The sequence below is a fragment of the Amborella trichopoda genome, chromosome 10 (genome assembly GCF_054954075.1).
Source record: "Amborella trichopoda isolate Santa Cruz 75 chromosome 10, AtrichopodaSantaCruz75HAP2 v2.0, whole genome shotgun sequence".
In the NCBI taxonomy this organism is placed as follows: Eukaryota; Viridiplantae; Streptophyta; class Magnoliopsida; order Amborellales; family Amborellaceae; genus Amborella; species Amborella trichopoda.
The window spans coordinates 24,935,634-25,007,722 of record NC_142345.1 but is presented as its reverse complement, the minus strand read 5'-3'; the positions used below and the strand labels follow the sequence as shown (position 1 = coordinate 25,007,722).

General features: G+C 39.8%; 1 protein-coding gene, 1 long non-coding RNA gene and 1 pseudogene across 7 annotated transcripts in view; 2 read left to right on the top strand and 1 right to left on the bottom strand.

Moving 5' to 3' along the window:
- Positions 1-27,014: 27,014 nt before the first annotated feature.
- LOC148780089 (uncharacterized) lies at positions 27,015-27,425 on the top strand. The gene has a single exon (XM_088850545.1). It carries the CDS (start codon positions 27,015-27,017, stop codon positions 27,423-27,425), a length of 411 nt encoding a protein of 136 aa, XP_088706671.1.
- A 14,359-nt stretch (positions 27,426-41,784) lies between these two features.
- Positions 41,785-51,096, top strand: LOC148780088 (protein EDS1L-like; annotated as a pseudogene). The gene is made up of 3 exons (XR_016043441.1): positions 41,785-43,383; positions 48,857-49,621; positions 50,196-51,096. The product of XR_016043441.1 is annotated as a protein EDS1L-like (transcript).
- A 19,078-nt stretch (positions 51,097-70,174) lies between these two features.
- The window catches only part of LOC105421864 (uncharacterized), a 4,572-nt gene continuing 2,657 nt past the window's right edge, over positions 70,175-72,089 (bottom strand). For 3 of the 5 annotated variants that reach the window (XR_016042791.1, XR_016042792.1, XR_016042793.1), the window contains 4 exons: positions 72,051-72,089; positions 71,685-71,964; positions 70,863-71,415; positions 70,175-70,732 (listed from right to left, as the gene is read on the bottom strand). The exon at positions 72,051-72,089 is cut by the window's right edge. This is a non-coding gene — a long non-coding RNA (uncharacterized LOC105421864). The remainder of the gene's footprint in view (positions 70,733-70,862; positions 71,416-71,684; positions 71,965-72,050) is intronic. The other 2 variants (XR_016042790.1, XR_016042789.1) reach the window with 1 other exon arrangement.

Here is a 72,089-nt window from a genome sequence, read left to right as displayed (position 1 = left end):
AAGGAGAGAAGGAAGAAGGAAGAAAGAGAAGACGGGGCGAGAAAGAAGACAAGGATGACGATGGGCTTTCGCCATCCATGACAGGAGAGAGAGAAGAGAAAGAAGCATGGATGATCATGAGTTTATGTCGTAGAAGATAAGAGAGAGAGAAGAGGAAGAAACATGGATGGTGATGAGCTTTTGCTGTCCATGACAAGAGAGAGAAGAGGAAGAAGGTACATGGACGGCGACTGGCTTTCGCCGTCTATGGCAAGAAAGAGAGAAAAGAAAGCAACATGGATGATGATGGGCTTCTACAGTCCATGACAAGAGAGAGATAAGAGGGAGAAATACGGATGATGATGGGCTTCTGTCGTCCATGACAAAGGTAAGAGGAGATAGAAAACATGGACGGCAATGGGCTTCCACCATCCATGACATGAGAGAGAGAAAGAACATGGACAACGATGAGCCTCCGCCATCCATGACATGAGAGAGAGAAAGAACATGGATGGTGATGAGCTTCCATCGTCCATAACAAGAGGGGAAGAGACCTAGACAGTGACCCGGCCCGGCACTAAGGTCAGGCCCAACTCACTGTTCATGTTCCAAGAGACAAGAAAAGAAAGAGAATGTTATGCGCGACGATAGGTACCGTCTTGCATGATTGAGGAGGAGAGGGAAAGGAAAAATTAGAGAGAGAAAAGGAAAAAAAAGAGAGAAAGAAAGAGAACAGAGAAAGAAAAAAAGGAAGAGAGAAAGAAACATGGAGGAAAGAGAAAGGAATGATAGAAAGAAGAAAAGGAGAGAGAGAAGAGAGGAGGAGTGAGAAAGAGAGATGAGAGGAGAGAAAAAGAGAGAGATGAGATGAGGAGAGAGAAAGAGAGTGATGAGAGGAGGAGAGAGAAAGCTACCTTATCGAAGGGTACCGGCCTTTTTCTTCTCTTTCCTCTCTCTCTCCAACTTGCACCCACAATCTCAAAGAAAAATCTCAAATTTTATTGATCGGTCTAGAGAATGAGGGGGGAAGCCCTTTACAATTAGATTTAGCACATATTTATAAAATTAGGCCCAAACATGGGTGGATGCCCAAAATCTATCCTAATTGTTGAAAATTACAATTATTTTAAATTAAAAGAAAATCTAAAAAAAGGGTGCAAAGTGATGGTTTTGCCCCTGTCCAACAATTCACGAAATTTCAAAACAGTCACTGCTGCTGCCCTAGAACGTGCGTGATCTTTCATGGATGATTCAGGGTTGCTTTGGCACTCGTTTTGCGAAAAGATAATTACTTTCGTGTTGGGCTCAGCATGACAATCTATTTGATATCAACTTCGAACCACGTATCGTGTTTTTAGGCCATGATCATGCAACTCGAAATTTGCATGAATCTTGGAAACTTTGGATAGATGGTGTGCTCCTTCCTTTATAGTTTTCTTTGATTTCTTCATTGAATCGCATTGAGCATACCATCACGATCGCATTGAAACAAACGCAGCTCGATTTCGTGTCCGAACGGATATTTCGCAACTTTTGGGTTTTGGCCAGAATTTAAAATTTTAGCTGTCAGAATTTACAGCAATTTCGATGCCTTCGTGTATCGAATTTGACCATTCATCACATGCAGGGTTCAGACCAGGTATAGCCCTAGATCTTACGCACGCGATGGAACTGGTATCGCGTTGATCCGATGTGCGAGGGCCATGATAGGGTCGTTTAAGTGGGTCGTGGTGCTGCTGAATTTTCTGCAACTTTTGTCATGAATCGTCAACTTCTCTCTAGCTTTTGTCATGAGGCCCACCCCTTTTTTAAGGTTTCACCCATAACTTTGTGCTGGAGCATCTGTTTGAGCCAAAACTTGACCCATATGGGTTTTCAACAGTGCCGGATTCAATGGTAGTGGTCCCACAACTATTTCAAGCACCGAAAGTAGAGTTCTATGTATGTGGTCCGTTTCAAGGTGCTAGAGGCTGATTTTTCCAAAATTTTTTCTTCGTCTGCACTACCTTCGACATGTTGGATAGCGACAAAACTTGGCAGGTAGCCTTTTGGAGTGCTTAAGAAGATTTTCACCCATTTTGGTACAATTTTAAGATTGTCGAAAATTCCACTGTATGTCAGGGCTTTATTGACTGGCTTCCTCTTTTATTCTACATCGGCAACTTCCACGATCTTCGGCAACCTCCGAACTCTTCACAAATTCCTACAACTCTCCCATTTTCCCTCCCTGCGTTTTCTCTCTTTAAAAAACCACAATGCAAAACACGTACTTCTTTTTTTTTATTTTCGTATTCTTTCTTTTTCGTTTTATGCTCTCGTTAATTTCGTTATGTTCACCCCCTCACACTATTTCGTTCAACTCAACAACCCAACATAAGCTCTCTCTCTCTCTAAACTTAAAAGAAAAAAATCACTAATTGACTTTCTCTCTCTCTCTTAACTAATGTATTCTCTTTAAAAATTTATTCAACCATCTCATTTTTTTTCTTCTACCCCTTCCCTTTCATTTTATTCCATTTTATTCCCTTCCTCTCATTTTATTTTATTCACTTCATTTTATTTTCATTTGTTTTATTTTATTCTATTTATTTTTTACTTATTTTATCCTACCATACCTTACTTTATTTCATTCATTTATTTTATTTTATTATCTCATCTTATTTTATTTTTATTTTATTTTATCTCATTTATTTTATTTTACTTTACTTCATTTTATTTTAATTAATTCCTTTACCTATTTTATTTTATTTCATTCTAACTCCATTTTCTAAATTTTAGTTTATTTTTATTTTTAATCCATCTCTTTCATTTTCATTTCATCTCATTTTCCATCACTCTTATTTCACTTTCATCTCTTTTGGAAGATCTAACGAGAGCCAAGCTAGTCTTCACCTCTCCTCTTTCTCTCCTTTGCTTGTTTGACTAGAGGGCAGGCTGAGCCTTGTGTTGCTGTGCCAGTCTTGTCATCGAGTAGTTTAGCTATCGTGATGGTCTGAGTTATTGTGCCTGTCTGGCTGCCATGCCAGACGAGCTGTTGCATCAGACTAGCCGCCATGCCAGTCTTGTCGTCGAGCAGTTTAGCCGTCATATCAGTCTGAGTCACCATGTCGGTCTAGCTACTGCATCAGACCAGCCGTCGCGTTAATCTCATCGTTGTGTCAGCCTGGCCGCCCAGTCAAACTTTTTCTCTCTCTTTCACCACCCTACTCTTTCCCTTCATTGTAAAAGATGTATTAAGAGTTCTTTATCAAGGAGATGCCGCAAAGCCATCGGGCTAAGTGCCTCGATCTAGCCCTCCAGATTAGATGATTTGGAGGCACGTATCTCGGGTTTCAATAGAACTCGGGACTTGAGATCGCTTTCTCAGGAACCTTACTCAAGAACAAGGGCAGGTGGACCAACCAATGAGAGAAGAATTTAAGGTGGGTTAGGGACTTACTCGGGCTGGCTCACGTGGGGGCCGTCTTAAATCACAAAGAAAACCCATCAGTCGTAAAAGTGGTTCGGCAACGCCTCCCTTGACCTGTATTCTCCTGTTTCTGTAATCACACACACATGGAAAATGTTACAAGACAAGTGGGTCAAGGGACCCCACCTTACCTTTGAGTGAACGTACACAGGCGTGCACATTCAAAAAGAAGAATAGAAGAATGAAGGAGTTAAGAATGGGATGAGTGGGATTTGACCAAATGGTGAGACCAAGTTAGTGACCAGATTCATAGGTAATTAACCCGACATGGTAGTAAAATGGGCTTGATAACTCAGACCGGCTCAATAGAACTACTACTAGACGATAGTACCAATACCAACCAGCTTAATATGATGGCTAGTCTGTCGGGACAGTAAAGCGGGCACAGGAACTCTAACCGGCACAACAGCGTTACTGCTAGATGACAGGACTACCATGGAATGCTAGTCTCAAACGCTCTTGATCAAACGAAAGAGTAAAAGAAAGAAAAGAGAACATAAAGATAGAGAAAGGAGAAGAAGAAGACAAAAAGAAGAGAAAAGAGAAGAAGAAGCAAAGTGAGAGAGAAAACAGTGTGAGAAGAAGAAGAGAAGAATAGAAAGAAAGGGGAACGGAGAAAGAAAGAACAAAAACAAAAGAGAAAGGATTCAAAGAAAAGAAAGAGGAAGACAAAGAGGAGAGAGAATAGTAGGGAGAAGAAGAAAGAGAGAGAAGGGAAAGAAAGGAGAAAGAAGACACAGACGGCAATGAGATGTGGAGAGAAAAAGCTCAGCTGACAATGGCCTTCCCCTATCTTTGACAGAAGAGGAAAGAGGAAAGAGTAAACACAAGCGGCAATAAGGTCTATCGTCTGTGAGAGAAAGAAGAGAAGAGAGAGAACACAAGTGGCAATGTGTTTCTGCTGACATAAAGGAGGAGAGAGAAAGGCAACAGGCGACGATGTGCTTCTACCGGCTGTGAAAAAAAGGAGAAGAGAGAGAGAACACAAGCGATGATGCTTCCACCGGCTGTGATAGAAAGGAGGCGCTGTGTTTATGTCGGCTGTGACAGAAGAAAAAGAGAGAGAAGACACTGGCAGTGATGTGTTTACGCTGGCTATGACAGAAGAGAGGAAAGAGAAGACACAGGCGACGACAGGCTTCCGATAGACGTGACAGAAAGGAGAAGAGAGAGAAGACACAGGCGGCAATAGGTTTATGTTGGTTGTAACAAAAGAGATGAAAGAGAGAGAAAGCACAGGTGGCGATGTGCTTCTGTTGGTTGTGATAAAAGAGTGGAAAGAGAGAAGGCACAGGTGGCGATAGGTATACGCCGGCAGTGACAGAAGAGAAAAGGGAAGTTTGACAGAGGCCGGACCCGCCACTCAGGCTAAGGCCCAGCTCACTGTTCATGTCTCAGAAGCAAGAAGACGTCGCACCAGACGATGAGTTTTCCATGTATGAATGGAAAAAAGAGAAAAGTGCAGGGAAAGAGAAAATTGATAAACCAGAGAGGGAAGAGAGAGAGAGATAAAGATGAGAGAGTAAAGAAGAGAGAAAAAGAGAGATAGAGTTGAGAGAGAAAATAAGAGGAGAGAGAAAATTACCTTATCAAGGGATACCGACCCTTTTCTTCTCTCTCCTCTCTCACTCTCCAATTTGCATCCACAAACTTAAGCAAGATTGAAAATTTTATTGAATGATCGAAGGCTTTTTACAATTAGGTTTAGTATGTTTATATAGAATTGAACCCAAACATGGGTGGATGCCTAAAAATTACCTAAAATGATGATAATTACAATTACGCTTAATTAAAGAAAATTAAGAAAATAGGGTGAAAAATGAAAATTTTGACCATGCCTAAAAATTCATGGAATTTTAAAATAGTCCTTGCTGCTGCCCTAGAACTTACGTGATCATCGATGACTGATCCAAGGTTGCTCTGATGCTCGTTTGATTGAGATATTATTTTCTTGTAGGGCTCTGCCTGGCGATCAATTTGATACCCATTGCTAGCCATGGATCATGTTTTTAAGCCACGATCGTGAGACTTAAAATTTCGATGAATCTTGAACTTCGGATCGATAGTGTGCTTGTTCCTTGATGTTTTTCCATGATTTCATCGATGTAGTGCACTGAGCATGTCATCACGATCACGTGGCAACAAACGAGACACGATTTGGACCCCGAACAAAGATTTCGTAACTTTAGAGTTTTGACCGAAATCTGGAATCCGGTGGCCGAAATTTACAGTCACTTCGTCGCCTTCGTGTGCAAAATCAAATCGTTCATCGTGTACGGGGTTCGGACCAATGGGAGCCCTGGACCTTACACCCACGATGGAATTTGTTTCACGCAAACCCGATGCGCGAGCATCATGAGTTGGTCGCTCGAGCAAGGCGTGTCGCTGCTGATTTTTCTGCAACTTACTTCACAAATGGGCAACTTCTCTCAAGCTTTTCTCCCTACTCGAATGTTTGTCACTGGGCGTACCATATATCAAAATGCTCATTTTGACGAGACGAATATGCTCACAAAATTTGAGCACGATTCGACTCTAAACGAATGAGATATGGGCTCCAAAAGTCACTTCCTATGACTGTGAAAGCAACCACCTTTAATGGTGTTTTTGTAAGGGTGGCCACACAGGAATAGTGTACAGCTCCTTCTGTTTCAATCTTTTGCTCATTATTTTGTTTTGAAATGCCTGATTAAGCTGAAACTTGACCCATAGGGGTTTTTGACCGTGTCGGATCCAATGCTAGTGGTACAGATATTTAATGTATCGAAAATATAGTTCAATTTATAGGGTCTATTTCAAGGTGCTAGCGGTCAATTTTTTCAAAATTGTTTATGTGTTCATTGCCTTAGACATATCGGAATGCGACGAAACTTGGCAGGTGGCCTTTTGGAGTACTTATGAAGATATTGACCAGTTATGGTGATATTTTGAGACTATCAAGAATTCCACTGTATGTCAGGCTTTATTGACCGACTTCCTCTTATTTAGCATCGGGCACCAAGGTGCTGAAAAATGTGTTCAAACAACTTGCCTCACCGAATGTTATTTCCTCTGCTTTATTACTTTTTTCTTCCTAGCCACATGACCACGTGAATGCTGAGGAGATATCCATGCAATGTTGTAACTAGGATGCTCAAACGTAGGGATGTATTGTTCACATGTGCGTCCGTGGAGACTTTTGGGGGAGAAGAGACTTTTTTTAGGGATCCTGTCAAAGTCTTCATCCTCAAGCGACGAATTGTGATTCTGATAGCTGAGGATTTTGTACGAACCTCATTGGTCAGAATCAGGCCTGTCTGCCAAATGAGTGCCATGCTGAAGGGCATTATTCCCATTTGATCTGGGTTTGTTTATATCCTCTGGTGTTGATCCACGTTTCGAGGATTTTGTTTGTTTGTTGTTGTGCTGAAGGACCTTCTATCGCCGTTATCTTCTTTGTGCACCAGTTATTCCTTGGTAGGCAGGGTACCTCAGTTTATCGAGGTGACCGGCTTTGGGTATAACCCCTACCCACTGCTTTGTAGTTTCGACAATCAAGATACCTCTCTTTTTTGTCCGAGGTCGCCCCAGAGGACTCAATCCTAATTACCGCACCAAAGTCATGGTTGACTTAGCTTTCTTGGGGCGTCTTCAACATCTTGGAATGTGTTAGTGACCTCTTGGAAATGATGCTCTTCTTCATGAGACTTATCTTGCGTTCTTGGTGAATCTTCTGTCCTTGGAGTCCTTTTTACGAATGGACTCAGGCTGTCAAAATCGTTTCCTTGAAGCTCGTATTTTTGGGTCCTGGCATTATGACACCAGGGATTTTCTTTTTGAATGTGAGCTGAAACCACCTGTGGAGGCGAGTGCTACATCAACCTATTTATTAGTCCAAGTGTCCTTGGCAGATTTTCACTTAGACTTTTACTCATGGCATTCCTTTGTGCAGGTATACGCCATGCCCGCGATTATTATATATTTTTTCATTTCTTTTTCTTTTTGAGAGGGCATGTTTAAGGTCATGCCGTCGGACTAGTGAAAAATAGTTTAACATCGTGTGGCCTGGATGTGCACTATAGTTTTAAGGTCATATGCACTATAGTTTTAACGTCATACAGCTGAACCATGGTGGTGATGGATGGCAGTCTGTTGAGGCGACAGAGTGAGTATGGTGGTGGTTTGACTCACTTTGGGAGATGGCACGAGTGTTGTCTATAAGGGGTGGATAGTGTACGCTCACCCTATGACAAGGTGGGGTCCTCAGACCCACCTCTCTGTACTCTAATGTGTGTGTGGTTGCAGGTAAGAAGAAACAGGTCAAGGGAGGCGATTTCGAGCCTTCCATAGGCCAGGGGGACATTCCACGTGATCTAAGAGGGCGCCCATGCGAGCTAGCCCGAGAGTGTCATGGATCCATGAGAGGTAAGTCCCGCCTCACGACTCAAATTCCTCTCTCACTAGTTGGTACTCCTACATGTCCCAAGAGAGCGGTCTCAGGTCCAAGGTCCATATCAAACCCGAAACCATGCCATCAAGTCAAACCAACCTAGAGGGTGAGATCGAGACATCTAACCAGCTTGGCGAATCCATTGGGGACAAGCTACCCCAACGTTGGATCATTCTTGTGTGGCCTTTCCTTTCTTCTGTTTCCAGCTCAATATACACTCACTTGTCTTCGAGGTTGCTCAACCCCTCATCGGAGTCGGGGATTTCGTAACACTTGCACTCGTGAGTCTTTGTTGGGAATGGGTTCCGGGAACCTCGTTCCTGACCTTTCTCCTGAGCATAGACCTTGTGTCGCGCTCCCCAGGTCTTCCCTTGGATAGAGGTGGGGATGGACCTAAAAGTCCCTCACTCCCTAGCTCCTTGCATTGATGGACCATTCAACAACGCACCTTACATTGGTGGCACACAAGCCACCACGCACATCATGCACCCTGCTACCGGTAAGTTACTTGCCGGTCCCACTGCTCGGGGCAGCCCAAGGGCCGCCCCTCCCTCTTCCGCGACGGGCAGGTCATTTGTCGTTTCCCTGCGGGTTGCGGCGAGGCTACTCCCCATTCTCTATCACCTCGGGCTCTTGTAACAAGAAGCTGAGACCAAGAGGTGGCAGCTTTAAAGCCACCCCGTCACGCACACCCACCAAAGCTAGTGGACATCCATTCCAGCTACACATCCAGGCAACCCTCAGATACCGCTGGACACTGTCAGGGTTTGGGTCTTCTTGAACCTAGCCTTACACATCTTTTGCATGCACACCTCACCACCCTTAGGTTACGTCAGGACACTATCAGGGTTTGGGTCTTCTTGAACTTGGCCCTACACATCCTATGCTTTGCAACACTTGGGGCAACCCACAAGTTACCTCGGGGCATTGTCAGGGTTTGGCTCTTCTTGAACCTGGCCTTGCTCACTCCTTGTGTATGCATTGCATCACTAGGGGCAGCCTTGTTGATGTGCCTACCCGAGCACACGAGGGGGGACCTCTTAGCCCCCCCTCCTAGCACATGCCTACTCACTCTGTGAGGGATGGTCACACAGTCATTCCATCATGTACTAATGCTCACGACATTGTGTCTCTTAAGGCCAGACATGCTACTCGAGCCTGGGTTGGCCCTGAGGTCACCCAAAGTCCTTCTTCAAGGGGCACACACATGCCAATCATGCGACCTGCCCTGAGCACACCTTTGCACTAACTTCCCCTACTTCTGAGGGCAAAGAAAAGAGCACCATTGAAGACTTCTCTTCAGAAGATGAGAGCCCTTTCTTCCCCCTAACTCCCCTTGATGCAGATGATGCTAGAAAAGCATGGCATGAGGTGAACACTAAAAAGGTTGCTTATGGCAGAATGAAGCCAGTTATCTACGGAGATCCAGGTCTCATTTGGGGCAAAGACAAGCCTACGAACAAGGCAAAGAGCCAGTCTGACCCCAGTGACCCCATCAATCCTGATCCCATCGCGCCATCACCCGATTAGACACCTGAACCCAGTTCAGGTCGAGGCACCGAGAGTAATGGTTTCTTCGAGCAGACTGAACTCGAGGCAGCTCGTGGGCTTGAATCACTTTCCCCTAGACTCCTGTTGAGCCGGAAGGCACTGCTGCAGGACAGTCCCGGTGCCTCAAGTAAGATGGATACCAAACCCACTAAGGGGCACTATACATGACACCCTTGTGGTGGAGAGTTTGATCTATGGAGAGATAGGTCCCCTTCCCATAATACAAGAGAATGACCCACTATCTCCCCCTAATGTCTTCCTTGACATCCTGGCTCCCCAAGACGAAGCTAAAAAGAAGACTGGTACTGTTGAGCTGCTTCAAGGGTTTGAATAATTCATTGTCAAGGTCGACCTTCTGAATAAGAAGGAGACTCTGCCATTGTCCACTTTCCTTCCATCTTTGCATGAATCTTGGAGACGTGATGGACAACCATCTGCTCTCGTTGGTTCTAATGATGTAGCCTCCCTCGCTCGCTCTCGCCCAAACATTCTACCTCTAACGAGAATTCGTCACTCTCATTGGAGGAAAGCTGCTCCCCAGTACTGGATGAGATGAGCTGCACCCCTATTGATAGCCCAGCTCAAATGGATCCCCATGCCCTGAGAACACCATGACTCCCTGCAAAGCCAACTGCCTGCTCTCCCTGTGTTGTGAATGCCTCGTGCGTTCTTGAGGGTGATGATAAAAGCTTGTTGTCCTATGAGAGGTTCAGGTTCTCTCTTGATGGTAAAGATCCCTCAAGTATAGTTGGTGACGAAACAATGGTGATCACTGAAGTACCAGAATCCTATGGAGACGCAATCGTACAGCTTAAAGCCGCATCAAGGAAATTACAAGCCGAGATGAGATCAAGAGATGAAATTATAGAAATCTTGCACCAAGAGCTATTAACGTCACGTAGGCTTGAGCGTATACCCTTGGGGCACCAATCCGTCTTTACTATCCCTCAAGCATCACTTCTGGTCATTGAAACAAGGTCATCAAGAGAAGAGCTACTCCCGCCCTCGCCTCCCTCATTACCAGTCCCTTCCCCATCTTTTCTTCAGATTGAGAACAGAGGACTAGTAGAAGGCATGGTAGCTAAAGCATCAAAAAGATGTGATCTCTCAATGATAGAGAAGTTGAATCGCTACCATATGCTTCACCTAGCTTATGATCAAACTTTATTGTCACAAGGAGACCAAAGACTCGACTTGCCCAAGTACAATGTCATGCGCTTCTCAAGGTGCAGCCGATGCAAGGGTTATTCTTTTGATAAGTGCATGATCCCTGAGTTGCTTGAAACTCTCTTTTCCAAGGGGATGATCGAACTACCAACGCCAAAAAGACCAAAGGAAGTCGGGAAGGATGATTAGCTCAATTATTACTGATATCATAGGATGTTTAGTCACAAGACTAAGGAGTGTATTACCAGTGGAGACACTATCCAGAAACACATAAACAATGGGGAGCTTGAACTAGCAGAATGATTCCACAGATGATCCAGTGCTGCACCGTGGTCCAAGCTGCAAGACCCTAAACTGCATAGCCACGGTTCTAGCTACGAGGCCCTAAACTGCATAGTCATGGTCCAAGTTGTATGACCCTAAAGTATAACAGATGCCTTGGTTGCACGGTAATAAATTGCACAACATACGGTCTTGGAGGCACGACCTTAAACATGCCCTCAGGTCTTGGTGTACGACCTTAAAGCACACTGTCACTACGGTCTCGGAGGCATGACCTTAAATCACGCCAAATCGACGATCACTATGGCATGACCTTAAACATGCCTTCGCAAAATAAAAAGAGAGAGGGGACAGACATGATGAAAACTCGAAAGGGCCTCATGAAAAAAATTGTCGAAACACGGACATGGTGAAAGCTTGAAAGGGCACCATAGGAAAAAGTGTCAAAAGAAAAAGAAGAAAAAGAAACAAAAGAAAAATGACAGGGCATGGTAGCATCACCAGCTATCGTAGGAAGAAGTCGTCAAATAAAAATATGGTCACGATGCGAACCTGAAAGGGCGATTAAGTAAAAAAGACACTTGTGAGGGAAAACGTGTTTACAAAGAGAATTCGTAATGGCTCACAGCCTCCTGAAGGGCAATGCTACCTCACCGTCGTGTGCACGTTCTTACCAACACGACTATCCAGACTGCCGTACGCGTTTCTTAAGATGGTGCCACCGTGCGCGTCGTGCTGAAAGCTCACCATACACGTCTCTCTATCTAGATCGTCGAGTGCATTCCGCCGAGCACATCTCCACATTAAGCCCACCGAACACGCCCCTCACCCATGCTGTCAAGCTCATTCCCTCTGCAAAGTGCTGTCGTGAGCGTTCTGTCGTCGTGCACGTTTTAACTCCCAGCCTGTCATGCACAAATGCTCTCTTCGAGCACGCCCTTGTCACATGATGTCGTGCTACTGTCGCTGTGAGACTCGCAATTGTTTTTGCCTTATGCGCACCTCGAAGTCAACTGTCGTGAACAACTCCCTGAGATGACCGTCGTGCACACCATGCTACCACGCACACCTAACTTCCATGTACCGCCGCACACAATCTTTCTGCCAATGCACCCATACCTTTTGCATGCTCTTCCACGCATGCCTTCCCTAGCCGGCCCATTCGTGTGTGCATCGAAAATTCCGACCCTCATCACCTCTCCATCCCCATTGAAGTCACATTCATGCCCTAATCTCTTATCCCTAGGGAGTCACACCCACTTCCTAATCCCCAGTGAGTCGGCTTAAGCCTACCATCCCTCACTGAGCCACCATCACCATCTGAACCCACTGCTCATAAATGGTTTCGACCATTTCATCTCCAGGGAGTCAGACTACCATCCACAGGCCCATTCCCCATGGAGCCTAATCCACTTCACATCTCCCAGTGAGTCCTCCCCTCATTGCCAACCCACATACATGGTGACTCATCATGGTCCAGCTGTATGACCCTAAACTATAGTGCACGTCCAGGTCACATGATGTTAAATTGCTTCGCACGACGGTGCAACTATATGACCCTAAACTATAGTGCACGTCCAAGCCACATGATGTTAAATTGCTTTGCACAACAATCCAGCTGTATGACCCTAAACTATAGTGCATGTCCTGGCCACATGATGTTAAACTGCTTAGCTCAGGTTCTGGTGGCATGATCTTAAACACACCTCCATGCACGTCCACACCATCTTCGCTGTCTCCCAGTAGATCCATCTCCATAAACTCCCAACATTCTCCAGTGAGTCATACCCATGCTCAAAAACCCACGGTGAGCCACTCCACCATCCATACTCACCGACAACTAGTGGGTCGCCATTATTCACCTTCCATCCAAACACAATCCATCATTCATAGGTGGTCTCATGCTATCACCCCAAAGTTAATCAAACCACCACCATACTCACCCCATGACCTCGAAAGACTGTCATTCATCGCCATCACAAACTAGCTGTATGGCCCTAAACTATACTGAACGTCCTGATTACATGATGTTAAACAGCTTTGCCTAGGCCCCGTAGTGTCACGACCCCGTCCCCGGCCGCCCTTCCATTAATGTCGGAGGGTGACCGAGCACGATTTCATGATCCCTAGGTAGCATATGTCACTCAGCTCAGAGTGGACTCAACGCTTTAATATCGGTGATTAAAGCCAACCATAGAAAAGGATGAAAACAGTAATTCTAAAGTGCAAATGTACATTTAGAATCGGGAGATTCCATACACCATAGAAAATGTCCCACATAAAATTTCTTCCAAAAATGTTACACTTGAGTATGGGGCATCGAGGCCCAATGTTACATATTTCCAAAATGAACAACAGAGTTAAGGCCAACCGCCCAATAATATACAATGTCGGAATTCCTCCTTAACAGGGTGTGGCCTTGACTTCCAACCGCAAACCTCGTACTTCTAACCCTTGACATGTCACAATCAATCTACAAGAGGGGAGACACAGTGAGATCAGCTATAAAGCCCAGTAAGTAGATCTAGGTGTTACGCATCATTATTCAGTCTATCCATTAGTCATGAACAGTTCTTTCAATTATAAAAATTCATAGTGCAAATGTCATATAAATCAAAAATCATATCAATGCATCTATTACGGGTGTCATATCAAAATTTCATAGTTATCATTCAATCATTACAATCGTCATAATTCACATGCATTATTTAGGCATCATCCATTCACTCCTTATTTCACCTACTCCCGAACTAGAAGCCCTATTCATCAGGCCAAGCCAATCCCATTGTTTAGGACCTCTACCATTCCTCGGGAGGGAGGGCAATGACAAGTGGAGAAATCCACTTCGTAATGCCCTCATACTCACACACACGGTCCCCAACGTGCTTTGGGATTTTTGATAGGCACTTACCTTGCTAGCCATCACTCATTAGTCTCATCATGTGAATTTCGAGGGGTGCGACCCTCCCATTTTACTTTCACCTAACTCCATCCTATCATTCAGCGAGTTAGGGAACATTGTCGGCATCACTTTTCTCAGCATAATAGTACCCGCTACCGATGAGTGTCTCATCACGTAGTGGGTAGTATCAGTATAACAGTATTCACTATCGATGAGTGTCCCATAGCGTAGTGGTCAATATCATAGTTATCATAACATAACAGTACCCACTACTAATGGGTGTCCCATTGTATAGTAGTCATCATCACAATATGGTAACATGTTCAAGCATTAAATTTACTCATACTTAGTCAGTGCCTTATGACAGATAATTCCAGTCTCATTATGCAAAGTCTGAGTTTTGTTCAGAAATATACAGCTATTATCTACACTATGCCACTTAGCATGAAACATCCATCATAAGAGGCCTATCACATGGCACTTACACTTATCAATTAGCATTCATAACACTTTCTCACATTAGCACTATGGCATTTATCATGTAACATTTATCCTAGAGCTATCACATGGCATTTGCACTTATCGAATATCACTTATCTCATGGTCACATAGCACTATTCACATTACACCATGGTGCTTAACATGTAGCATTCATCACATGACAACTATCACATAACATTTATACTTATCAATTATCACTCGTAACACTTGTCACTTGAATTGATTAGTGAATAGTTTCGTAAAAGAGTGCACAATTTCACTTATGGAAAAAGGAACGCCATCCTCAAACCGTGGAGAGTTTTAGTATAGTTCCAACATAAATTTTGAAAGAGACTCACTTATGGTTCATATATAAGTTATTTGAACACATGTGGGCAGAGTTTGAGCAAAAAACAATTTATTTCCAAGGCGAGCATAGAACTGAAATTTTCTGATAGTGATGTACCTTTTTTCTCGAGGGCATAACTCCCAATCTAGGACGATTTTCAAAATGATTTGAACATGAGATCTTTACAATAGGGGTAGTTTGAAGGTATTTGGACATTATTTGATAGGTCAAGAGCTCGACCCAAAGTGAGTGACAGTTGCTAGAATTTCCTGCAACTGTGACATACCCCCACATTTTGGGGTATATCTCTTAACCCATAAGAAATTGTAACATGGTGTAAAACTAAAAACTGTAGTAGACAAGCATAAATTTTATTCAAGACCGATTTGAGCCCATTTGGACATCGTTGGCTACTGAAAAGTTCAATACAAAAACCCTCACAATTCTTGAAAATTCCTTTTGCAAGTTTTGGCATGCTTCAAATAACATGACACCTCACAAGCCAAGATAAACTTTAATGAAAAACCTTATTCATGTTAAACTAGCCTTGCAAGTGAGCTACTCCACAAATTTCCACAACTAACAAGTTTATTTACCGCATTCAATCAATCATTCAAACTCATTTTAACTCAACCACACCCATATGCTTCATTATATTTTACTTATCCTTATTACTCAAATTTGGTCACTACCAAATTAATTGATACATAGATACTAAACCTACTTACCTAATGTTCACGGTGCCATCAAACCACCCACTCGCAGGCCACCTCAAGCTCCAAGCAGTGGCTTTCTCCAAGGCCAGCAGTTAACTCACGCTTTGGTTCTAGAGAGAATATATGAGAGCAAGAGAGGGAAACGGCAGTGAAAAGGAAGGGGAGAGGGGTTTAAGTACCCAAGGTAGGTGGGATTCATTGTGGCTGACCAGGTAGATGGAAATCACTGTGGCTGACCGTGGGCGGCACTGACACATATGGCAACAGTCAAATCTTCCCTTTTCACGCACGGTGCTAGACACGCATGGTGTTAGTGCCTTCTTCTTCATGCGCGGTGTTAGGGCCTTCTTCTTCATGCACAATGCTGCCTCTTCTCTCTCTCTCCTTTTTCCTCATGCACGACAATTGCCATGCACGGCTTTAACACTTCAACACGCGTGACAGCAACTTTCCTTCATCTGACTCTATTGTCGTGTGTGTCTCAAGTCCGAGAAAGTTCACGGTCGTTACATCATCCCCCCTTTTAAAAGGATTTTGTCCTCAAAATATATCATTTTCAATCCAAAAGGTGAGGGTATTTCTCTCAAATTTCGTCCTCCCGTTCCCATGTCGATTCTTCCCTTGAATGGTATTGCCACAACACTCGGATCAGGGGAACTTCTTTATTGCACAAAACTTGTACTCTTCTGTCCAATACCTCAATCGGTTGTTCAACATAGATCAAATCTTCTCTGATCGGATCTTATTCATACTTCAAGACATGGGACGGGTCAGGCTGATATTTTCTTAGCAACGGTATTAGCGTAACCGTTCTGCTGTCTTTGGGCCGTCCTGAGTCGTTCCCAAATTAAGGCGATTTTCTCAAAGGTTATTTGAACAATTTCGGGCCCCAATAATGGACGGGTCAGGCTGATATTTTCTTAGCATTGATACATGAAAAACATTATGGATGTTGGCCAATTCAGGTGGTAGGACAAGCCGATACTCCAATCTTCCAACTCTTTCCAAGATCTCAAAAGGCCCAACAAATCGCGGGCTCAGCTTCCCCTTTTTACCGAACCTCATAATGCCTTTAGTAGGTGATACTTTTAGGAAGACTCGATCACCCACTTCAAACTCGAGATCTCTGTTGCGATTATTAGTGTAACCCTTCTGCCGACTTTGGGCCATCCTGAATCGTTCCCAAATTATGGCGATCTTTTCAAAGGTTATTTGGACAATTTTGAGCCCCAATAATTTCTTTTCGCCCACCTCATCTCAACAGACGGGCGACCTACACTTTCTTCTATACAGGGCCTCAAAAGGTGTCATTTGAATACTGACTTGGAAGCTATTGTTATAGGCAAACTCTATTAGAGGCAAATGGTCTTCCCAGATTCCCTTAAAATCAGTAACACAGCCCTTAGCATGTCTTTCAAAGTATGAATGGTTCTCTCTGATTGCCCATCTATTTGGGGGTGAAAGGCGGTGCTAAAGGTAAGTTTGGTTCCCAAGGATAACTGCAGACTTGTCCAAAACGTACAGATGAATCGGGTGTTCTTGTCGAACACGATGGTGATAGGTATTTCATGTAACCTTAAAATTTATTTGAAGTATAACTGGGCCAACTTGTCCAAGGTGTAAGTTGTGTGAATCGGTAAAAAGTGAGCAGCTTTAGTTAATCGGTCCACACTGACCCAAATACTATCATGCCCCACACTTGACCTAGGCAATTCAAAAACAAAATCCATCGTGATGTGTTCCCATCTCCACTCTGGTATGGGCAAGGGCTATAACACTCTAGCGGGTTGCTGATGTTTCGCTTTCACTTGCTAACACGTCAAGTACTTAGGGACAAATTATGCCACCACCCTCTTCATATTGTTCCACCAGAAGACCTTGTTCAGGTCTTGGTACATATTTGTACTCCCTGGGTATACCGTGTGTCAGGAGTGGTATGCTTCTTCAAGAACAGTCATTTTTATGCATTTATCATTAGGAACACATACTCGACCCTTAAACCTTAACAACTCATCACTGCTCATAGTGCAATCCTCCTTTCCTTCTGTTTTCATTTCTTCAAGGATCTTCATAAGTTGAGGATCGTCTTTTTGAGCCAATCGAATCTATTGGAAGAGCTGAGGCTCTATTCTCATACATGAAAGCATTCCTTCCCCATCATTGAGGGTTAGAATTGGGTGTCATTCCACCGCATCCTCTAGTAATCTCATCGCTCAAACCATCAGGTGTGCCACTGATATTTCGGATGTCCAGCTTAAAGCGTCAGCTACTACGTTAGTCTTGCCTGGATGGTAATCGATTGTACATTCGTAGTCATTCAATAAATACATACATCTTCTTTGCCTCATGTTCAACTCCTTCAAGGAAAATAGGTACTTGAGGCTCTTATGATTTGTAAACATCTTAAATTGGGCCCCATAAAGGTAGTGTCTCAAGATCTTCAATGCAAACACTACGGCCGCAAGCTCCAAGTCATGAGTTGGATAGTTTTGTTCATACAGCATCAACTATCTGGAGGCACAACCAATGACCTTCCCTCTCTGCATGAGTACACATCCGAGCCCTTTATGAGAAGCATTGATGTAAATCACAAAGTCCTCATTTCCTTCAGATAAGGTCAGTATCGGGGTTGTGGTTAGTCTCTTCTTAAGCTCTTAGAAGCTTCTCTCGCAGTCCTCTGACCACACGAATTTCACATTCTTCTGGGTCAGCCGAGTAAGAGGAAGCGATATCTTTGAGAATCCCTCTACAAAGCAAATCTACAAACTTCGTCACATTGTCGGTCTCTCCCACTTAAGTATGGCTTCAATCTTAGAGGGGTTGACCGAGATCCCATCTTTAAAAATGATGTGCTCAAGGAAAGCTATACTGGGGAGCCAAAACTCACTCTAGCTTAATTTTGCATATAATCTTTTTGACTTCAAAGTTTGCAAGACAATTCTCAAATGTAGTTCACGCAATTCCTGAATCTTCGAATATACCAAGATATCATCAATAAAGACCACAACAAAATCATCCAGGAAAGGTTGGAACACCCTATTCATCAGAACCATGAACACAACGGGGAGTTAACCCATATGGCATCACAAGGAACTCATAATGACCGTATCGAGTTTTGAAAGAGGTATTTGGAACGTCTCCCTCCCTGACTCGCAATTGGTGATAACCCAACCGAAGATCAATCTTTGAAAACACTTGGGCCCCTTGGAGCTGCTCAAAGAGGTCGTCAATTATAGGTAGGGGGTACTTATTATGCATTGTTACTTGGTTTAACTGCCTATAGTCAACACATAGCCTCAAGGACCCATCCTTCTTCTTCAAAAACAGGATTGGTGCACCCCAAGGTGACACACTGGGTCGGATAAACCCCTTAGTCGACAATTACGACAACTTCTCCTTCAACTCTGCAGGAGCCATTCTATACGGGGCTTTAGAGATGGGAATAGTATCAGGGACCATGTCTATCTCAAACTCATACTCCCTCACTGGAAGTACTCTCTCACTACTGGTATCCTCTCTAATTGGGATTGGATGTCCCGATTCTGAACCACATAGGCTAGATATCCCTCGCACCTCCTAGCCAGGAGACGAGAGGCCCGAAGGGCAGAAATAAAATGCAGAGGGGGAGTATCCTTAGTACCCTCAAAGTGTAGCTCAGATTGGTTACGGCGTTTAAATGTCATCGTCTTTTCATGGCAATTGACGGTGGCATGGTGTGTGGATAACCAATCCATGACTAGAATAACATCAAAATCTTGAATATCCAAGAGTATTAGGTCTACATGCAAGTCTCATCCTTTAATTGAAACTCTACACTGTCTATAAACCCTATCAGTTTTCATAGAATCCCCCACAGGAGTGCATAGTACAACAGTAAAATCAAGACATGACATTTAGATAGCAAGCAAAATGGGGTGCGACAAAAGAGTGAGAGGAACCAGGGTCAATCAAAGCTCTCGCTTTAGCACCACAAATAGGAAGTGCACCTTTAATCACTGAGGTAGATGCCTTGGCTTCTTATTTGCTGTGGGCAAATACTCGTCCTTGTGTCTTTGGTCGATTCTCCATCTTGGCCATTGGGCAATCCTTGATCCAGTGGCCGGGCTGGACACACCTGAGACACTTGTCCAGCTTCTTGTAACATTCAGCTGATGTGTTGTTGTTCCTCCCACAATGGGAACAGAGCGAGCGTCGATCATCCTTCATGTTACTTGGGAAATTCTTCTGGGCCCTCTGGTTACGTTGATAAGGCCTCCCTCTAACATCCCTCTTTGGAAATTGTCGGGGCTTCTTCCCAAAGTTTCTCAATGGTGTGGGCCTCATCTTTCCTTCCCTCCTTGATCTATGGTCCTTCGTAGTCCGTCTCAATCTTTAGGGTGAGGTCTACTAATGGGGCGTATGACTTAAGGTTGGCCGATAGTACTCTCCTCTGATGTCCGACCGAAGGCCCCTTTCAAATTTAGCCTCCTTTCGCACCTCTGTGTTGATGATGTGAGTCACGTATCTAGAAAGCTTCACAAACTTAGCAGCGTATTGCTCTACTATCATACCCCCTTGTTGAAGCTCAATGAACTCTACTTCTTTTCTCTCCTTGACGGAGTTTGGGAAGTTCTTCTTGTCGAATGCTGTCAGGAAGGTTTCCCAAGTGGTTTCGGTTCCTGACTCTCCCCAGGATTACTTAACTGAGTCCCACCAATGTTCAGCTTCTCCTTCGAGCATAAAGGTTCCTAATCTGACTTTCTGCTCACCCGACTAGTACAACACTTCTAGAATCTTCTATATTTGTCTCTTCCACCTCTCGGCTTTCTCTACCCCTCCTTGTCTCAAGAAGGTTGGGGATGCTAATCTTCTAAACATTTCTATCATGCTACTATCGTTTTGCTCTGGGGTAGGAGTAGACTGGGCAGGCATCGACTCTTTCATCATTTGGCATCGCTCCCAGAATCCTGTAAAACTCACCAAGCGTCTCGGTGTTCTTATTGTTGGAACTCGCATTGTTGGCACGTGTCCTCGGCATCTTGAACCCAGCACAAGAGCACCCAGCCACTAATATATCCTAAAACTATTCTAAGGGCTCTTTTAAAAAGCCCTAGGACGAGAATCCTATTATGGCTGCTTTGATACCATAATTGTCACAACCCCAACCCCGGCTGCCTTTTGTTAACACCGGAGGGTGACCGAGCACAGGTCCATGATCCCAAGGTAGCGTATGTCACTCAGGTCGGAGTGGACTCAACACTTTAATATTAGTGATTAAAGCAAACCAGAGAAAAGGACAGAAACAGTAATTCCAAAGTGCAGATGTACATTGGGAGATTCCATACACCATAGAAAATGTACCACATAAAATTTTTTCCAAAAATATTACACTTGAGTTTGGGGCATCGACGCTCAATGTTACATATTTCCAAAATGAACAAAAGAGTTAGGGCCAACCGCCCAACAACATACAATGTCAGAATTCCTCATCAATAGGGTGTGGCCTCGACTTTCAACCGCGAACCTCATACTTCTGACACTTGACCTGTCTTTATCAATCTACAAGAGGGGAGACACAGTGGGATGAGCTGTAAAGCTCAGTAAGTAGATCTAAGTGCTATGAATTATTATTGAGTCTATCCATGCGTCATGAACAGGCGTCATAACAAAATGTCATGTTTATCATTCGATCATTCCAATCATCATAATTCACATGCATTATTCAGGCATCATCCACTCACTCCTTAGTTCTCCTACTCCTAAAGTAGAAGCCCTATTCAATAGTCCAAGTCAATCCCATTGTTTAGGACCTCTACCATTCATCAGGAGGGAGGGCAAAGATAAGTAGGGAAATCCACTTTAATGCCCCCATACTCACACACACGGTCCCCAATGCTCTTTGGGGTTTTCGATAGGCACTTACCTTGTAAGGCATCACTCACTAGTCTCATCGTGTGAATTTCGAGGGGTATGACCCTCCCATTTACTTTCACCTAACTCCATCCTATCATTCAGCAAGTTAGGGAGTATTGTCGACATCACTTTCTCAGCATAACAGTACCCACTACCGATGAGTCTCCCATCGCACAGTGGATAGTATCAGTATAACAGTATCCACTACCGATGAGTGTCCCATCGCGTAGTGGTCAGTATCACAGTTATCATAACATAACAGTACCCACTACTAATGGGTGTCCCATTGTATAGTCATCATCAGAATATGGTAACATGTTCAAGCATTAAATTTACTCATACTTAGTCAGTGCCTTATGACAGATAATTTTAGTCTCATTATGCAAAGTCTGAGTCTTGTTTAGAAATATACAGCTATCATGTACACTATGCCACTTAGCATGAAACATCCATCATAAGAGGCCTATCACATGGCACTTACACTTATCAATTAGCATTCATAAGACTTATCACATTAGCACTACAGCATTTATCAAGTAACATTTATCGTAGAGCTATCACATAGCATTTGCATTTATCGATTCTCACTTATCGCATTATCACATAGTATTGTTCACATAACACCATAGCGGTTAACATGCAGCATTCATCACATGAAAACTGATCGCATGGTCACATAGTATTGTTCACAGTCACCAATTGGCTATTGAAAAGTTCAATACAAAAACCCTCACAATTCTTGAAAATTCCTTTTTCAAGTTTTGGCATGCTTCGAATAACCCATGACACTTCACAACCCAAGATAAACTTTAATGCAAAACCTTATTCATGTTAAACTAGTCTTGCAATTGAGCTACTCTACAAATTTCCATAGCTAACTAGTTTATTTACCACACTCAATCAGTCATTCAAACACATTTTAACTTAACCACACCCATATCCTTCATTCTATCATTTTACTTATCCTTATTACTCAAATTTGATCACCACCAAATTAAGTGATGCATAGATACTAAACCTACTTACGTGATGTTCACGGTGCCTTTAAACCTCCCACTCGCAGGCCACCTCAAGCTCTAAGCAATGGCTTTCTCCAAGGGAAGCAGTTAACTCATGCTTTGGTTCTAGAGAAAGGGTATGAGAGCAAGAGAGGCAAACGGCAGTGAAATGGAATAGGAGAGGGATTTAAGTTCCCAAGGTAGGTGGGATTCACTGTGGCTCACCGAGTAGGTGGTAATCACTGTGGCTAATCGTGGGCGGCGCTGACACGTACGGCAGTAGTCAAATCTTCCCTTTTCACTCACGGTGCTGCCTTCTCTTCTCACACAATGTTACTCCTTTTTCACACGTGGTGTTACCTCTTTTACACGCGCGCGACGTTTGGCCCTTCTTCTTCACACACGACGCTGCCTCTTCTCTGTCTCTCCTCTTTTCTCATGCGTGGCAATTTCCATGCATGGCTTTAATACTTCAACACGTGGGGCAGCAGCTTTCCTTCATCTAACTTTATTGCCACGTCTTAAGTCCGGGAAAGTCCGCGGTCCTTACATGGAGGCATGACCTTAAACACACCCTCCCAAAAAAAACGGGCATGGTGTAAACCCGAAGGGGGATCACCATGAGTAAAAATGACAGATGGGCATGGTCATGAAACCATGAGTAAGAGTGTTCCGTAAAGTAAAAATCGAGCACAATGAAAACCTTGCAAAGGGCACCATAAGCAAAAATGGCAAAAACGTAGATGGCCGTGGTTAGATGCCTCAATCTCGCCCCCAGGTCGGGATGACTTGTTGGCACGTGTGTAAGGACCAAAGTTTTCCCGACCATGGACACACACACGGTGGTAGGAGTTTGATAAGAAAGGGGTAATGTCGCGCGTGAAGAGAGAAAGGGGTAACATCGCACGTGAAGAAAGAGAAGGGGTAACGTCATGCGTGAAGAGAGAAAGGGGTAACGCTGCACGTGAAAAGAGAAAAGGGTAACGCCGCACGTGAAGAGAGAAAAGGGGTAATGGCGCTTGAAGAGAGAGAAGGGGTACCGTCGCGCGTGTATAGTATATCGTGAATGATTTGGTATACCTTTGAGTTTTATAATGCTCAAGCATCAAATATTCTTGAGTGGTTTGAATGGTGAAAGATGAAGGAGTAAGTGTGAATTTTTGTTGTTTTGTGGTTTGAAAGGTGAACAATTTACTTACTTAAAGTACATCGTGAATGATTTGGTATTGCTTTGCTATTAGCATCGTACATTTTCGAAACAACATAATTTTATCGTATGTGATTTCCTCCACAAATGTGTGAAATAAAATTGAATCGGTTATAATTTGAGCGTAGGAGATCAGGGATCATTGAATCGGTTATAAAATTAGTTTCAGCATTAGTGTTGGACCTCTCTGTCACTCTAACTACTTTCTCTCTTTGTAAATGTACTATACCATTACTTGGATTGTACACTTAACAATTTGAAAGACTCATGCCATAGTGATAATACATTGCATTGGATAAGTATAATATTACATACAATTCATCAACTACCAGCCAAATGAGGTAAACCATTCAATAACAAAAAATTTCTTATAAAGTTCAGTAGTCCGGCCCATTGTCAAATATTTTCACATTCATCTCTCTCTCTCTCTCTCTCTCTCTCTCTCTCTCTCTCTCTCTCTCTCTCTCTCTCTCTCTCTCTCTCTCTCTCTCTCTCTTTCTCTCTCTCTCTTGCTCTCCCTACTTTCTATCTCCGTAAATGTAGTATACCATTACTTGGATTGTACACTTAACAATTTGAAAGACTCGTGCCATAGTGATAATACATTGAATTTGATAACTATAATATTACATACAAATCATCAACTACCTGCCACATGGGGTAGTCCATTCAATAACAAAATTGTTCATATAAAGTTCAGTAGTCCTTGCCATTGTTAAATAATGGTTCGTTCCTTGTACCCAATCACCTTACATAACACTTTACAACCCAAAAAGAAGTGAAAAGATTACAATGGCATACAACCTATATCATTTTTTTGTCACAACTGAGAAAGATCTGAAGATCACAAGAATTGGAAGCTTTTTGTCACCAGAAGAACGAGGCAAGATGATCTCCCTCGTAAAAGAATACATTGACATATTTGCCTCGTCCTATGAAGATATGCTTGGCTTAAATCCTGAATTGGTACAACACCATCTTGTATTCCATGAAGGGACAAGAGTCATCAAACAGAAAATATGTCGACAAAAGCCTCACTTGGAGTTGAAGATAAAAGAAGAGATTGACAAATTTTTAAAGAAAAAGTTCATCTTACCTATGGACTATCGGGATTGGTTAGCCAATATCGTAGTAGTACCTAAGAAAGATAGGAGAATCAAAGTTTGTATCGACTATAGGGACCTGAACAAAGCATGTCCTAAGGGTGACTTTCTTCTTCCAAATATAGATGCCCTAGTTGACAACACTGCTGAACACAAAATGCTATCCTTTATGGAAGGTTTCTCTGGCTACAATCAGATCCTCATGATGAAAGAAAACCAAAAAAATACTTCCTTCATTACGCAATGGGGGATATACTGCTATAGAGTCATGCCTTTCGGTCTTAAATATGCTGGGGCAACCTATCAAAGGGCCATGACTGCTATATTTCATGACTTGATGCATGACATTATGGAAGACTATGTGGATGACATCCTCATCAAATCCAAAACTCGGGATGCCCATGTTCCCAATTTGAAAGAGTATTTGATCAACTTCGAGAGCATCAATTAAAGCTGAATCCTCAGAAGTGGGCCTTCGGTGTTGAGTCTGGCAAGCTACCTGGCTTCATTGTGAGCCAAAGAGGAATAGAAGTGGACCAAATGAAAATTAAGGCTATCTCAGAAATGCCACCTCCAAAGAATATTCGAGAAATTTGTGGGTTGCAAGGTATAATACAGGTTATTTGAAGATTTATATCTCAATTAGCTGAGAAATGTGGTTTATTCAATCATTTGTTAAAGAAGGACACCCTGTTTATTTAGGATGAGACATGTCAAAAAGCCTTTGACCGTATAAGGGAGTACCTTTCTAACCCACCGATTTTGAGTTCACCTGATCCCAACAGACCTCTATTCATTTACCTTGATGTGACAGATAAGACAATGGGGCCAATGTTAGCGCAATATAATGACCAAGGAAAAGAGAAGACCATCTACTACATCAGTAAGAAAATGGTTGACTACGAAATATGATACTCGGATGTGAAAAACATTGTCTAAACTTAGTGTGGGAAACTCAAAAGTTAAGGCATTATGTGCTTTCTCATACCATCAAGCTGATATCCAAGATGGATACACTCAAGTACCTGCTAGAAAGACTTATTTTAAATGGACGATTAGCCAAATGGAGAATGCTCCTAAGTGAATTTGAAATCGAATATGTTACTCAGAAATCAGCCAAGGGGTAACCAATTGCCCATTTGGGAGTTATGCTTTGACGGGACTATGAATGAATACGACACTGATGTCAGAGTCATCCTATGCTTTTCAGAGAAAATAATGTTTTCAATCGCTATAAGGCCCAATTTTCCCTGCACAAGCAACGTTGCAGACTATGAAGCCTTAATAACTGGTCTCGAGAACGCCCGTGAACTCCAAATTGAACAATTATGGGTAAAGGGCGATTCTTTGCTTGTAATAAATCAAATTAATGGAGAATAGAAGGTCAAAGACAAAAAGCTCCAACTCTACCAGGACTAAGTTGTAAAGTTGTCAAAATGCTTCAAAAAAATAACCTTTCAACATGTGACTCGGGAAAACAACTGGTTTGTCGATACCTTGGCCACTCTCACATCAATGGTGGACATTCCCCCCCAAATGAGTGTCCAACCATTCTACATTAGACACAAGAATGATCCTTCTCCTCCCAAGATGGAGTCAGAAGAGAAAGACCAAGAATCAGAGAGGGGAGAAGAAGTGTTCACCCTCGGGGCCAACCAGATAGTTAAAGTTAAACCCTGGTATCATGATGTATCAGTCTTACTCAAAGATGGAACGTATCCCGAATGAGCCTCAAAGAGAGATAGGGATCCCTTAAGAAGATTCTCGATCAACTTCTTGATCAAAGATGACATCCTCTACAAGAAGTCATTTGAAGGAATCCTCCTAAGGTGTATTAACCAACTAGAAATCGACATGGTGCTCAAAGAACTGCACATCGAAGGAGGACACACAGCGGCAGCATTCCTAGCTCAGAAAGTCAGAAGACAAGGATACTACTAGACTACTATAGCTGAATACTGTTGGAAATATGTGAAGAGATGTCCTAAGTATCAAGTTTATGGGGATCTCATACACGCTCCTTCTATGCCACTCAATTCAACACCTCTTGTCAGGTCATTTTCCATGTGGGCCTTAGACATAATCAGAATGATAACACCAAGAGCTTCTAATGGACACAGATTTATCCTCACTGCTACTGAATATTTCACAAAGTGGGCCGAAGTTGCTTCATTCACCAAAATAGAAGGACAACATGTAATCAGATTTATTACAAACAACATCATCCATAGATTTGGAGTCTCCAAAATGATCATCACTAATAATGGGATTAACTTCAAACATGAAAAGGTAGCAAAGATGTGAAAAAGATTTGGAATCGCGCATAAGTTCTCTTCGCCCTATTACCCCCAAGGCAATGGTCAAGCAGAAGCGACCAACAAAGCCCACCTGCATATCATCAATCAAACCATAGAATGTGGCAAGGATTAGCATGAGAAATTACAAGTTGCACTCTGACTTTATAGAACCCCTGAGAAAACAGCCTCAGGGATGACTCCTTACTCATTAGTCTATGGCATGGAGGCAGTACTTCCAATCAAAGTGGAAATGCCCTCTCTTAGGGTACTTGCCCATAAAGAATCAGACTACAAGCAACAGGCTGAAGCTCGACTAGCCACTCTTGAAACCCTGGATGAGAGACGACTACGAGCAGCTGATAAAATGATATTCTATCATCGCAGAATTAAGCGAGCATATCGAAAGAAGGTAATACTCCGAGAATTCAGAGTTGGAGATCTAGTTCTAAAGAAAATCTTCCATTCGACGGTGAATCCTTGCCCATTAGGAAAGTCCAATCCTAATTGGGAAGGACCATATGTCATAACCCAAACTTATTCAGGCAATTCCTACAAACTCAGGAACCTTGAAGGACAAGAACTGAATGATCTTATCATACCTTAAGAAATACTACTCCCAAAAAAATTAAAAAAAATAACAAAAAAAGGGAGAAAATGAACTTAGCCGACCCAGCAAGAGATTGAAGGACAAGGATACTGAGAGTGACTCCAAGTTTGAAGATCAAAGCTTGAGTGAAGCAATCCAAGGCGAAAATATTCTATAAGAATTCGACAACCTTTATCAAGGAAGTATCAAATACCAACTAGGGGCAAGGAAAATCTAAAGATAACTAAGATTGGGACCTCTCTGCTACTTGGAAAAATGAAAGGTGATCGAGTTCTTATCTATTTTTTTAGAACGAAGTGCCACAAGAACGAAAAAACACCACCAACTCGTCTCCTCCTCCTCTGTTTGCATCTTCTTCATAAGAAAAAAAATAATCCACCAAGATGAAAATAAAAAAGAATCTCAAGCGTTGGAAAAAATGCCACTGAGCTGAACACCCCAAAGGAACCCTAGCAACAAAGAAAAAACAAAAATCAAAATCTGCCTAGCTGGAAATCCTAAAGGAATCCCGAACGTTGGAAAAAAGGCTACCGAGCTGAACACCCGAAAGGGACCCCAGAGCGATAGAAAAATAGAACTTCTTTATCTTTTCATCTCTTCTCAAAATCTCTAGAAATTCTTCTCTTTTCAAGTCAGAATGGCATCAAAAAGCAAAGGAAAGCATCAGTCCAAGTAAAACTTGAAGAGGCTCAACTCTTTAAACTTCAAAAGAATGGTAGTGGAGGAACAAAATTGGAAGTCCAAGGATATTTTGAGCACTCTGAGGCACATCTCATATTATCCAAAACACCAGTTTGCTTGGAAAAAGAAGAAAAAGTCTTCCTTACTTAGTGATTCCTCGTTCTGAAAATCCAAAGTAGAGGCTCAACAAGCTCATGAAAAAAAAAGAAAAAAAAAAATGAAGAAGAGAGAGCTCCATGGTAGCATAAGCCTAAACTGCTTACTAAAACTTGTTTTTCAAATTTTCTCATTCATCTTCAAATTTTCCCCTATGTGTTTCGTGAATTTTCAAAAACCTTAATTTCTTTGGTTAAAATGTAGCCCGAAACTTTGTTCCTATTTCAAAATTCAATTTATCTTCAAACCTTTCTAAAATGTTTTTAAAAAACGAAGGAGTTTCATGGAGGCTTGGATATGATGTGTCCACCGCCACCAAATCATGGATTGCCATACTTGCAAACCCCTAAAAAAACAGAGACCAACCCATAGGTTCATATACCAAAAAACCTGAACTTGTGGACCCCAAGAATTAGAATCGAAGGCGAACAAGAAGTTCAATTAGCCAGAAATTCATCATTGCATCATTTCTTCTAAATCAAAGTCCCATAATCAAAGTCCCATTTGATTGGAGAATCAGACCCCAAGAAAAAGGTCTAAAGTCGAAGATGGCTACAAATGACAGCTTCCCAGGTAGTATTGGAGTGACTACAACAAGGAGTGCCACCGGCTCAAAGATAGTACGGTTCCTATTGACTATCACTTCGGATCCCAATTGTCAAAAACCTCTCAACCGCACTAACTCAAAGATAGCAGTGTCAGTTTGATGTCTTACAGATCAAATGAATTCATCGGCGTACCGCCTACCCAAAGGGTACTGGTCATTCAAAAGAATGATCCCTCCAAAAATGTTTTCTTTTCCACTGTGTCTTAGGTGTCTACTTCTTTGCCATTTACCAGGTACCCCAGGTGAATGCCAAAGAGGGGCAACTGTAGACACCCCCTCGATTCTGGCTAAGGAAACTCCTAAAAATCTCGATTCTGATCTTAAAGGACCACACAAACCATAGTAGACCATAGGCAAACTAGACCCCAAATCATATAACGAATGACAATTTGGTCCCTACGGGTTGATGATGCAGTCAACGCATCTGATGATGTAGTAAACAGGTTTTCTTTAATTAGATAAAGCAAAAATTTCAAGATAAATTCAAAAATTCTAGAAAAGCTTCAAAAAATTTAAAAAAATCACCAATTTAATCTTATATATACCCCCTTCATAACCCAAGAGAAAGAGACTAGAAACCACAAAGAAATCCCTTAGAAATTCTCGAAATTAGAAAAATAACCCAAAAATACCAAAAATAGGAAAATTTCTTAGAAAATTCCTAAAAAAATTAAAAAAAACAAAATCCAAAAAATCCAAATAAATTAGAAAAAAATCTCAGAATTCATATTCAACCTTTGGAGATCCCAAAATCCTTAAAAAAAACTAAGGAAATTCTCCTCCAACCCCAAGAAAAGCCTAAGTAGACTCTACCTAAAATTCTCAACTTTTTCCCTGCTTTAGGAACGCTAGATCTAGGTAAAAAAATGTTAGATCTACCAATTCCAGCAAGCAAAGACATCCAAAAAAGGAGATGGTGACGTAAATCGGAAGAGCAGCCTGATCCAAGCCCGAAACTCCAAGTTTCGGGTCCTAGAGGTAAGTATATCTTTCTTTGCTTAATTTTGTTTATTTTTCTTCATTTAATTATCTGTTTTATTTTATTTTTTTTGAAAATTAATTCATAATTAGATTTAATTAAATTTAGAAGCATTTTTTGTCAAAATTCGGATTTGAAGCTGACACTGCTAGTAGACTCAGAAAAAGACTGGATCTATATAGATATGGGATTTTTCTGAGCCTATAATTCAAGCGACCTCACTTCCTCTACCTTTCCAAAAAGTAACTCAGTTTTTATTAAGATTTGAGTAGATCTCATCACAGAGATCGATGCATATCTGAGCGTAAACAAAAACTTATAGAAAATGATTGTCTCTACCCAAAATCTATATACCTTATCTTTCTATCTCTCTCCTAAAAAAGTTTCTCTCTCTCATGAAATCCCAAAGGGGACACACCCCACTCTATCATCTTTGATCTCTCTCTTTCTCTCCCACATTGTGAAAGAACCCAAGGGTTTAGGCTATGGAGTTCTTCTCTTTCTCATCTCTCAACTACAAATTTATGGCTAAGGGTTTTAAGCTATAGTAAAAACAAATACATCTCTCTCAAGCTATGTTGCTAAGGAAATTCACCTAGGGTATGAGTTTGTGATCAAAGGGGTTCATGTTCTATTAGTGAGGCTTGGCCTAAACTTGCTTTCCCGGTTGAGATTGAAGGTTGATCATTGATCACACGTCATTGGATGGTGATTACTCAGTATGGGGTATAATAAGCTCAGTTGAGGTAATCTCCGGCACTCTCTTTTTGTTTCTTCTCATACTTAATTATATAGTCTTTATATTCTCAAGTATAAAAATTGTAGATATTTTCTTTGTTAAATGGCATCAAGGTTTTTAAGATCTTGGATTTGTTAGTTTTAATAAGACTACTTGTAAATGATCTTTGCCAAAAGAAAAGAAAATAAAATAAAATAAAAAAGGTGAAAAGAAGAAAAAATAAATGACAATAATATTTCCCAACAATATCACATTATTCTTTCTTTCCTCTTTTTGGATAGAGATTGTGTTCCAGGTGATTCTTTGGATAAACACTTGTGGGAGAAAACATAGGACTGGGAAACCCCATTATATAACAGATTTTGGGAGAGAGAGAGAGAGAGAAATATAAGGTATGATGTTTTTGTTATTAGAGAGTTGTACAAAGATCTATCAAGTCTTTCCCATCCCAAGAAATGTTTCATCTCTTTTAGAAAAGTCTAGGAAACATCCCCCCTCAGATTTTTTCCCCTCCCATCTAAGCCCCTACAGATCCCCTCTTGTCATGTAAGAACTCTCGAGCCTTCTATGAAACGGCTTGGCATTTGTGATGTTGAATCATCATCATGGTTCTTGTAATAAAAAAAAAAAAAGGTGACCTAAGCAACCAGCAGTGAATTCTCGATGTGCAAAAGGGAACAAATAGAGCTAAATATGAACTCAGTTTTTATTAAGATTTGAGCAGATCTCATCACAGAGATCGGTGCATATCTGAGCGTAAACAAAACCTATAAAAAATGATTATCTCTACCCAAAATCTATATACCTTATCTTTCTATCTCTCTCCGAAGAAAGTTTCTCTCTCTCATGAAATCCCAAAGAGGACATGCCTCACTCTATCATCTTTGATCTCTCTCTTTATCTCCCACATTGTGAAAGAACCCAAGGGTTTAGGCTATGGAGCTCTTCTCTTTCTCATCTCTCAACTACAGATTTATGGCTAAGGGTTTTAGGGAATAGCAAAAAGAGAATACATTTCTCTCAAGCTATGTTGCTAATGCAATTCACCTAGGGTATGAGTTTGTGATCGAAGGGGTTCATGTTCTATTGGTGAGGCTTGGCCTAAACTTGCTTTCCCGGTTGAGATTGAAGGTTGATCATTGATCACACGTCATTGGATGGTGGTTACTCAGTGTGGGGTGTAATAAGCTCGGTTGAGATAATCTCCGACACTCTCTTTTTGTTTCTTCTCATACTTAATAATATAGTCTTTATATTCTCAAGTATAAGAATTGTAGATATTTTCTTTGTTTAATGGCATCAAGGTTTTTAAGATCTTGGATTTGTTAGTTTTAATAAGACTACTTGTAAGTGATCTTTGCCAAAAGAAAAAAAAAAGAAAATAAAATAAAAAAGGTGAAAAGAAGAAAAAATAAATAATAATAATTTTTCCCGACAATATCACATTATTCTTTCTTTCATCTTTTTGGATAGAGATTGTGTTCCAGGTGATTCTTTCGATAAACACTTGTGGGAGAAACCATAGGATTGGGAAACCCCATTATATAACAGATTTTAGAGAGAGAGAGAGAGAGAGAGATAAGGTATGCCGTTTTTGTTATTAGAGAGTTGTACAAAGATCTATCAAGTCTTTCGCATCTCAAGAAATGTTTCATCTCTTTTAGAAAAGTCTAGGAAACATCCCCCCTCAGATTTTTTCCCCTCCCATCTAAGCCCCTACAGATCCCCTCTTGGCATGTAAGAACTCTCGAGCCTTCTATGAAACGGCTTGGCATTTGCGATGTTGAATCATCATCATGGTTCTCGTAATAAAAAAGAAAAAGGTGACCTAAGCAGTCAGCAGCGAATTCTCGATGTGCAAAAGGGAACAAATAGAGCTAAATATGAACATGAGATTCAAAAAAGTATGTAGCCTTTATTTGATCCTCGTGTAGTTCTTTTTTTACATTTATATTTTTTGTAACCATTTCCGCAATGTAGATATGCCTACTATGTCCAACATTAATATCAGAGCAATTCGATGGATGTTCACTATTGCATTTGGTTTTTTATTTTTTATTTTTATTTATTTATTTATACAATTCCATAGAGTACATTCTCATATCTAATTACCTTGCATAGCTCGAAGAGACTCAATTAGTTCGGTCTCAAATCTGATAGCCATGCATGATTTAAAGCATCATTGTCAAGTTGGATTACCGGATCATTTATTTTTGTCCTTTTGCATCGAGAAATTGAGTGGTTTCATTAAAGAAACATGACTAATATGAAGGGAAAAGTTTATATAGAGCTTAGGCTCTAAGCAATCAAATTCGATCTTACCTCAAAACTTACACTAGAAGAGGTTCTTTTGATGCCCAAATATCATCAAATTGATCATCTCCATATCAAGATGCATGACCATGAGAAATAAATGGATTTTAAGTTTCATAAGTAGTGCATCTTGTAACGCATTTTTGAACCATCAATTTTCAATATTTTCAAGTTTTCATAGATCTGCTCAATCTACATTAATTTTTAAGCTTTAAATTTTACAACTAAAGATGAAAATATAATTTAAGGCTACCACAAAACTTTTCAATTTTAAAACCATATTTGTCAACGTTATTTAAAGGTGGGCTCTAATTTTATGGTTTAGAGCCTCAACTCTATATAAACCGCACCTCTAATAAGAAAGCTGTAATTTTACATCTAAACCAGCAAACAACATTTTAATATATATGAATATTGAGATGTTTTTTTGCCCTTTTGCTTACTGGTGTGTCAAGCAAGGGTGAATATTACTTATTTAGGGCTGATAGTGGACCCAAACCCGATTCGGGACCCAATGAGTATATATGACTCGGGTCCGAGTATGGATCCAAGTTTTAGACCCACAAACAGTGTATAGTCCAATCTAATATACTTGAATGGTCTCGAGTCCGAGTATGGGTCCTGCAAGACCACTTATGCCATATTCAACCCGTATTTTTTAATACATTAATATTGGTAATTAGAGAGAGAGAGAGAGGGGGAAAGAGAGAGAATTAGTGATGGCACGAATTTGAAATATGAAACGGAGCTTTGGGGAGAGGAAGAGGGAGATAATTAATTGAGGGGCACGGTTTCAAATATGAAAGGAGCTTTGGAGAGAGAGAATCAAGGATGGGCACGCACGGATTTCAAATATGATAAAATGAGCTTTGGGAGTTTTGGAGTCCAACGAGAGAAACTGTGGTTTTGCCCTTTTTTTTAATACTCCGAAAGAGAGAGGCCAGTTGGGGTTCATAGAGAGAGAAACGTGGATTAGGATTTAGAGAGAGAGACAGTTTTCATAACCTGTATTCCGAGCACATACAAATATGGGTAATGTGGAACCGTCAGGTCTGGGTACGGGTATGGGTACTATAGAATCGGCGGATTTGGGTTCGGGTTCATATTGTGCTATTTGAGTCCGGGTCCGGGTTTGGGTCTAGGTCTGGGTACAGCAGGACCATATCCATACCCAACCCGTTGCCACCCCTATACTTACTAAGTTACTTATTAGGTCAAGACACGGGTCTGACTTACCATTATTCTAGATCAATCCCCCTTTTATAGAGAGTGAGATGAAAAAAATTAAGTAAAGCTTGATTTCAAACCTCAAAATCTTGTTCAGAAAATACTTTGGATATAGAAAAACTTACCGTGGCTCTAAAATCTATTTCCATAAATGACTATAAAAATTTGTAACTCAAAACATGTTACAGATCTCATGGATGTGTGACCATTAAAAATTAGGCGGTATAGATTATGTGCTACACCACCCCACTAACACCTTCAAAAAACTTTACTCCTAAATTATTTGTAAAAACGGGTAGGGGCTGTCTTCCCCACTATTACCAAAAATAAAAATAAAAATAGATAGTGTGCACGCTATTTTTTTAAGGCTTAAAGATATTTATTATTTTCATATCCATCTTGATTTTTTAAGGCTTAAAGATATTTATTATTTTCATATCCATCTTGATCAAGGTCGAGGTGTTTCATTTGAAGATTTTATAATTCCCAAACTACAATTTTTTTTTGTAAGATTTGAGATATGACTACTTTTTTTTCCTCGTTTTCTGTTCACTGATCCTTTCAAAGTTAGTGGAACTTACTTCGATGAGTTCATTACCTCCTCCATGGCCCACACGCCATCAGATTTTACACTGAAAGGTCATAAGAAGTGAAAAACTACTGCAATTACTTGAAACGAGAACACGATGCTAACATTAAAAACAGATAAAAGGAAAAAGAAGAAAGAAAAAAAAACGATGTTCTCTCTCTCCCGAAGCGTGATCGAGAAGCACTAGCCTTCTCTCTGTCCACATCTTACTGGGAAGATTCCATGCTTTTGTATTTTATTTACATGCAAAGTAAAAAAAATTGTGGCGATTGAAAAGTCGAATTTCAATCACCTCATCGTCTACGCGTTTTCTTTTCGTGTGAAATGATGATGTTGTCTTCATCTTGGGTGAACGTAGATGAGAGGGACGCCAATATGGATTCTTTCAACTCAATATGAAAAGCCAATTAGATGGAGAGAGAGAGGACTTCTTGATTCCTTGGGTTTGTAAATAAGTGTTTAAAAAAAGGAAAAAGTTTATATAGGGATGCTACCTTATAATGTAAAACTACGATGCCCCTCAAAAATCCATGGAAAAAGGTCGTTTTACTGTTGAATTCATTGATCGTCTCGACATCGATGTATGACTATGAAAAATAAAAAGATTTTAAGTCTCAAAAATAGTGCATTTTACAATATATTATCTACACCGTCCATTTTCAAAATTTTCATATGTTTATGGATCTACTTGATTTTAACTATTTTTTAAATTTCTAATTTTATAATTAGTTTATAAAAATAGATTTTAAGATAATCCTAAGAACATTTTACATCAAAATTATATACCATGATAAATTTTGAAGGTGTACCTTACCTCTACACCTACATATGCATCCGTATGCCAACTGCACCCTTAAAAAAAATGTGGACCCAATTTAAAATAGTTTTACTCAGCTCTCGAGAACAATTCTGGGTGATCCGATTCTTATAATATATCAGAAATTGGGTCCCCAAAATCAACTGGTTTGGGCCTGTACCAGTGCTGCAAGAGACAACCAGACGATTTTATAATAGACCAGCTTTTGTTTAAAAACTTTATCTTTATGTTCTTTTGAAATTGAGAAATTTACGTTCGTACCAGTTTTTGTTAACCGTTATAATGAAGGGAAAAGTTTATATAGAGCCGAGGCTCTAAACAATCAAATTTGAGCCTACCTCAAAAGTTTCACTATAAGAGGTTGTTTTGATACCCAAATATGTTCAAATAAATCATCTCGATATCAAGATGCTTAGTCATGAGAAAAAAATGGATTTCAAGTTTTAGAAATAGTGTACTTTGTAACCTATTTTTGAACCGTCAATTTTCAAGATTATCAAGCTTTCATATATCAGTCGATTTACACTATTTTTTAAGCTTTAAACTTTCTATACAAACCACACCCTATAATGAAAGGGGCCCAAAATAGATCGATATTACTCGAAAGGACATGCCCTCAAAAATTTTTATTTTTTGACAAATTTGCCCCTGGTTTGATTTTTTAATCATGGGATCACTTGGTAACATCAATTGCCCATTTAGACCTCATTTTTTAAAAGTTCAAGGTTGTCCTATGTTTCACGTTTAGATCTCAATTGTTTAAAGTTTAAGGTGGCCATAAAATAAAAATAATAATTTAATATATGATGTAATGTTTAAAACATCAAATCAGGGACAAACTTGAAAAAAAAATGAAAAATCGAAAAAAAGACCTCCGCATAAATATCATATATTTTTGGACCACCACATAATAGCGGTCAAATAAAATGATAAAAACGTAATTTTCTTGTTGAAATTAAAAAATAGATGTTAGCTAGCCCATCCGACATTGTAATAATTCAAGCGATTTCCCTTTCCTTGTGTAAGAGCCTTGCATATTAGTCTTCTCATTTGGTGGCCCGACAGCAAACAATAGCTTCTACGGATAAGGGCATTGGGCATAAACACAGGCGTAAGGAGGTGAGATAATGTCTTAAAAAAATTACAAAAACTCTCAAGATTTTATTTTTTTTATGTAATTTTATTTCCAATTTAACTTTTTTTTCTCACTTTTTTTCCAGCAATACCCTTTCTATGCAAATAACCTCCAACCAAATAAAAGAGTTACCTAAACTATGTTACCTTACTTTTACCTTACCCCTTCCTCTTTCTCATCTATCCGACCAAAACAGGGGCTCCGATACTATGTAAGTGGAGTTCGACAGTAGGGCTTCAGCACGGTGTAAAGTATGGTCCAGCAATAAGGTTTCGACACTGTGTAAAGTGTGGTCCGGCAGTTGCAAGGGGCGGTCCGACAGTAGATATTACTGGATTCCAAGGCTCCGGCACTATATAAAGGACGGTCCGGCAGTACTCAGTTTCAGTCTGATAGTTATCTTAGGAAGGTTCGGCACTTATGCGCCCAACAATGTGATGGTGCGCTCCGGCAATGTGCTACTGGGGTTCAAAAGTCAACGACAAATCTGGCCAAAATGATTTTTATGTACTGGAAGGACATTTCCATCTAGAAAAAATGAACTTTTTCCCTTGAGGGGTGAACTTTTTCCCTTGAGGGGGTATTTGCATAGAGAGTTTCCTTTGAGGAAAAAAAGTGAAAAAGAAATAGAGTTGAGAGTAAGTTGCATAAAAAATGTTATCTTGGGGTTCTTTATAATAACCCAATGTTTTCTCCAAAAGATATCAAGATAATTCCGTCTCCTCTTGAAATGGAACGTAAAAAGACTATGTCATTGATATTGCTAAAAAAAAAACACAATTTTTTGTATCAAATCGAAAATTTTATAAAAATAAAATAAAATATATATAAATGAGTAATGATCACATGAGACCCTCCCATATCTATGAGTATAAGACCTCAAAGGATCACCATTAAATTTGACACATATCTCTAGAAAACTCAAGTCCCACACTCATATGATAATATTTCTAGAGATATGTGCCAAATTTAATGGTGAACCTTTGGGGTCCTACACACATGGGTGTGGGAGGGTCTCATACGATAATTACCCTATATAAATATATATACAAAAAAAAAAGAAGGTGGGGTTTCTATAAGGTTGCAACCTTAAACAATCCAATTAAAGCACACCTCCAAATTTTATCTTAACATGTAATTTTGCTATAAAATATTTTTAGAATTATCTTAAAAACTATTTTCATATCTAATTAGAAAATTTCAAAATCCAAAAATGTCTAAAATCAAGTAGATCTATAAACATATGAAAATCTTAAAAAATTGACGGTCTGAATAATGTGTTGCAAGATGCACTATTTTTGGAACTCGAACACTTTTTTTTTAAATCTCGATGTCGAGATGTTCAATTAGAAGGTTTTTCAACATTAAAACAACCTTTCTGATGGATTTTTGAGTTGTGATTCTACATTTTAAGGTTGCAACCTTATAAACTTTTCCCAAAAAAAAAAACTTAATGCATTTAAATTTCTAACTTGAAGAAACAACATTAAATTTTCTTCGAACTCAAACCATTTTCAATATTTTTCTTGGATCTTACAGCCGCCCATGTTTCGCTACCAAGGGCTATAACGGAAATTGTTAGAGAGAAAACTTATCTTCAATAGGAGTTTTAGAGTTTGTGAACCCTAGAATATTTAATAATCAACAGACATCTAAAGCAGTAAACATCGTCTCAATATTCATGTATTTTTTACAAAATAATGAAAATGCAGTACCCTAATATTTTTAAAATCTCAAAAATACTATTTTAGTTTTTAAGTACTTTTGAAAACATTTTGAGGTTAAAAATGGCCGATCTAAATCCACCGATTCAGCCTAGTTTTTGAGATGGCTTATCCAAGTCACCGATCCGTTTTTCTAAATTAATAACCCCAATAATGTTGGTGTCCTTGACATTGGGATCAGGATACTGGTGGTTGGGTATTACATGCCTCAATATAACTCCATTTCCATTGTTAATACTTTAGGGATAGACTTCAAAATTCTATCGGGAAAAATTTCAAATCATGGATATGAAAAAAAAAAACATTTTAAGTTATGAAAGTAATGCATTTTACATTATCTGAACTATCAATTTTCAAAAATTTTAATTGCTTATAGACTTGCTTGATTGGCATCATTTTTTAGATTTTAATTTTTATAATCAGGAGTGACATTAGATTTTCATGTCATTACAAAGGTTTTCAGCACCGAAACTGTATTGTTTTAATATACGCCTTACTTTAATAGTATAATATTGACACCTTATATAAGCCACGCCAAATGAAAATAATTTTTGTGATCTTTCTATGTGGCACAATCAATAGAAGCTAGTGGATACTTACTAATGTGAGTTGCCGTATACTCAATTTTTGTAGTTTTGGCCACTAATATTTTGAAATGTTAGTTGATAAGAAATTTACACAAAAAATTTGATAAGAAAGTCGGAAGCTACTATAAATGCTTTTAAGGGATTATATAAAAATTATTTATCATTGTTAGTTGATAAGAAATTTACACAAAAAAATTGATAAGAAAGTCGAAAACTACTACAAATGCTTTTAAGGGATTATACAAAATTTATTTATCATTGTTACAAGGAGGTCACAATTTTTAGTAGCCATTAGATGCTAATTTGGATGGCTTGGAGTGCGTCACAAAATTCAAAAATTCATTTTGGAGTTTTGAATCTTGTCAATGACAAACTCACAGCCCTCAATTTGAAATTTCACAAACAACAATCATTGTGACCTCCTTAACATAAAAATAAACCTTTCCATACTTTTCAAATAAGAGCATGATGCTAGCATTAAAAAAGAATACGATGCTATTCCTTTCAAAACGAACACGATGCCATTTTCTCAATCCTAATACTAACATTAAAAAGAAGGGGAAATTATGGAATATCCCTAGGATAAAACATTCTCCACAAAATACCCCACATAAGAAAAGTCTCTTGTGCTTACTGGGATTGTATATTTTGAGACCATTTACTTTTGGTACAAGGATGTCACAATTATTTTTAACCATTGGATGCTAAATCCAATAGATTAAAGTATGACACAATATTCAAGAAGTTTTATTATAAACATTGTGCCCAATCAATGACACATCCTCAAAATCATCCGATGCTAGATTTTGTATTCAACAATCAATAATAATTACTAAATAGTCTCATTATATACATGTTTATACTAATTAACCTAGACTCTAAACAATCAAATTAGAGCCTACCTTCAAATAGTATTGAGAAATGTAGTTTCAATATTGGAAATCTTTTTAATAACCTTAAAATATATTTTCATCTTTATTTATAAAGTTTAAAGTTTAAAAAATAGTGTAGATTGAGAGATCTATGAAAACTTGAAAATTGACGGTCTAAAAGTGCGTTACAAAATACACTATTTCCAAACTTGAAATCCATTTTTCTCTCATGTTCATGCATCTTGATGTCGAGATGATGAATTTGAGGATATTTGGGTATCAAAATAACCTCGTCTAGTTAAATTTTTGGGGTAGGCTCGAAGTTGATTGCTTAAAGACTCGGCTCTATATAAACTCTTCCGTTAACCAAAAGGAACTTGTTTTTTTTTTTCCACGATGTTTAGATAAAGAAAGAGCTTTACAGCACGGTCTTGGCTGCAGGGTAGGACCAAGGACTCCATGACCAATAGAAATGCTTAAACCCCAAACCATTTATCCATAACTTTCTATCATTTGCGTAAATCATAAAAAATTAAACAAAACTCAAACCACGATCATCATCATCCGAGCTATTTTTTAACTAATTGGGGTCGACCTAACAACCCAAACCCTCTTTCCAAAAACCATTTGTTTTCTCTCCAAACATCAAGATCAAAAGAACTCAAAAGCCCAAAGGAATTGTACACAATGAGAATATTTATCTTTGGTATAGGGAAGTCATAATTACTTAGAGTGAAATCTGACAACTTGGATATGTCACAAAGTTTGAGAAATGTTTTTTTTTTTAACTTTGAATTTGGTCAATGAAATAAATGTTGCTACCTAATTTCACGTCCAATAGTCAAAATTAATTTTGACCACCTTATATCAAAGGTAAATAATCTCATTATATACTTTTTCAATCCCTTCAAAAAAACTTACGACCGACTGATCCCATGACAGAGAAAGCTACATAATTCAAGCAAACACCAGAAGCCCTAAAACCCAATATCCTAATACCCATTATTTGCATTTCAACCACCACAGCACCCCAAATTTTAAAACTAATCTCCCTAGACAACACCATTTTCTAGGGAAAACACCAGTCAAAATTCTTCCATGAATATTGTCCAAAATCTTCTTTTCTTTAACTACCGAACAGCTAATTTTCTCTCTCACTCTCACATTTCATTTGAGGGAATGAGGAAGTCCCATTTACAAACCCTGAAAGCCATCCTAAACAAGGTTGACATGTGGACAAGGAAAAAATGGTTGCATCGGGTAAAAACGGATGTGTGTGAGGGATAAGAGGTAGTGTAGAGCACAGTTAGGAATCACGACCCGGAAGGAACCAGGCCATGGGCGAGGTCCGGGTAACCGACCCTAGCTGAGCAAGTACTCGCTAGGGGTGGCAACGGTTTAGATACATGTGGGGTCCGACTGGACCCAGACCCGGACCTAAATAGTTTTTGGGTCTAAGTTTTGGACTCGGAGCCAACATCTCAAGTCCCCGGTCAGGTCGGGTCCATTGTCACCCTCACTATGAGCTTCTTTTTTATTTAGGTGCGGTATGTATAGAGTCAAGGCTTTAAACAATCAAATTAGTGCCCACCTTCAAATAATGTCGACAAATGTAGTTTCAATACTGGAAATCTTTGACTAGCCTTAAATAATATTTTTATCTTTAATAATAAAATTTAAAGCTTAAAAAACAGTATACATGGAGCAAATATATGAAAACTTGAATAACTTAAAAATGGACGGTCCAAAAATGCGTTACAAGATGCACTATTTCTAAAACTTGAAATCTATTTATTTTATCTAGTCCATGTATCTTGATATCGAGATGATCAATTTGCGGATATTTGAACATCAAAACCACCTCTTCTAGTGAATTTTTTGAGGTAGGCTCTAATTTGATTGTTTAGAGCCTAGGCTCTATATAATTTTTTCCCTTTTTATTTTGCCCTTTTATTACTATCATATACCCATATTATTGGCAACAAAGTCACAATCACCGGCTATTAGATTTCAAGTCAAGTCATTTGTCGTTTAATCGCTAAAGATGACTATGAGTTCTTATTGTATATGATTCTTAATATACCCAAACGAATAGGACTTGAAGTATTTTACCTTCAACAGTTTACAAGTACAGATAGGTACTACCAAACCCAGACCCAGACCAAGACCCGAATACTATTTTGGTCCAGGTTTTAGACCCATACCCGGACCCGTATTAGGTATACTCGATGGGTCCTGGATCAGGTCCAACGAGATTAGAAAATTAATAAAAAATACATTCAAATGAGATTAGTAAAGTAAGAAAAAAGAAATTGATTTTGAAAAATCAATTTGTGCCTAAGGTATGTTACAAATAATCTATTAAAGAAAAGAAAATATAAAAACAAGTGTTTATGAATACTCAATCTTTTTCAAACCAATAAAAACATTAAATGACCTATTTCAAACAAATTTTAAAATTTTTTAAAATTTTAATTTTTAAGTTGACCACCTTAACCGGCCATACCCACTGGTCAGTTCCATAACCCAGCCGGGTCCACGTCGACCCGCCCTGTTTTGCAAAGACTATAGTAGAGAGAGACCAAGAGACCGCTTCTTACCCTTCTAGATTTTAAGCCTATGGTCAAAGAAAAGGAAAGGCATTTTCGCCTGAAAAAAATTCTTGCTCGGGTTGACACCTCCCCCTATTCTCTCTGTCTCCACAGCTCTCTTTTACAGGGAAGTTTCGATGCTTTTATTTATTTATGTTTAAGATGAAAAAATTTCGTAGGAATTGCATTCCTCAACGCGTTATTCTTGTCAGGAGAAATGAGTTATGGATATTCATATTGGTCAAATTGAATATATGGACTTCAACTCAATGTGAAAACAAAATTAAGAAAACGATAAAAATTCGAGTAATTTTATATTGGGTCCACCGGCATGAGACAGAAAGTGAGGACCTTCCTGCATTGTTGCGACGCTTTACCATGTCAATTATTGAGAGAGAGTGTGTCAATTATAGAGAGAGAGAGAGAGAGGTGTTCTTGAGTTCATTTATTTACCAGTTTGACGGAGAACACAAGAGCAACGCGAAAGAAGGATGATGGGAGAGGAGGGGAAAACCATAGTGGTGGTAGATGACGGTCTCATTAAGCCATGTTTCTCCGCTGCCATGAAAGCTCAAAGAGAGCATGAGCGCACCACTTTATCTCACTTCATCGTTGAGAAGAAGCCGAAGAGTGGGCATGTGATCATGGGATTTGCAGGGAGTTGGCGAAGTTTGGAGGCCGATTTGCTGCGATCAAAGGGAAAGTTTGGAGAGTGTAAAGTGGACCTTGGCATCTTCCCTTTGCTCAAAAACCTCTGCACCGATGAGCCAGCCAAAGTCAATGAAGCCTTTCTCCATCGCTTTTCAGATCTCTTCCTCGAAGATGATCGATTTCAGAAAAAGGTGCAGTCCCCTCTTCTCTCTAAAACTATGGCTGTTCTCTTTCTCTCTCTAAAACTACAATACGACAGAGTACGACTTTTTTGGTTAAAAGCGTTTGATTAGATGGCAAATGGCACTTGTAGAACTGTTTAATGTTGGATCTAATTGTTTTCCTACAACTATCCTATAAGTTGCTTCTTTTTTTCTTTTCTTTTTTTTTGGTTTTGACTTGCGACCAAACGCTGTGAAATCCCTGCCTCTGTGATCCAAGCCCAATTCCTTACAACTATCCTAGAAATAGGAGCAATTAATATTTCCAATTTTTTTCTAAATTTTAAAATTTATGGTTCAGAACACAATTGTCAAATTTGCTATTTATTCTCCATCGCCGATTGGCTTTTAGGAAAAGGAAAAAAGTTCATAAAAACGATGAGGCCCTAAAATAACAAATTAAGGGGCACCTAAAAATTTCTCTAGAAGAGGCGGTTTCGATGATAAAAAGTCCTCAAATCGATCATCTCGACTTCAAGATGTATAGACATGAGAAAAAATAGATTTCATGTGTGGAAAATAGTTCTGCTCGATCTACACTATTTTTTAAGCTTTACATTTTGTAGATAGAAATGAAAATAAATTTTTAGGCTATTTCAAAAAAATTTTAGTAGTGATACAACATCTTTCAATACAATTGGAAGGTAAGCCTTATTTTGATCGTTCTTGGGTCTTATACAAACCATACCCTTAATATCAAAGAGATTTTTTTAGAGGAGCAAATAATTTATATATATATAGTCAAATAATGCATTACAAGATGCATTATTTCCAAACCTTGAAATCCATTTTTTTCTCATGTCCATGTGTCTTGATGTCGAGATGATCAATTTGGAGATATTTGAGCATCAAAACAACATCTTCTAGTGAAATTTTTGCAGTGGGCTCTAATTTGATTGTTTAGAGCTTCGGCTCTATATAGACTTTTTTCTTTATGTATTATGACTGTTGTTCGGTGTGGACTCACTTTCTACTTATTATACGATTGCACATGACGTATTTTTTTAGATGTGCTTCGAAAGTTTGTAAAGCTACCACTACAAGACAATAGAATAAAGTTGTATGGGTTATGTTAAGGGTGCTACTATTGAGTAATTTATCATTGTACTTAACAAAATTTGGATATTTCTTTACTCTTATTTTGTATATAGACTATTTTTTTTAATAGGAGCATTTTTTGTCTTTAGGAGAGATATGACGTGACATCACGCTCTATGTAGTTGACGTTATGTTCCTAATAACCAAAAATACCTTTACTAAAAAGAATTCCATGTACAAAATAAAGATATATAAGTGTCCAAATTTTATTGAGTACAATGTTAAATTACTCTATAGTGTGAGCACCCTAACATAACCCAAGTTGTATTATATAACTTATAAGCGTATATACTATGCTCCTATGAGAATGTACTATACAAGGACTCCCTCGCTCTAATCACCTATTTAGGAGGATTTTGTTTAATATAAAATTTTGAGAACCATATAAGAATCACCATATGATAATTTTTAAAAGAGAAACCTTGAATTTTGACACTTCGATCTAAACCTTCAAAATTGGACGATCTCTATTCATTCTTGAGGAATTAAGTAGTCCTAGGATATAGAAAGTTTTATTTCAAAAAATATTTAAGTTATTCTATGGGTTATAGAGATTACATCCTCAAAAATTGAGATCTAAACAGTATCACTAGCATGTGTTATACCTGAAGAACTAAATAGATAGTACAGTTCCACAATAGTAAGAAATCTTTTCGGATAACCTCTAATTCAGTATGAATTTTTTTTTTTTTTTTTTTTTTTTTGTCAAGGACGTGTTTTGCTGTATCCAAATTTTTAAGAAAAGTGGTACCCAAAATCAACTGTAGACCATGCCACATTTATACCATGGATACTGTAGACCAGTGTAGGAAAAAACGGTTTTTTTTATTCATTTTTCTGCCATATTTTGGCACTTTTCAGTGTATTTGTTTACGTAATTTTCATATTTTGTCGATAAAACAAGGTTTTAAAATGAAAGATCGATAAAAACAGAGTTTTAATTGATTGAAATTGTTTTTTTTTTTCACGATTTTTGAAATTTCTGCAATTTCTTCAATTAAATTTTCATTACCAAATCATTTTTTATAAAATTTAGGGTGTTTGATAGATAATATTACCTTCTATCAGATCTATGTTTCATTTTGTTCAACCTACATAAGATTGTGGGTTGATTTTGGCCCAAAACACTGCTACTAAAAAAACCTGAGATCGATCCAATTTTTTTTTAAAATTATCAATTTATTGCTCGTTTTAGAACAAATTGAGTTGTGGTGTCTTATCATTATGGCTTCATTTCTCAAATAAAATCGGTAAATTTATTTATGATGGAGAAAAGTTTTTATATATGAATTGTTTTCTTGCTCGTTGTGACAAAAAATTTGTAGATCTGAAATTTCTGTCATTTTTTCATTTAAATCTTCACTACTGAGTCATTTTTTATGAAATTTGGTGTGTTTGAAAGATGATCGAAGCCTTTACGATGTAGCTATGTTTACGTTTTGGTTATTAAAAGATTGAAGGCCATTTTTTGCTCGAAATAATGTTCGATTTTCGGGTTTTTCTTTGAGAAATCGATTGTTTTAAAAAAAATTTATTTTGCTTAATAAAATTATATCTATTTTTATATTTTTAATTATCTTCTCTTTTTATTGTAATGTTATATTTTTTCTTAAAAAAAAGAAAACAACTATTTTTCTTAATAAAACTTGTTTTTTCTTTTAATGTTATATTATTTTTTTATATTTCAGCTTTTATTTATTTATTTTTTTAATAACATTTAGACTTGAATGCATGTGTATATGATTTTACCTGTTATTTTTATTTTGTTTAATAATCCGGCATATTCCTCTTTCTTTTTTTTTCTTTTTTTTTTTCTTTTTTATGATGGATGCTACGATTAGTTTTTCTTTGATCTTCCTATATTTTCGCTTTTTAGGTTTTCTCTTATTTTCGTAATAGCATATCTCTTTGATGGGTGGCTTAGATGAAAATAGAGAATCCTAGAATAGTGCAAATAAGACATTTGAATTACTAGATAATATTTGCATGTTGTACTAATTAAAAAATAAATAAATTCCCATGTACCTAGTGTGTTTTTAATCCTTGAAATAATTTTTGTTTTTTTCCTCTTTTTTTTTAGTGTATGAAATCGTTCAATATATTAGCTCCCTCTAAAAGAAGTATGATGGATTAAATTATACATTAGCTATCTATTACTAATCTTTTGTTATTTAATTAAAAAAATTCTAAATTTAATTTTTTAAGATAAATGTAGGCAATAAATAGTATAATTTAATCTAATTTTTTATTTTTTAAAATTTTTTTTTCTGTTTTTAACCCATTTTTGAAAAAATCACCAAACCTAACAGGTCCGATTAACTGCCCGGTTCCGATCGCTTCTAGTCCCATGTCCGATTAGTCATTCCGATTAAATTTTTCAAACATTATTGTAGACTTACTCCCTCGGGCAAAAGTCTCACTTGGGAAGATTATTGTTTATATTAAATTTTGGGAACTACTTAAAATTACTTGATGATTATCAACAAAAGAAAAAGTTTTGGATTTGAATTTCGAATATTTAGATCTTACCCTTCATTTTTTTTTTTTTTTTTAAGCCCATAGAGAATGCTGATTTTGGAATTATTTTTTAGACCAGGCCTATCTAGGAGGACTTTCTTATCTAGTTCCACTCCATTAAAAAAAAAAATTGATTTACTAAATAGATACAAAACTTGGACAAAATTTATTGGGAAAGCTTTCTATGTTTCCCCCGAAACATAGAAGTTCTATCCTCCCTCTACTATCCACCCGTCTATTTTTTATCAAGAGAGTCAATCACCGTTTGATCTTAGATCCGATATCTCACAGTATTTTATTTTTAGTTTTTTTAATACACTTTTTCTGAATATGACATGTCGTAGGTGCCATCTTCTCATTGGGGCACACCTATAAAAACTATTAACAGTAATTTTTTGATAAAAAATATTAACCAAATACCCCTTGAATTTTTTAGGGGTATTTTGGTCATTTTATTTTATCAAAAGTATTTTTTTTTTATTTTTCTTTAGTGCGAGTTTAATAGAAGAATGGACGTCCAAAATTTGGTGTCAAAATAGTTTATAGAAAAAAATTAAAAATAAAATAGTGTAGAGACATGACATTGTGATTGGGGCAATCTTTGCCCTCCATTAAAAAATGAACGGTTGGATGAGGGGGATGATAGAACTTCTATGTTGTAGGGGAATATAGAAAGCTTTGCTAAAAAATTTTAGCTGCAGGATTCAGGGTATTTAGTTGAGGTTGGTGCCTTTACTGAGTTGGTTATGTCCACATAAATTTTGTGACTAAAAAATACTCTGAATTAGGTTTCGCGTGAGCGAGCAAATGTACAATTGGCTCCCCATGAGAGTGTAAAATCTTTAAAATGAAAAGAAAAACTACCTTACAAAACAATTAAGGTGATCAAAATCATCCCAGAGGGCAACTAAAGTTTCTCAAAATCATTAAATTTCAATTCACTCAACTACCTCCTCAAAATATTTGCTAAAATTTAACTAAAATGCCTATGTTCAGGATTAGAAACCCTATACAAGTAGAGGCACTTTGATAGTTTGGCTCACTTAAATAAGAGAAGCTCAATGATGATAATATCCCTAGTTGTTCAAAGTTAGCGACATGAAGCTGCCAATAATACCGCTGGTTGTTCTGGTTTAATAACAAAGAACTCGTCAGTTTTTGTATTGTGAACTCTTGTTCTACATTGCTAACCCTTAACCAATAGGGGTATTATTAGCAAATTATTGAAATACCCTTCTTTTTTGTCAATCATGGTTGAGGGTAATTTGATTATTCTTAAGATATTTTTAAGAAATATACCTCTATGAAATGAAATTTTAAAGCCAGCCAATCCTAATGTTGACGATTTGACCACCTTAATGCTTTTGTAAGGTGGTTTGACCATTTAATTCCTATGTTTTCGATAATGAAATTACCTAGTTATCCGATGCATCTCAAGCACATTGCTTACGCTATACAGAAAAGTAAGAAAAAAAAAAAATAAATTGTTCAACTCTCTCCGTAAAGGTAGAAGTAGTTTTAACTTTTAAGTGGTGTATATGGCCCTAGGATAGGAAATGGGCCTGGTGGCCCAGCCTTGAAAATCCGGGCCTCAGGTAACAAAAGTTGGACTGAAGGCGGTGGCCGAGCTGCACCAAGGGGCATGCCCGGCCTAGTTCAATACAATTTTTTTTTTTTTTTTTTTGCTTTTCCTTTTTTTTTTTTTTTAAATAAAAAAAATTGATTAGCCCTGCCCTGACAGAACTAGGCTAAGGCGGGCTGAGCCAGTGCCGTGCCTTTCAGGCACTTGCCCAAAGTTCGGCCTGGGCCTCGGTCTGATCCGAGCCAGGCCAATCTTAAGGTGGGCCTCTTGTTTCAAGCCCTATTAAAGCCTTATGTGTGAAATTTCTATGCCAAACCAGGTTCAGAAAGCTCAAGAAAGTAGGAGAAGTTGATACTTACCGGCCACTCTATTGGGGGATCAATTGCAATCATAGCCACTCTGTGGCTTCTCAACCAGTCCCAAAAACCAGGCACCAACCTTACCACCCCTCAATGCATCACCTTTGGATCTCCATTAGTGGGAGACCAACGCCTTGTCCAGGCAATTTGTAGAGAGAATTGGTCCTCACACTTCATCAACTTTGTATCAAGACACGATGTAGTTCCCCAAATCCTCTTCTCCCCTTTCTCCTCCATTCACGCTCAATTACGTTTAATTCCTTCGCTATGGACACCTTTTTCTTCTTCATCCAATAATGTAAGATTTCAAGAAATAGCAGCCAAGCTTTACACGACTGTAATGACCAACACATTGTCCATAGCTAGCTGCACTAGTGCCTCTTTTTCTATAGTACCGGGGGTCACTAATCCAATGTTTGATGCCATAGCTAGCATGGTAGAACTTAGTCCACATAGACCTTTTGGGTTGTCTGTATTTTTCGATGAAAACATGAGAAGCATGAGAATGGTGGGACTTGAGAACTGCGAGGCTACTTTGCAAGTGATGTTCTACACAGCGCAATCAGATACCCATGAAGTTGTGGAGGTGGCCAAGAGAGGGGTGGCTTAGCATCTCATATATGGATCCATGTGTGAAAGAATTAGAATGAAGGATGTTGTGTTCATGGAAAAACTGGATCAGCTTGCATTGTCTACTCAAGGTAGCAACGACAACGAAACCAATTCGCTTCTCCACGACTTTGGACTGGTGAGTTTCTCATTGCTCCTAGATGTTGCACAATAGAAATGCAGTTACACATGAACAAGTATTCAAGAGAGAGTTACATATTCAAATTCACACACACAAACACAGAAAGCGCATATTCCCAAAAGGGCATTATAGAAGTTTGCGTCATCTTTCAAATTTTCTGGCTTCTAAGTTTGAAGTCAGCTAGATCAATTATTAGACACAATTATTAACCAAAGCTTATTTCACCTTAGTATACCTGATAATTATACCCTCTTGTCCTCTGTCAGACCACAGGCCAAAAGGAAAGAGCCCGGGAGAATTTTCAGTACGAATGTGTTTAGCCATTGAAGCCACCCAAGTAATTGATATCATAAGCATGATTTTGTTAATAGATGGAATGGCTAAGAATGCATGCGAGTTTCCATGGATTCAGCCAATTTTCCCTTTTTCATTTTTTTCTTCATTTTTTTTTCTTTTGCCATGTTAATGGAGTAGGATTGGGACTCTAAAGTCATATTCACCTTGGCCACCATGCCAAGAGCTCCATTCTTGAATCCTTGAGAATCGTTTTTGTGTTTTCTTGTTTGTGTAGGGTACAAAAGCAAGGCTAGCCCTTTGTATGGCCAGACAATCCGCAAAGCAAAAGCAAGACAACCAAGCCAAAGTAAGCAAGAGTTTTGACAAACTTCAGCCAGCATTGAGTTGGCTCATGGATTACCGGGACAGTTATGAAAAGGAAGGTACATGTTACTATGACCCGTTTAAGGCCCAAAATAACACAAAGGACTTCAAGGCCAATGTGACGCGGCTACAGCTTGCAGGTCTCTGGGATGAGGTGATTGCTCTATTACGTGACCACCAATTACCGGACATCTTTGAGACGAACCCTGAATGGGTAGGAAAAGCCACCACATATCGACGCTTAGTAGAGCCCCTTGATATAGCCAATTACTACAGGCATGCTAGAAATAAGGATTGTGGGCCTTACATGGATAAGGGTAGACCTAGGCGCTACAAGTACCCACAGAAGTGGCTAGAGAGGAGCGAACCCAAGATAGGCTCGCCAAAGTTCGACTCGTCTTGGTTAATGGCAGAGGTGGAAGAAATGTTGAGAGAGAGGAGTTTTATAGATATGAAGGAGAAGGTGTTGGATTTTGAAATGGAGATGTTGGGCTGGAAGAATGAAGGCATGTTAGTGCTGAGGACGGATATAGGGGTGGCTGAGGGGTCTACATTTCTGAAATGGTGGAACACACTCCCTGTAGAGCACAGGGAGAATAGTTGCATCAAGGATTGGTTTGTTTCATGAAGGAAGATATAGCTTTCTTTAGAGCCAAAGGAAGTTATAACTCCATTGTCTGATTTCATAGGAGCACTACCCCTCATAATTGTAACAACTAGGTTTAAAATATTATGGGTCATTTGGCTCCCTCAGTATGAAAACTCACTGTTTTAAATCAACCTGATTCTTTCAATCCTTGGTTTAGCAAAAACCTAGTCATGGGGACAGGAATGTTTGGATAGAACCATGAAAATTTCCCATTTTTTGTTCATCAATTTGTATAACCTGGGTTTGCATCTATTTTTATGGTTAAAAAGGGAAATTCTTTAGAATATTTTCTTGGATACTTAAGAATTTAGGCAACAGAAATTTCAGTAACAATAAGCTTACAAAATTTCAACAAAAACATAAGAAAGAAATTCATAAGATATGTGTAGAGCATAACAATTGGCCAAAAAATCCTGCAAAAGCTTTAACAGAAGGAATTGAGGATGCGTTGTTGTTTGTGCAAGAGGAGGTCGCAAAGGCCCCCTCTCCCACAAAGTTTGAAGCACCTAGGCTCTCAAAAACAAGGTCAATTGACATTTTTTGCTTGGAACCCTGACAAATGACCTTGTGAAAGAAAATCTTTGCAAATAAAAATTTTCAAAAAATGTGTTAAAGATTTCGAAGAATAACCCAATAATGTCTATGATTCATTACAAAAAACAAGAGGACAATTAATTTTAATAAATAATGGGGTTGTTTAGTTGTAAGTGATGTAAAGAATAAAAACCAAGGTGACACAAAAAAATAGTGCAAAAAAATAAAAGAAAAGTGACACAAAGATTTATGTGGCCCGGCAAGTTGCCTACATTCAAGGGGCAGCAAAGTTTTTATCCACTAATAAGAAAAATACCATGCAATTATAGAGAATACAAGGGATTACACCCTCTCTCTATCTCAAGCTCTAAAACAAAGTCTTTCTCTCACTAGAATAGCCACTCAAGGACTAAAGAACTAACTCTTCTCTTTTGATATTTTTTTTGCATTATATTCTTGCTCTACAAAGCACACTTTATAAAGAGAAGAAACCCATGAGACTCACATGAGCCTCACTCTCCAATTCCTATTTGATTAGGTATCCTATTTCTCATGGACTACCGCCGTGAGACCTCATTTTTACCCATAAATTTTCCACATCTACTAGGATTTAGTTTCCCTACCAAAATAGGATCTAACAATGGAAGGGATATGGATCGTGTGAGTCCCAATACTAGATACCCATAAAATAGGAAACAACTTCCTATTTTAATGGAAATTGGCTTCACGTAATTAACATCCTCCCATTTGAAGATATGTTTCTATTTTGCTTCGTCTGCTCCAAGAAATTTATGCCCACCAGTTATTAATTATCAAGTAACGACAAGCCCCAATGAAGTCCTGCACCAGGTGAACTTCCCTTTTCCAATGGGCTTAGTTAACATATCCGATGGATTGTCATCAGTATGAATTTCTGCAACAAAATTTTTCCATCTTCTACCACATCACTAATGAAGTGTTAGAACATCAATATGTTAATTTGCATCGACATATCCGGTGGCTTTCAAATCCATTCCACTGTAAAAAATATCAACATTGCAAGTTCCCTTCAAATACCAAATGATCCACTTCAAAGTGGTCCGATGATCATGGTCTGGATTTATCGTATATCTACTCATAACTCCTATTGCTTGTGTTATATTAGGTTTGCTATTACCCATAGCAAACATGAAGCTCTCTAATGTAGATTGAATATGGTACTCGAGACATCAATGTCTTCTGTGCGTCGGTGCTAGAGCATTGTTTTGGAGACAACTTCATATACACAGGAAATGGGGTACTAACTGGTTTGACATTATGTATATTGAAGCACCACAAAACTCATGTTTACGCTCCGCTCTATACATATATTTGACTTAAATATTAGTAAAACTAAGTTAAATTTGAAAAAGGTAGAAAAAGTAGGGCTCAGAAAAATCGTTGATCTATACAGATCTGGTCTTTTTTCAAGTCCACTAGAAATGCCAACTCCAAATCCGTATATTGACAAGAAATGTTGCTTCTAAATTTTATTAAATCTAATAATAAATTACTTTTCAGAAAAAATAAACTAAAGCAGAGAATTTGATGAAGAAAAACAAACTAAATTAAGCAAAGAAAGAAATACATACCTCTAGGGATATGAAACCTGGACTTTTGGGCTTATAGATCAAGCCACTCTTTTTATTTGTGTCACCATCTCCTTTTTGGATTCCTTATGCTTGCTGGGATTGATAGATCGAAGGTTTATTTACCTAAATCTAAGGATCCTAAGGCATGGAGAAAAGCTAAAAAATTTTGGTAGGGTCTACCTATGTCTTTTTTTCGGATTAGAGAATAATTTCTTTAGTTTTCTAAGGAAATTCGCATCTCCTTATACTGAATATGAATTCTAAGATTTTTTGTGATTTTTAGAGATTTTTTTGGATATATTTTAAATTTTTTAATAATTTTCTATGGTTTTTTTTCTAAATTTATTATTATTATTTTTTTACTATTTTTCATATTTTTGGGAATTGTGTCCTATTTTTTAAGGATTCTAGAGGATTTCTAATCTCTCATTTTGGGCTATGGAGGCTGGTATTTATAGGTTTCAATTGTATATAGTTCTTGATTTGTTTTTATATTTTTTCGATTTTTTTTATTTGATTGATCTTTTGACTTCATCTACTAAAGAAAACACATTTTTACTACATCATCAGGCCACTTCTGGGCCTGTTGGGCTGCGTTAGGGCCTACCCCGAGACCCAACACTTGGGTCTCATAGGGACCAAATTGTTATTTTTTATATTATTTTAACTGTATGTCCGATTTGGGTGATTCTTGAATGTTGGAAAGCTCTTGGAGTCTACTTAAACTTGGGATAAGTTTTGAGCAATTTTGAGATAATTTTATTGTGTCTAGGTTGCCGATGGTCTACTAGGATTTTTGTGGTCCTTCGGGTTCAAAATCGAGGTTTGTTCAGAGTTCTTTTTCTAGAATTTCAAGTGGGTGTCTACAATTGCCCCTCTTTGGCATTAACTTGGGTCCCAGTTAAATGGTAAAGAAGTAGACACCTGAGACACGGTGGGAAGGAAAAGTATTTTCGATGGATCATTCTTTTGAATGAGCAATACCCTTTGGGTAGACAGTACATTGATGGATGCTTTTGATCCATAAGATATCGAACTGACATTGCTATATTTTAGTCAGTGCGGTTGAGAGGTCTCTGACAATAAGGATCCAAAGTGATAGTCAACAGGAACCGTGCTATCTTTGAGCTGGTAACACTTTTTATTGTAGTCACTCCAATGCTACTTGGGAAGCAGCCAGTGTAGTCATTTTCAACTTTAGACCTTTTTCTTGGGGTTTAGTTCTCCAATCGAATGAGAGTTTGATTTAAAAGAAATAATCAGATGATTAATTCCTGGCTAACTAAACTTCTTGTTCATCTTCGATTAAGATTCTTCGGGTCAAGTTTTTCGAAATTGTGTCTGTGTTCATTGCCTTAGACATATCGGAATGCGACGAAACTTGGCAGGTGACCTTTTGGAGTACTTATGAAGATATTGACCAGTTATGGTGATATTTGAGACTATCAAGAATTCCACTGTATGTCCGGCTTTATTGACCGACTTCCTCTTTATTTCGCATCGGCACCAAGGTGCTGAAAAATGTGTTCAAACAACTTGCCTCACCGAATGTTATTTCCTCGGCTTTATTACTTTGTTCTTCCTAGCCATATGACCACGTGAATGCTAAGTAGATATCCACACAATGTTGTAACTAGGATGCTCAGACGTAGGGATGTATTGTTCACATGTGCGTCAGTGGAGACTTTAGGGGGAGAAGAGAATTTTTTTAGGGATCCTGTCGAAGTCTTCACCCTCAAGGGACTAATTGTGATTCTGATAGCTGAGGATTTTATACGAACCTCATTGGTCAGAATCAGGTCTGTCTGGCAATTGAGTGCCATGCTGAAGGGCATTATTCCCATTTGATTTGGGTTTGTTTATATCCTCTGGTGTTGATCCACGTTTCAAGGATTTGTTTGTTTGTTGTTGTGCTGAAGGACCTTCTATCGGCATTGTCTGCTTTGTGCACCAGTTATTCCTTGGTGGGCAGAGTACCTCAGTTTATCGAGGTGACCGGCTTTGGGTATAACCCCTACCCACTGCTTTGTAGTTTCGACAATCAAGATACCTCTCTTCTTTGTCTGAGGTGGCCCCAGAGGACTCAATCCTGATTACCGCACCAAAGTCATGGTTGACTTAGCTTTCTTAGGGCCTCTTCAACATCTTGGAATGTGTTAGTGACCTCTTGGACATGATGCTCTTCTTCATGAGACTTATCTTGCTTTCTTGGTGAATCTTCTGTCTTTCGAGTCCTTTTTGCGAATGGACTCGGGCTGTCAAAATCGTTTCCTTGAAGCTCGTATTTTTGGGTCCTGGCATTGTGACACCAGGGATTTTTCTTTTTGAATGCGAGCTAAAACCACCTGTGGAGGCGAGTGCTACATCAACCTACTTATTGGTCCAAGTGTCCTCGGCGAATTTTCACTTGGACTTGGGAAGCGACGCCGTGGAGACGATTTTCACCAACTTCCTTTTATTCGAGGCTTTTTTACCCATGAACTTTCGACCATGTCCACCCTTTTCATCCAGTTGTGGTCACGATGCCCTTTCAAGTTTTCACCGTGCCCGGGTTTTTATTTTCATGGAACTCTTTTACTCATGGTTTCGTGACCATGCCCATCCGTCATTTTTATTCATGGCGTTCCTTTGTGCAGTTATACACTATGCCCGTTATTATTATATATTTTTTCATTTCTTTTTCTTTTTGAGAGGGCATGTTTAAGGTCATGCCTTCGGACCTATGAAAAATAGTTTAACATCATGTGGCCTGAACGTGCACTATAGTTTTAAGGTCATACGCACTATAGTTTTAACGTCATACAGCTGGACCATGGTGGTGATGGATGGCAGTCTGTTGAGGCGACAGAGTGAGTATGGTGGTGGTTTGACTCACTTTGGGAGATGGCACGAGTGCTGCCTTTAAGGGGTGGATAGTGTGCGCTCACCCTATGACAAGGTGGGGTCTTGAGACCCACCTCTCTGTACTCTAATGTGTGTGTGTGGTTCCAGGTAAGAAGAAACAGGTCAAGGGAGGCGATTTCGAACCTTCCATAAGCCAGGGGGCATTCCACGTGATCTAAGAGGGCGCCCATGCGAGCTAGCCCGAGCGTGTCATGGATCCATGTGAGGTAAGTCCCGCCTCACGACTCAAATTCCTATCTCACCAGTTGGTATTCCTACTTGCGTCTTCCTTACACGGTTCCCAAGAGAGCGGTCTCAAGTCTAAGGTCCATATCAAACCCGAAACCATGCCACCAAGCCAAACCAACCTAGAGGGTGAGATCGAGACATCTAACCAGCTTGGCGAATCCATTGGGGACAAGCTACCCCATCGTTGGATCGTTCTTGTTTGGCCTTTCCTTTCTTCTATTTCTTGCTCAATATACACACACTTGTCGTCGAGGTTGCTCAACCCCTCATCCGAGTCAGGGATTTCGTAACACCTGCACTCGTGAGTCGTCGTTGGGAACAGGTTCCGGGAACCTCGTTCCTGAGCATCGACCTTGTGTCACGCTCCCAAGTCTTCCCTTGAATAGAGGTGGGGATGGACCTAAAAGTCCCTCACTCCCTACCTCCTTGCATTGATGGACCCTTTAACAGCGCACCTTACATTGGTTGCACACACGCCACCACACACAGCATGCACCCTGCTACAGGTAAGTTACTTGCCGGTCCCACTGCTCGAGGCAGCCCGAGGGCCGCCCCTCCCTCTTCCGCGACGACGAGGCTACTCCCCATTCTCTATCACCTCGGTCTCCTGTAACAAGAAGCTGACATCAAGAGGTGGCAGCTCCAAAGCCACCCCCTCACGCACACCTACCAAAGCTAGTGGACCATCCATTCTAGCTACGCATCCAGGCAACCCTCAGGTACCTCTGGACACTGACAGGGTTTGGGTCTTCTTGAAACTAGCCTTACACATCTTTTGCATGCACACCTAACCACCCTCAAGTTACCTCAGGACACTATCAGGGTTCGGGTCTTCTTGAACTTGGCCCTACACATCCTATGCATTGCAACACTTGGGGCAACCCTCAAGTTACCTCGGAGCATTGTCAGGGTTCGGCTCTTCTTGGACCTGGCCTTGCACACTCCTTGTGTATGCATTGCATCACTAGGGGCAGCCTTGTTGATGTGCTTACCCGAGCACACGAGGGGGGACCTCTTAGCCCCCCCTCCTAGCACATGCCTACTCACTCTGTGAGGGATGGTCACACGGTCATTCCATCATGTATTAATGCTCACGACATTGTGTCTCTTAAGGCCAGACATGCTACTCGAGCCTGGGTTGGCCCTGAGGTCACCCAAAGTCCTTCAAGGGGCACACACGTGCCAGTCCTGCCACCTACCCTGAGCACACCTTTGCACTGTGCACACATGCACAGATCCAAAACTTCCCCTACTTCTAAGGGTAAAGAAAAGAGCACCATTGAAGACTTCTCTTCCGAATATGAGAGCCCTTTCTTCCCCCTAACTCCCCTTGATGCAGATGATGCTAGAAAAGCATGGCTTGAGGTGAACACTAAAAAGGTTGCTCGAGGCAGAATGAAGCCAGTTATCTACGGAGATCTAGGTCTCATTCGAGGCAAAGACAAGCCTACGAAAGAGGCAAAGAGCCAATCTGACCCCAGTGACCCCATCAATCCTGAGCCCATCGTGCCATCACCCGATTAGACACCTGAACCCACTTCAGGTCGAGGCACCGAGAGTAATGGCTTCTTCGAGCAAACTGAGCTCAGGGCAGCTCGTGGGTTGAATCATTTTCCCCTAGACTCTTGTTGAGTCGGAAGGCACTGCTGCAGGACAGTCTCGGTGCCTCAAGTAAGATGGAAGCCATACCCACTGAGGGGCACTATACATGACACCCTTGTGGTGGAGAGTTTGATCTATGGAGAGACAGGTCCCCTTCCCATAATAAAAGAGAATGACCCACTGTCTCCCCCCAATGTCTACCTCGACATCCTGGCTCCCCAAGACGAAGCTGAAAAGAAGACTGTGACTATTGAGCTGCTTCAAGGGTTTGAATAATTCATTGTCAAGGTCGACCTTCTGAATAAGAAGGAGACTCTGCCACTGTCCACTTTCCATCCATCTTTGCATGAACCTTGGAGACGTGATGGACAACCATCTACTCTCATTGGTTCTAGTGATGTAGCCTTCCTCGCTCGCTCTAGCCCAAACATTCTACCTCTAATGAGAATTCGTCACTCTCATTTGACGAAAGCTGCTCCCCAGTACTGGATGAGATGAGCTGCGCCCCTGTTGATAGCCCAGCTCAAATGGATCCCCATGCCCTGAGAACACCATGACTCCCTGCAAAGCCAACTGCCTGCTCTCCCTGTGCTGTGAATGCCTCATGTGCGTTCTTGAGGGTGATGATAAAAGCTTGTTGTCCTATGAGAGGTTCAGGTTATCTCTTGATGGAAAAGATCCCTCAAGTATAGTTGGTGACGAACTATGGTGATCACTGAAGTACCAGAATCCTATGGAGACGAGATCGCACAGCTTAAAGCCGCATCAAGGCAATTACAAGCCGAGATGAGATCAAGGGATGAAATTATAGAAATCTTGCACCAAGAGCTATTAACGTCATGTGGGCTTGAGCGTATACCCTTGGGGCACCAATCCCTCTTTACTATCCCTTAAGCATCGTGTCTGGTCATTGAAACAACGTCATCAAGAGAAGAGCAATTCCTGCCCACGCCTCCCTCATTGCCAATCCCTTCCCCATCTTTTCTTAAGATTGAGAACAGAAGACTAGTAGAAGGCATGGTAGCCAAAGCATCAAAAAGATGTGATCTCTCAGTGACAGAGAAGTTGAATCTCTACCATATGCTTCACCCAGCTTATGATCAAACTCTATTGTCACAAGGAGACCAAAGACACGACTTTCCCAAGTACAATGTCATGCGCTTCTCAAGGTGAGTCCGGTGCAAGGGTTATTCCTTTGATAAGTGCATCCCTAAGTTGCTTGAAACTCTCTTATCTAAGGGGATGATCGAACTAGACCAAAGGAAGTCGGGAAGGATGATTAGCTCAATTATTACTGATATCATAGGATGTTTGGTCACAAGGCTAAGGAGTGTATTACCAGTGGAGACACTATCCAGAATCTCATAAACAATGGGGAGATTGAACTAGCAGAATGATTCCACAGATGATCCAGTGCTGCACTGTGGTCCGAGCTGCAAGACCCTAAACTGCATAGCCACGGTTCTAGCTACAAGTCCCTAAACTGCATAGCCATGGCCCAAGTTGTATGACCCTAAACTATAACAGATGTCGTGGTTGCACGACAATAAATTGCACAACATACGGTCTTGGAGGCATGACCTTAAACATGCCCTCAGGTCCTAGTGTACGACCTTAAAGCACACTGTCACTACGGTCTCGCAGGCATGACCTTAAATCACGCCAAATCGATGATCACGGTGGCATGACCTTAAACATGCCTTCGCAAAAAAAAAGAGAGAGAGGGGACAGACATGATGAAAACTCGAAAGGGCATCATGGAAAAAATTGTCGAAACACGGACATGGTGAAAACTCGAAAGGGCACCATGGGAAAAAGTGTCAAAAGAAAAAGAAACAAAAGAAAAATGACAGGGCATGGTAGCATCACCAGCTATCGTAGGAAGAAGTCGTCAAATAAAAATATGGTCACGATGCGAACCTGAAAGGGCGTTTAAGTAAAAAAGACACATGCGAGGGAAAACGTGTTTACAAAGAGAATTCGTAATGGCTCACAGCCTCCTGAAGGGCAATGCTACCTCACCGTCGTGTGCACGTTCTTACCAGCACGACTATCCAGACTGCCGTACGCGTTTCTTAAGATGGTGCCACCGTGCGCGTCGTGCTAAAAGCTCACCATACACGTCTCTCTATCCAGATCGCCGAGTGTATTCCGTCGAGCACATCTCCACATTAAGCCCACCGAGCACGCCCCTCACCCATGCTGTCAAGCTCATTCCCTCTGCCAAGTGCTGCCGTGAGCGTTCTGCCGTCGTGCGCGTTTTGACTCCCAGCCTGTCATGCACAAATGCTCTCTTCGAGCACGCCCTTGTTGCATGATGTCGTGCTACTGTCGCTGTGAGACTCGCATGTTTTTGCCTTATGCGCACCTCGTGCACAACTCCCTGAGATGACAGTCGTGCACACCTTGCTACCACGCACACCTGACTTCCACGTACCGCCACACACAATCTTTCTGCCAATGCACCCATGCCCTTTGCATGCTCTTCCACGCATGCCTTCCCTAGCCGGCCCATTCGTGTGCGCATCGAAAATTCCGACCCTCATCACCTCTCCATCCCCATTGAAGTCACATTCATGCCCTAATCTCTTATCCCCAGGGTGTCACACCCACTTCCTAATCCCCAGTGAGTCGGCTTCAGCCTACCATCCCTCACTGAGCCACCATCACCATCTGAACCCACTGCTCATAAATGGTTTTGGCCATTTCATCTCCAGGGAGTCAGACTACCATCCACAGGCCCATTCCCCATGGAGCCTCATCCACTTCACATCTCCCAGTGAGTCCACCCCTCATTGGCAACCCACATACATGGTGACTCATCATGGTCCAACTGTATGACCCTAAACTATAGTGCACGTTCTGGTCACATGATGTTAAACTGCTTAGCACGACGGTGCAGCTATATGACCCTAAACTATAGTGCACGTCCAAGCCACATGATGTTAAACTGTTTTGCACAACAATCCAGCTGTATGACCCTAAACTATAGCGCATGTCTTGGCCACATGACGTTAAACTCCTTAGCTCAAGTCCTGGTGGCATGATCTTAAACACACCTCCATGCACGTCCACACCATCTTCGTTGTCTCCCAGTAGATCCATCTCCATAAACTCCCAGCATTCTCCAGTGAGTCGTATCCATGCTCAAAAACCCACGGTGAGCCATTCCACCATCCATACTCACCGACAGCTAGTGGGTCGCCGTTATTCACCTTCCATCCAAACACAATCCATCATTTACAGGTGGTCTCATGCCATCACCCCAAAGTTAATCAAACCACCACCATACTCACCCCATGACCCCGAAAGACTGTCATTCATCGCCATCACAATCTAGCTGTATGGCCCTAAACTATACTGAACATTCTGATGATAAACAGCTTTGCCTAGGCCCTGGAGTGTCACGACCCCATCCCTGGCCGCCCTTCCATTAATGTCGGAGGGTGACCGAGCACGGTTCTGTGATCCCTAGGTAGCATATGTGACTCAGGTCAGAGTGGACTCAAGGCTTTAATATCGGTGATTAAAGCCAACCATAGAAAAAGACAAAAATAGTAATTGTAAAGTGCAGATGTACATTTAGAATCGGGAGATTCCGTACACCATATAAAATGTACCACATAAAATTTCTTCCAAAAATGTTACGCTTGAGTATGGGGCATCGAGGCCAATTGTTACATATTTCCAAAATGAACAAAAGAGTTAGGGCCAACCGCCCAACAATAAACAATGTCGGAATTCCACCTTAACAGGTTGTGGCCTTGACTTCCAATCACGAACCTCGTACTTCTAACCCTTGACCTGTCACTATCAATCTACAAGAGGGGAGACACTGTGGGATGAGCTGTAAAGCCCAGTAAGTAGATCTGGGTGTTACGCATCATTATTCAGTCTATCCATGTGTCAAGAACAGTTCTTTCAATTATAAGAATTCATAGTGCGAACGTCATATAAATCAGAAATCATATCAATGCATCTATTACGGGCGTCATATCAAAATTTCATAGTTATCATTCAATCATTACAATCATCATAATTCACATGCATTATTTAGGTATCATCCACTCACTCCTTATTTCACCTACTCCTGAACTAGAAGCCCTATTCATCAGGCCAAGCCAATCCCATTGTTTAGGACCTCTACCATTCCTCAAGAGGGAGGGCAATGACAAGTGAGGAAATCCACTTCGTAATGCCCTCATATTCACACACACGGTCCCCAACGTGCTTTGGGATTTTTGATAGGTACTTACCTTGCAAGGCATCACTCATTAGTCTCATCATATAAATTTCGGGGGGTGCGACCCTCCCATTTTACTTTCACCTAACTCCATCCTATCATTCAGCGAGTTAGGGAACATTGTCGGCATCACTTTTCTCAGCATAATGGTACCCACTACCGATGAGTGTCTCTTCACGTAGTGGGTAGTATCAGTATAACAATATCCACTACCGATGAGTGTCCCATAGCGTAGTGGTCAGTATCATAGTTATCATAACATAAAAGTACCCACTACTAATGGGTGTCCCATTGTATAATGGTAATCATCACAATATGGTAACATGTTCAAGCATTAAATTTACTCATACTTAGTCAGTGCCTTATGACAGATAATTCCAGTCTCATTATGCAAAGTTTGAGTCTTGTTCCGAAATATATAGCTATCATGTACACTATGCCACTTAGCATGAAACATCCATCATAAGAGGCCTATCACATGGAACTTACACTTATCAATTAGCATTCATAACACTTTCTCACATTAGCACTATGGCATTTATCATGTAACATTTATCCTAGAGCTATCACATGGAATTTGCACTTATCGAATATCACTTATCTCATGGTCACATAGCAATATTCACATTACACCATGGTGCTTAACATGTAGCATTCATCACATGACAACTATCACATAACATTTATACTTATCAATTATCACTCGTAACACTTGTCACTTGAATTGATTAGTGAATAGTTCCGTAAAAGAGTGCACAATTTCACCACATCCATAATCACGACATCCTTATGGAAAAAGGAACGCCATCCTCAAACCGTGGAGAGTTTTAGTATAGTTCCAACATAAATTTTGAAAGAGACTCACTTATGGTTCATATATAAGTTATTTGAACACATGTGGGCAGAGTTTGAGCAAAAAACAATTTATTTCCAAGGCGAGCATAGAACTGAAATTTTCTGACAGTGATGTACCCTTTTTCTCTTGAGCATAACTCCCAATCTAGGACGATTTTCAAAATGATTTGAACATGCAACTTTAATTTTACTCATAGATCTTTACAATAGTGGTAGTTTGAAGGTATTTAGACATTATTTGATAGGTCAAGAGCTCGACCAAAAGTGAGTGACAGTTGCTGTAATTTCTTGCAACTGTGACATACCCCACATTTTGGGGCATATCTCTTAACCCGTATGAAATTGTAACATGGTGTAAAAGTAAAAATTGTAGTAGACAAGCATATAGTTTATTCAAGACCAATTTGAGCCCATTTGGACATCGTTGGCTATTGAAAAGTTCAATACAAAAACCCTCACAGTTCTTGAAAATTCCTTTTGCAAGTTTTGACATGCTTCAAATAACATGACACCTTACAAGCCAAGATAAACTCTAATGAAAAACGTTATTCATGTTAAACTAGTCTTGCAAGTGAGCTACTTTACAAATTTCCACAACTAACAAGTTTATTTACCACACTCAATCAATCATTCAAACTCATTTTAACTCAACCACACACCCATATCCTTCATTATATTTTACTTATCCTTATTACTCAAATTTGGTCACTACCAAATTAATTGATACATAGATACAAAACCTACTTACCTAATGTTCACGGTGCCGTCAAACCACCCACTCGTAGGCCACCTCAAGCTCCAAGCAATGGCTTTCTCCAAGGCCAGCAGTTAACTCATGCTTTGGTTCTAGAGAGAGAGTATGAGAGCAAGAGAGGGAAACGGCAGTGAAAAGGAAGGGGAGAGGGGTTTAAGTACCCAAGGTTGGTGGGATTCATTATGGCTGACCAGGTAGATGGAAATCACTGTGGCTGACCGTGGGCGGCACTGACACGTACGGAAGCAGTCAAATCTTCCCTTTTCACTCACGGCGCTACACACGCACGATGTTAGTGCCTTCTTCTTCATGCGCGGTGTTAGTGCCTTCTTCTTCATGCACAATGCTGCCTCTTCTCTCTCTCTCCTCTTTTCTCATGCACAACAATTGCCATGCACGACTTTAACACTTCAACACGCGTGACAGCAGCTTTCCTTCATCTGACTCTTTTGTCGTGCGTGTCTCAAGTCCGGGAAAGTTCACGGTCGTTACTTTATCCCCCCTTTAAAAAGGATTTTGTCCTCAAAATATATCATTGTCAATCACAAAGGTGAGGGTATTCCTCTCAAATTTCGTCCTCCCGTTCCCATGTCGAATCTTCTCTTGAATGGTATTGCCACAACACTCAGATCAAGGGAACTTCTTTATTGCACAAAACTTGTACTCACCTGTCCAATATCTCAATCGGTTGTTCAACATAGGTCAAATCTTCTCTGATCGAAACTTATTCATACTTCAAGGCATGGGACGGGTCAGGCTGATATTTTCTTAGCAACTATATTAGCGTAACCCTTCAATCGTCTTTGGGCCATCCTGAGTCGTTCTCAAATTAAGGCGATCTTTTCAAAGGTTATTTGAACAATTTCGGGCCCCAATAGTGTCTCCAGATCTTCAATGCAAACACTACGGCTGCAAGCTCCAAGACATACGTTGGATAGGTTTATTCATACAGCTTCAACTATCTGGAGGCACAAGCAATGACCTTCCCTCTCTGCATGAGTACACATCCGAGCCCTTTATGAGGAGCATCGATGTAAATCACAAAGTCCTCATTTTCTTCAGGTAAGGTCGGTATCGGGGTTGCGGTTAGTCACTTCTTAAGCTCTTAGAAGCTTCTCTCGCAGTCCTCTGACCACACGAATTTCACATTCTTCTGAGTCAGCCGAGTAAGAGGAAGCGCTATCTTTGAGAATCCCTCTACAAAGCGCCTGTAGTATCCTGCTAACCCCATAAAGCTACAAACTTCGTCACATTATCGGTCTCTCCCACTGAAGTACGGCTTCAATCTTAGAGGGGTTGACCGAGATCCCATCTTTAAAAATGATGTGCTGAAGGAAAGCTATACTGGGGAGCCAAAACTCACTCTAGCTTAATTTTGCATATAATCTTTTTGACTTCAAAGTTTGCAAGACAATTCTCAGATGTTGTTCATGCAATTCCTGACTCTTCGAATATACCAAGATATCATCAATAAAGACCACAACAAAATCATCCAAGAAAAGTTGGAACACCCTATTCGTCAGAACCATGAACACAACGGGGAGTTAACCCGAATGGCATCACAAGGAACTCATAATGACCGTATCGAGTTTTGAAAGATGTATTTGGAACGTCTCCCTCCCCGACTCGTAATTGGTGATAACCCAACCGAAGATCAATCTTTGAAAACACTTGGGCCCCTTGGAGATGTTCAAAGAGGTCGTCAATTACAGGTAGGGGGTACCTATTATGCATTGTTACTTGGTTTAACTGCCTATAGTCAACACATAGCCTCAAGGACCCATCCTTCTTCACAAACAGGATTGGTGCACCCCAAGGTGACACACTGGGTCGGATAAACCCCTTAGTCAACAATTCCGACAACTTCTCCTTCAACTCCTTCAACTCTGCAGGAGCCATTCTATACGGGACTTTAGAGATGGGAATAGTATCAGGGACCACGTCTATCTTAAACTCGATCTCCCTCACTGGAGGTAAGGACGGAAACTCTTCAGGAAAGACCTCGAGTTACTCTCTCACTACTGGTATCCTCTCTAATTGGGATTGAATGTCCCGATTCTGAACCACATAGGCTAGATATCCCTCGCACCTCCTAGCCAGGAGACGAGAGGCCCGAAGGGCAGAAATAAAATGCAGAGGGGGAGTATCCTTAGTACCCTCAAAGTGTAGCTCAGATTGGTTAAGGCGTTTAAAGGTCATCGTCTTTTCATGGCAATTGACGGTGGCATGGTGTGTGGATAACCAATCCATGACTAGAATAACATCAAAATCTTGAATATCCAGGAGTATTAGGTCTTCATGCAAGTCGCATCCTTTAATTGAAACTCTACACTGTCTATAAACCCTATCAGTTTTCATAGAATCCCCCACAGGAGTGCATAGTACAACAGTAAAATCAAGACATGACATTTAGATAGCAAGCAAAATGGGGTGCGACAAAAGAGTGAGAGGAACCAAGGTCAATCAAAGCTCTCGCTTTAGCACCACAAATAGGAAGTGTACCTTTAATCACTGAGGTAGATGCCTTAGCTTCTTATTTGCTGTGGGCAAATACTCGTCCTTGTGTCTTTGGTCGATTCTCCATCTTGGCCATTGGGCAATCCTTGATCCAATGGCCAAGCTGGCCACACCTGAGACACTTGTCTAGCTTCTTGTAACATTCAGCTGATGTGTGGTTGTTCCTCCCACAATGGGAACAGACCGAGCGTTGATCATCCTTCATGTTACTTGGGCAATTCTTCTGGGCCCTCTGATTACGTTGATAAGGCCTCCCTCTAACATCCCTCTTTGGAAATTGTCGGGGCTTCTTCCCAAAGTTTCTCGATGGTGTGGGCTTCATCTTTCCTTCCCTCCTTGATCTATGGTCCTTCGTAGTCCGTCTCAATCTTTAGGGTGAGGTCTACTAATGGAGCGTATGACTTAAGGTTGGCCGACAGTACTCTCCTCTGATGTCTGACCGAAGGCCCCTTTCAAATTTAGCCGCCTTTCGCACCTCTGTGTTGATGATGTGAGCCACGTATCTAGAAAGCTTCACAAACTTAGCAGCGTATTGCTCCACTATCATACCCCCTTGTTGAAGCTCAATGAACTCTACTTCTTTTCTCTCCTTGACGGAGTCTGGGAAGTTCTTCTTGTCGAATGCCGTCAGGAAGGTTTCCCAAGTGGTTTCGGTTCCTGACTCTCCCCAGGATTACTTAACCGAGTCCCACCAATGTTCAGCTTCTCCTTCGAGCATAAAGGTTCCTAATCTGACTTTCTGCTCATCCAACTAGTACAACACTTCTAGAATCTTCTATATTTGTCTCTTCCACCTCTCGGCTTTCTCTACCCCTCCTTGTCTCAAGAAGGTTGGGGATGCTAACCTTCTAAATATTTCTATCATGCTACTATCGTTTTGCTCTGAGGTAGGGGTAGACTGGGCAGGCATCGACTATTTCATCATTTGGCATCGCTCCCAAAATCCTGTAAAACTCACCAAGCGTCTCGGTGTTCTTATTGCTGGAACTCGAATTGTTGGCACGTGTCGTCGGCATCTTGAACCTAGCACAAGAGCACCCAGCCACTAATATATCCTAAAACTATTCTAAGGGCTCTTTTAAAAAGCCCTAGGACGAGAATCCTATTATGGCTGCTTTGATACCCAAATTGTCACAACCCCATCCCCGACCGGCTTTTGTTAACACCAGAGGGTGACCGAGCACAGGTCCATGATCCCAAGGTAGCGTATGTCACTCAGGTCGGAGTGGACTCAACACTTTAATATTAGTGATTAAAGCAAACCAGATAAAAGGATGGAAACAGTAATTCTAAAGTGCAGATGTACATTTAAAATTAGGAGATTCCATACACCATAGAAAATGTACCACATAAAGTTTTTTCCAAAAATGTTACACTTGAGTTTGGGGCATCGACGCTCAATATTACATATTTCCAAAATGAACAAAGAGTTAGGGCCAACCGCCCAACAACATACCATGTCAGAATTCCTCCTCAATAGGGTGTGGCCTCGACTTCCAACTGCGAACCTCATACTTCTGACACTTGACCTATCGTTATCAATCTACAAGAGGGGAGACAAAGTGGGATGAGCTATAAAGCCCAGTAAGTAGATCTAGGTGCTATGAATCATTATTGAGTCTATCCATGCGTCATGAACAGTTCTTTCAATTATAAGAATTCACAATGCAAACGTCTTATAAATCAGAAATCATATCAATGCATCTATTACAGGTGTCGTATCAAAATTTCATGCTTATCATTCAATCATTCCAATCATCATAATTCACATGCATTATCCAGGCATCATCCACTCACTCCTTAGTTCTCCTACTCCCAAAGTAGACGCCCTATTCAGTAGTCCAAGTCAATCCCATTGTTTAGGATCTCTACCATGCATCAGGAGGGAGGGCAATGATAAGTGGGAAAATCCACTTTGTAATGCCCACATACTCATACACACGGTCCCCAATGCTCTTTGGGGTTTTCGATAAGCACTTACCTTGCAAGGCATCACTCACTAGTTTCATCATGTGAATTTCGAAGGGTATGACCCTCCCATTTACTTTCACCGAACTCCATCCTATCATTTAGCAAGTTAGGAAATATTGTCGACATCACTTTCTCAGCATAACAGTACCCACTATCGATGAGTGTCCCATCGCCCAGTGGGTAGTATGAGTATTACAGTATCCACTACCGATGAGTGTCCCAACGTGTAGTGGTTAGTATCACAGTTATCATAACATAACCGTGCCCACTACCAATGGGTGTCCCATTGCATAGTGGTCATCATCACAATATCGTAACATGTTCATACATTAAATTTACTCATACTTAGTCAGTGCCTTATGACAGATAATTCCAGTCTCATTATGCAAAGTCTGAGTCTTGTTCAGAAATGTATAGCTATCATGTACACTATGCCACTTAGCATGAAACATCCATCATAAGAGGCCTATCACATGGCACTTACACTTATCAATTAGCATTCATAAGACTTATTACATTAGCACTACAGCATTTATCATGTAACATTTATCGTAGAGCTATCACATAGCATTTGCACTTATCGATTATCACTTATCGCATTATCACATAGTATTGTTCACATAACACCATGGCGGTTAACATGCAGCATTCATCACATGAAAACTGATCGCATCGTCACATAGTATTGTTCACAGTAACCCATTTGAACACCATTTGACTACTAAAAAGTTCAATACAAAAACCCTCACAATTCCTGAAAATTCCTTTTGCAAGTTTTGGCATGCTTTGAATAACCCATGACACTTCACAAACCAAGATAAACTTTAACGCAAAACCTTATTCATGTTAAACTAGTCTTTCAATTGAGCTACTTTACAAATTTCGATAGCTAACAAGTTTATTTACCACACTCAATTAGTCATTCAAACTCATTTTAACTCAACCACACCGATATCCTTCATTCTATCATTTTACTTATCCTTATTACTCAAATTTGATCACCACCAAATTAAGTGATGCATAGATACTAAACCTACTTACGTGATGTTCACGGTGCCTTTAAACGTCCCACTTGCAGGCCACCTCAAGCTCCAAGTAATGGCTTTCTCCAAGGGAAGCAGTTAACTCATGCTTTGGTTCTAAAGATAGAGTATGAGAGCAAGAGAGGCAAACGGCAGTGAAATGGAAGGAGAAAGGGATTTAAGTACCCAAGGTAGGTGGGATTCACTGTGACTAACCAGGTAGGTGGTAATCACTGTGGCTAATCGTGGGCAGCGCTGACACGTACGGTAGCAGTCAAATCTTCCCTTTTCACTCACGATGCTGCCTTTTCTTCTCGCACAGTGTTACTCCTTTTTCACGCGTGGTGTTATCTCTTTTACACGCACGTCGTTAGTCCTTTGAGTTTTATAATGCTCAAGCATCAAATATTCTTGAGTGGTTTGAATGGTGAAAGATGAAGGAGTAAGTGTGAATTTTTGTGGTTTGAATGGTGAACAATTTACTTACTTAAAGTACATCGTGAATGATTTGGTATTGCTTTACTATTAGAATTGTACATTTTCAAAACAGCATAATTTTATCGTATGTGATTTCCTCCACAAATGTGTGAAATAAAATTAAATCAATTATAATTTGAGCGTAGGAGATCAGGGATAATTGAATCGATTATAAAATTAGTTATAGCATTAGTGTTGAACCTCTCTGTCGCTCTATCTACTCTCTCTATCCGTAAATGTACTATACCATTACTTGGATTGTACACTTAACAATTTGAAAGACTCATGCCATAGTGATAATACATTGCATTGGATAACTATAATATTACATACAATTCTTCATCTACCTACCAAATGAGGTAAACCATTCAATAACAAAACTTTTCATATAAAGTTCAGTAATCTGGCCCAATGTCAAATATTTTCACATTCATTTCTCTCTCTCTTTCTCTCTCTCTCTTGCTCTCCCTACTTTCTATCTCCGTAAATATAGTATACCATTACTTGGATTGTACACTTAACAATTTGAAAGACTCATGCCATAGTGATAATACATTGAATTTGATAACTATAATATTACATACAATTCATCAACTACCTGCCACATGGGGTAGTCCATTCAATAACAAAATTGTTTATATAAAGTTCAGTAGTCCTTCCCATTGTCAAATAATGGTTCGTTCCTTGTACCCAATCACCTTACATAACACCTTACAACCCAAAAAGAAGTGAAAAGATTACAATGGCATACAACCTATATCATTTTTTTGAGTGAATGGCCTACAACCTACATCAATAATGTCAAAAGTTTAATAACAAAATTTTCAAAAAAAAAAAAACAACATAACCCCTCCTTTGAAGTTGTTCAATATGAATTTGTCCTCTCTATTTGAGACATAAAACATATTATGATAAGTAACAATAGTGTTCCAAATGAAATTACAAATGTGAACTTACACGCATCTAAAAATATTTCAAAATGAACTTGCAAACATGCCATCCAAGAAATTGCTTCTTACCATCAACACACATATGTTGCCTTCTTATGGGTCTGAAGCTTTCGATGTGTTTTATCCTTAGCACTATAAGAGGAAGATAAATTCATATGTTAGCATTTCAATTAAAGATAATACAATTGTAAATCAAATACATCAACAATAATGAAGATAATACAATTGCAAATCAAAATAATGTAAATGTATACAATTGTACCTATCACAAACGAAGGACGGACAGCTCCTTTTGTCATGTCCACTGTTATTGTAGACTGCGCATTTCCTTCTTTTATGTATCTTCGGCTTCCATCCCCCAAAATGAGCTTTCAATCATTTAGTGGCCGGTTGTCCCTTTGTCTGTGCTCGTGTAGGTTCAAAGACATTGCGACAATGGTTACTTCTACTTGATGTGTTACTACAACTACCAGAATTGTCATCTTCATTCACATGACTCATGGCATTATCCTGTAGACATCTCTTGCACAAAAACCTTTCATCAAACTTATGAATTCCATTTTGTATTATGGACATTACAAACTTATGGCCCTCTACACTTTGTGAATCACGCTCGGCAAGGGATCGACTTGTTTGCATAGCCTCATTATATCTAATGGAGCGTGGTAGTTCGGATGTTACTTGAATTTGTTCCCCAATGTCATCAACAAAAATTAGCTTCTTTACATCCTTGGTCCAACACTTCATTATATGTTTTTGAGGGATTTCAAGCACATCTTTCACCTTAAAATTCTTCAGTATATGCCAAGTGATAACTGCAAGAAACGAAATTGTCATTGCAATTGAATTTCACTAAATAGGGTCCAGATCTGGTCCCCGAGACTGCCACCTTAAAGGTAGCAACATGTCCATTGTCTACAACTGTCTCCCTCGTAAAATTAAAGTAATTAGTCACCTCTTCCCCAAATATCTTTAAAATATTTTGAGTATAAATTTTTTTTGCATATGACTCAATGAAAGTGGCTGTTCACAAGACTGAAGTAGTTTGAATATCTTTCAAGTCATTTTCCCTCTCTTTTCGTACCTTTTTGTCTTGGACTTTTGCGACAACTTCTAATAATGTACGCAAGCTTGTTCTGGGTGTCAAGTACGTCTTGAAGTATGTATTCATCCCTTCACTCCTTTGAGTAGAGGTCATACCCGCAATGAACGTGCCAGCCAAGTATGCATCAACCCATTGCATGCGACAACTATAAAGCCTCCCGAGCCATTCATTGTCTTCCGACTTATAATTCTCAATCATTGATTTCCATCCCAATTCAAATTCTTCAATTGTTGGGCTAGCCACAACCTCCAAAAGGTATCTGAATAAAAAGGATACATATGTAAGATATAACACATTTTTCTTTGATTTTCGCAAATATGTGCCATTTACGATAATGATACTTACTTTGGTAAAGAACTTGTCTCACTGCATATGAAATTGTCG

Bases quoted from the DNA above. Each gene is read 5' to 3' on its own strand.
- LOC148780089 (XM_088850545.1), top strand. From the start codon at position 27,015: ATGACTCCTTACTCATTAGTCTATGGCATGGAGGCAGTACTTCCAATC.